The sequence below is a fragment of the Gossypium hirsutum genome, chromosome D08 (assembly GCF_007990345.1).
Source record: "Gossypium hirsutum isolate 1008001.06 chromosome D08, Gossypium_hirsutum_v2.1, whole genome shotgun sequence".
In the NCBI taxonomy this organism is placed as follows: Eukaryota; Viridiplantae; Streptophyta; class Magnoliopsida; order Malvales; family Malvaceae; genus Gossypium; species Gossypium hirsutum.
In genome coordinates this window covers 54472127-54544215 of record NC_053444.1, presented here as the reverse complement: position 1 = coordinate 54544215, position 72089 = coordinate 54472127, and the positions used below count along the sequence as shown (strand labels likewise).

At 33.1% G+C, this 72089-nt stretch overlaps 3 protein-coding genes and 3 long non-coding RNA genes across 9 annotated transcripts; 3 read left to right on the top strand and 3 right to left on the bottom strand.

The window, feature by feature from the left end:
- Positions 1-28328: 28328 nt before the first annotated feature.
- On the top strand, positions 28329-29582 carry LOC107900696 (uncharacterized). The gene is made up of 2 exons (XR_001685007.2): positions 28329-28657; positions 29185-29582. It is a non-coding gene; the product is annotated as an uncharacterized lncRNA (long non-coding RNA).
- Positions 29583-30375: 793 nt separating this feature from the next.
- LOC107900697 (uncharacterized) lies at positions 30376-32730 on the bottom strand. Its single transcript, XR_001685008.2, has 3 exons — positions 32208-32730; positions 30663-30745; positions 30376-30565 (listed from the first exon to the last, which is right to left on the bottom strand). It is a non-coding gene; the product is annotated as an uncharacterized lncRNA (long non-coding RNA).
- A 13628-nt stretch (positions 32731-46358) lies between these two features.
- LOC107900698 (uncharacterized) lies at positions 46359-49168 on the bottom strand. Its single transcript, XM_016826385.2, has 2 exons — positions 47408-49168; positions 46359-47318 (listed from the first exon to the last, which is right to left on the bottom strand). Exon 1 carries the CDS (start codon positions 48756-48758, stop codon positions 47826-47828), a length of 933 nt encoding a protein of 310 aa, XP_016681874.2. The 5' UTR covers positions 48759-49168; the 3' UTR covers positions 46359-47318; positions 47408-47825.
- Positions 49169-50243: 1075 nt separating this feature from the next.
- On the top strand, positions 50244-50852 carry LOC107900699 (uncharacterized). The gene has a single exon (XM_016826386.2). It carries the CDS (start codon positions 50244-50246, stop codon positions 50850-50852), a length of 609 nt encoding a protein of 202 aa, XP_016681875.1.
- Positions 50853-51669: 817 nt separating this feature from the next.
- On the bottom strand, positions 51670-56507 carry LOC107900700 (uncharacterized). 2 transcript variants are annotated; one of them, XR_005916870.1, is made up of 4 exons: positions 56396-56507; positions 56102-56251; positions 51925-53902; positions 51670-51836 (listed from the first exon to the last, which is right to left on the bottom strand). It is a non-coding gene; the product is annotated as an uncharacterized lncRNA (long non-coding RNA). The 2 variants fall into 2 exon arrangements; XR_001685010.2 differs by lacking the exon at positions 56396-56507 and having other exon boundaries at positions 56102-56299.
- Positions 56508-67163: 10656 nt separating this feature from the next.
- On the top strand, positions 67164-71126 carry LOC107900701 (uncharacterized). Of its 3 annotated transcripts, none has more exons than XM_016826387.2 (5): positions 67164-67317; positions 68852-68962; positions 69057-69173; positions 69604-69783; positions 70218-71126. In XM_016826387.2, exons 2-5 carry the CDS (start codon positions 68933-68935, stop codon positions 70884-70886), a joined length of 996 nt encoding a protein of 331 aa, XP_016681876.1. In that variant the 5' UTR covers positions 67164-67317; positions 68852-68932; the 3' UTR covers positions 70887-71126. The 3 variants fall into 3 exon arrangements, with proteins under 3 accessions (XP_016681876.1, XP_016681877.1, XP_016681878.1); XM_016826388.2 differs by having other exon boundaries at positions 67213-67433; XM_016826389.2 differs by lacking the exon at positions 67164-67317 and adding an exon at positions 67468-67714.
- Positions 71127-72089: the final 963 nt, after the last annotated feature.

The window sequence follows — 72089 nt, the reverse complement described above, 5'->3', positions numbered from 1 at the left end:
GCAATTGGACAATGAATTGCTTAAGTATTTCACTTAATCATAAAATTGAGGGTTATTCACTGTAATAACTTGTTCTAATACGATATGAAATTGTTTAACCTTAAGGACTCAAGATTCGATCTCTTCCTTTAGAAGTTGGAAACGGAGTCTTTGCCAATGGATTTGTGAAATCAGGTGTGGGGATTTACCTTGATAAAAAAATATATGATATTTTTTTTAATTGACATAAAAATATATAATGTGAAAGTATTAAATAATTGTTTAATAAATCTCTGAGAAGTGAAAATGGGCGAATATGTTAAGTATCCACATGGATTGATAAAATCCAATAAAAAATGGGAATTCCAAGTAAGTGATTCTGAAACTTCAGAATTGTGATGTTTGATGCCACTAAATGTAACACCCTTAACCACTCTTCATCGTCGAATTAGGGTCACGGGCATTACTAACAAATCAAACAATTAATCAATCATAATCAACATGTAAACTAACCATTAACATTATAGTATACAGTGGCAGGTTACGATAATCGAATACTTTTATACTAAAATCTTAAACAGTCGAATAACTAATCGCGCTATGCAATGCTAAACTTAATCTTCCACTGTCTATACTCTTATCACTATTTATCTCTTCTTGAATGCTAGAAGTCGGATACATAAAAAGACTATTCCAATTATTAGCATCAGAGTATTAGTCCATACTCCGACTATGATTATCTTTTTAATTTACCTTCAATGATGTTAGTAGAATGCACTTAATATAGGTTTGCTAATTCATTCCAATTCAGAGTAAAATTTACTCTTACAACCCTTATTTCGAGTCCATGGGACCTTAAAAATAGTTTTAAAATAGGCAAGGACAAATTCGAAACAATTCTGGAACTGTGCGGTCATTTTTGAAATTTTCTAAACATAAGGGACACACGCCCGTATGGCTAGGCCGTCTGGAATGCCCCCAGGCCGTGTGACTCTCGAAGTTGGGACACACGGCCGTGTCCCAGCCCGTGTCCTTGCCCGTGTAACTCACTGACTTGAGACACATGCCTCTGTCTTTTCCCGTATAACTCACTAACTTGGGTCACAGACCCATGTGTGTTTCCCGTGTGTGACACACGGCCATGTGCACCTAAAAGTACCTTAAAACACAAGCTTATCATTTTCTACTTACTTAGACACTAAGCAACTCATTTACCAATCGTTTAACATATTCAAAACACGATTAAACATGCTCAAAATACACCTAATTTATCACCTAATATACCTAACCCATGTACTCTTATTGGTTCCACATTTTCTATGTTCAAATACATCAAAAACACGCCAAACATTCAAGACTTTCATTCATATCACATTTACCATATTTGACCTAACTTTCAAATTCTAAAGTTACCAAATATGAAGCTAAGCACATGCCAAGCATTATGCTAAGCTACCAAACTTTAAACTATCATATACCAAAATATAAATGATAGTACTAGAAAGAACACAGGTTTTCCCCCTTACTTGTTTGTTAAATTGTTCCCATTTAGTTATCCTTAGCATACATTTTAGCATTTTCAGTTTAGTATATTTCATTTTATACTTCAGTGAATCCTAGCCTATTTTATCATTAATTTTGCTATCAAATTGCATTAATGTCGCTGCATGAGTTAATTTCAGATCGCGTCCAGAATTGTCGCCACACTTGACAGCTGTTCAGATAAGAACTAAAATTGTGTGAGCTGTCTAGTCTGGTATAACCAACCTGTACGTACAAGGACAAAATCATTTTGGGGAAAGGACACTTGTACTATTGGAGGATGACATAAAAGGTGGACGTGAGAAGAAAAAGAAAAGCTTTTTTTCGAATCATCGTCTTCATCATCCTACCTTGAAGTTTGTGGCCATGGCAGCTTAAACCTCTCACGAGTGAGCCAACATGAAAACCAGACGCAGACTAGCTCCTGATGAGGAGACCTAAGCGCGAAACAAGAGGGAATAGAGAGATTCAGTCGAGTTGTCTAGGGATAGTATTCTCCATTCAATTCTTTCGTGCTGCTGATTTCTCTCTGATTTCTATTTTTATGGAAATACACATGAATTCTTGGTTAAATGTTATCTTATTCAATCTTGCTTTTATTGTTTAATCTTTGGGTTTGAATGTTTTTTAACACGAAAGTGTTATCACAGTCACTGACATTGAAAAGTGCAATGACAGTTTGAGCCAACAAGCATTACAATGAAAGTTGAGTAAGGATTAGAGGAATTTAGTCCACTTGTTCTTAATAGTGTCATATTGCCATCATCAGAAGGTGAGGTTAATATGCATGGTTAAGTCTCAGATTAAATAGAGGAGTAATACTAGGTAAGATATACATTGAATTTTATTGCCTCGAGAATCATCTATACTTTTGTACCTTGTGAGCACTTAGTATTTTGCTTAAAATTTGTGTTGGAGATCCCAGTTTATCATTATCATATTTTATTTTATTGTTTTCAAGTTATTGCATCGATAACTATCCTCACAATTTATCTCGTTTATATCCAATTATTGCACCGACATTAATAGACATAAGACACCCATCCCTATAGGATCAATATCCAACAGACTCACATCTGTCTACTATACTTGCATCGATAGTGTACGTTTGCACATTATTGCTATGACGTTAGTAGCCAATCATGATTTTGGCGTCGTTGCTGGGGATGGCGTTTGTTTGATGTTTATTTTTGTTTGTGTGTCTTTTTGCACTTTATTTTCCTTATATAATATTTAGTATTCACTAACTGGTTTTTCTTTTTTGCTATTTCTTTAACTTCATTGGAGGTGTTTTATGACCTGAACAATTCGGATTTTCTTGTCGATTTTGATCCAAAACTTGAATGGACTGTTCAGAATAGACTTCGAGAGAAAAGAAATATGGCTCTACCAGGGAACAATACAGCCATACCCCCGATGCAATAGAAAAATGTTAATAACCTATTGTTGCTGCAAGATGCTCACATACAAAATAGGACTATACGAGATTTTGTAGTACCTATCTTGAATGATTTACAACCGGGAGTTGTTAGGCCAGTAATCCAAGCTGGGAATTTTGAACTCAGGCCAGTAATGTTTCAAATGCTGAATTTTAATGGAAAATATGCTGGACTGCCACATGAAGATGCGAGAGAACATTTTAAATCCTTTTTATTGATCTGTACTTCCTTTAGTTAATAAGGTGTTCCTGATGATGCCTTGAAGATGCAATTATTTTCTTATTCCCTAAAAGGAAGAGCCCGTACTTGGTTTTTTGAACTACCTGCCGGATCAATTACTTCTTGGGATGCACTAGCTACACAGTTTGTTTTGCGATTTAACCTGTCGACAATGAATAATTTTCTTCAAAATGGTATTACTGCTTATCATCAGTTGGACAATGAAAATCTTCACACCACATAGGAACATTATAAATCTCTACTTCGACGTTGTCCCATGCATAGCATTCAACCAGAAACACAAAATGAGATTTTTTATAATGGGCTGAATTCACATACAATGAATCTTATCGACGCATCAGCCAATGGACCTCTGCTGGATTGTACTTATAATGATGTTGTGAGAATTCTTGAGAGAATTGCTCAAAATGATTATCATTACCCTATCTCCAGAGCTGCACAAGTAAAAACTACTCCAGGAGTTATTGAATTGGATGCAATAATAGCACTAAGTGCTCAAGTTTCTTCTCTCACAAACATGATTAAAAATATGCAAGGGACGAGTGGCATTGCACCTATACAAGTCGCTCAAAAATTTGATGTTCCTACTTTTTCTTTGAGATTTGTAGTGACAACCATAGCTATAAAGATTGTCTACAATATGATAAGAATACTTGTTATATTAGTAGCATCTACAATAATTCTTATGGTAATTCTTACAACAACTCTGCACGCAACCAACAGTTTTTGGGAACTCAAAATGTTTGACAAAATGCTACGACATTCAAATATGGGAATACATCTACTCAGGGCAATTATAATCCCACACAAGAGAATTACAATCATCAATAGAAAAACTACAATCAACACACTTAGATGCATCCACAACAAGGTCAGCCACATCCACACCAAAATCTGATGTAGCCACAACACTCTTCAATACCAAATCAACATGTTCAAGGACATCGACACCAACCGTACACTCAAGCTTCAACTTCTGACCCGTTAGCAACTTTTGAGGCATTATTGTGGAAGCATATTACTTGCACGGAAGCTATCATACAAGGGAATTCATCTTTCATTTGAGCATTGGAGGCACAATTAGGACAACTTGCTTCAAATTTGAATACCTGACCGCCAGGCACATTACCTAGTGACACAGAAAATCCTAGTCCAATGGGGAAAGAACATTGTAAGGCTATCACTCTTAGGAGTGGTAAACAAACTGGCGAACCTCTTATCAACTCTACTGTAGCACCTCAAGATACAGATAGAGTGATCACTGATGAGAAAGTTGAATCTGAAGAATTTGTCAATGCATCAAACCTTCAAAACTATCGCCACAGTCAAATATGTCAGTGCAAATAGATATATCTCTACCTTTACCCTTCCCTTAAAGATTTAGGACGAATGAGCATGACTAGCAGTATCAACAGTTCTTGGACACACTGAAGCAACTCCAGATCAACATTCTTTTAGTAGATGCTCTGGTACAAATTTTGAGTTATAGAAAATTTATGAAATCTCTCTTTTCCAAGAAGAAGAAGCCCACTGATATTGAAACTATTGCACTCATAAAAGGTTGTAGTGTTGTTTTGACAAACAAGTTGCCCCCTAAATTGATAGATCCTGGGAGCTTTACCACCCTATGTTCAGTTGGAAATCATTATTTGGGTAAGGCTTTATTTGACTTGGGAGCTAGCATTAACCTAATGCAACAATCTACTTTAAGAAAGTTGGGAATTGGTCACTATTGGTCACATGAAATCTACTGCAGTGACATTACAACTAGTCGATTGATCCTTGGCTCAACCTAAAGGGCAAATAAAAGAAGTCTTAGTTCGTGTGGATAATTCATTTTTCCAGCTGATTTTATCATACTTGACTGTGAGGCAGACAATGAGGTTCCCATAATCTTGAGGTGACCATTTTTAGCCACCGACTAAACTCTCATTGATGTTTATAAAGGTGAACTAACCATGTGACTTAATGATAAGCAAGTCACCTTCAGTGTTTTTGAATATGTTCAATGCAAGGACAACGAAGATGTCATACTATTGATGTGTTAGATGATCTAATTGAGGAAGAATTAAATGACCAAAGCACAGTACTTTTTGAAGAGTTTGCAGTGACATCTAATGCCGAACCCTAGACGATTGTGACAGCATGTTGAACCTCATACTCTTGAACTCAAGCATGGATGGCTGATTGAATCCTTACACCTAGTCAACAGAAAAACCCAATTTTCTAACCATCTATTGAAGAAGCTCCCACTCAAGAATTGAAACAACTACCTCATCATCTTAAATATGTCTTTCTAGGTGATCATAATACTCTCCCAGTTATTGTCTCCGCAGCACTGGATGTAACTTAAGAAGATAATTTGGTTCATATTCTCAAGCCACATAAACGAGCTATTTCTTTGAGTATTGTCGAAGATCAAGTTGGAAGATCAAGGAAAGTAGTCGATTGAAAACAAAAGAAGATTAAATGAGAAGATGAAGGAAGTTGTCAAGAAGGAAATCATAAAATGGCTTGATGCTGGAATTATTTACCCGATTTCTGATAGCAATTGGGTCAATCCAATGCAATGTATACCTAAAAAGAGTGGCATCACTGTGTTTTGTAACGGTAAGGATGAATTAATTCCCACACGTATTCCCACGATATGGCGAGTTTGTATGGATTATTGCACATTGAATGCGACTACAAAAAAGGATCCATTCTCGCTTCCTTTCATTAACCAAATGCTAGATCGTCTTGTTGGAAAGGCCTATTATTGCTTTTTAGACGGTTATTCTAGGTAAAATCAAATTGCTATTACACCGAAGGATCAAAAGAAAACAACCATCACCTGCCCGTTTGGTACTTTCGCTTTTCGTCGTATGCCTTTCGATCTTTCCAATGCACTAGCCACATTTCAAAGGTGCATGATGGCAATATTCTCAAATATGATCGAAGACTATTTAGAGGTGTTTATGGATGATTTCTCAGTCTATGGGAATTATTTTGATCATTGCTCTTACAATTTGGATAAATTACTGAAGCGATGTAAGGACACTAATCTGGTCCTAAATTGGGAAAAATGTCATTTCATGGAAACTGAAGGCATTGTGTTAGGATAGATCATCTCTATTCAAGGCATTCAAGTAGAAAAAGCTAAGGTGGAAATCATTAAGAAATTACCTCAATCAACAAACCTGAAAGGTATCTGCAGTTTTCTTGGTCATGCGGGATTTTACCGAAGGTTTATTAGAGATTTTTCAAAAATTGCAAAGCCCTTATGCTTATTGTTGGAACAGAATTGAAATTTCTTCTTTCACAATGCATGTTTAGAAGCCTTTATTCAATTAAAAAAGAAGGTAGTGAATGCACCCATAGTCGTTGCACCAGATTGGTCTCAACCTTTTTTAAGTTATGTGTAGTGCAAGCGACTTTGCTGTGGGTGCAGTTCTAGGACAAAGAAAGGGGAAATATTTCATGCCATAACTTATGCTAGCAAAACTCTTACAGAGGCTCAACTAAATTATACCACCACAGAGAAAGAATTGATAGTTATAGTCTTCTCTTTCGACAAGTTTTGTTCCTATCTTTTCGGTGCAAAGGTTACGGTATTCACTAATCACTCGATATTGAGATATCCCTTTGCGAGAAAGGATGCCAAACCAAGACTGATACGCTAGATATGACTGCTGCAAGAATTTGACATCAAGATAAACGACCGTAAGGGTTCAGAGAATCAAGTTACAGACCATCTGTCTTGATTGGAAGTTGGCAACGAACACAAAAACATACTTCAAATTGTCAATGCATTCCCAGATGAGAAGTTATTTGTTGTAAATGCAACTCTTTGTTATGCAAATTTTGTTAATTATCAAGTGTGTGAAAAACTCCCATTAGGTGTCACGGACCATAAAAAAGAAAGATTTTTTTTGTGACATAGTGAAGTATCATTGGAACGAGCCGTATTTATTCAAGGTATGCAATGACAACATCATTCAACACTGTGTTCCAGAAGAGGAGATGCTTCCAATCCTGAAGCATTTTCATGCTGCTCTTTATAGAGGTCATTTTGGTGACATGAGAACTACTGCTAAAGTTATCCAATCAAGATTCTAATGGTCGACATTATTCAAAAATGCCCACAATTTTGTGAATCAATGTGATAGGTGTCAGTGCACCGATTTTATTCCCAACGTAATGAAATGTTGTAGCAGCCAATTATGGAGGTTGAATTATTTGATGTTTGGGGTATGGATTTTATGAGACCATTTCCAAGTTCATTTGGAAATCTTTATATATTACTGGTGTTGACTACGTCTCGAAGAGGGTTAAAGCTATTGCAGTCCCAAAGGATGATGCAAAAACAGTGCTAAAACTTTTTCACAAGCATATACTCACCTACTTTGGCACACCAAATGCATTGATTAATGATCAGGGTACACACTTTCATTGTAACCAAGTGGCAACCGCACTAAAGAGATATGGAGTTAATCATAGAATGGCTACTACTTATCATCCGCAAACCAATGGACAAGCCGAAGTATCGAATTGACAAATTAAAAACATTCTTGAGAAGGTTGTAAACCCTTTGAGGAAAGATTGGTCCTTCTGATTTGATAACACTTTATGGGCACTGCAGGCAGCATACAAAACTCTATTAGGGATGTTGCCGTATCAATTGATTTTTGGGAAAGCATGTCACTTGCTAGTTGAACTGGAACATAAAGCAATGTGGGCAATTAAGCAAGTGAACATGGACTATGAAGCGGCTGGAAAGAAAAGACTGTTGGATATCACTGAACTAGATGAGATTAGGAGAAATGCTTATGAAAATTACGCAATGCAAAAGGAAAACACCAAACGATGGCATGACAAGATTATTTTATAACGACAATTTATCGCAGGTCAATAGGTTTTATTATTCAATTCTCGACTTAAATTGCACATAGGTAAATTGTGTTCACGTTGATCTAGACCTTTTGAAGTTTTCGATGTATTTCCTCACTATACAGTCACAATTAAAGATTTACGTGATGGACACCAATTCAAAGTAAATGGACGGAGGCTAAAACACTATTTTGGCAACACTGCTCAAAAGCAGGCAGAGGCCATTAAATTGGTCAAAAAGTTTTAATTTTTTTAATAGTACTTCTTGATTTTAGTAAATTTTATTTATGTTTTTTAAAGTTTGCTTTCCTTTCTTTTTGCACAATAATTAGGTACCATTGTCAACGCATTGAAATCTTACTATCAGCGCATTCCATAAGTCTGCACTACCATTTGTAGCTCATTAGAATTTAAAGAAATTCAGATTCCACCGTTGGATCAAAACTCACTCAGTCATTTGATCCTTCTAAGTGGGCACAATTTCTATTGGACACAACTCTTCCCGCCAGTCCTATATCTCTCCACAAAACAACACGCCTCTCCATCTTCCTCTTTAAACCACTAAAAATCCCCCCACTGTATCGACTGTAATGCATTCAAGCAACCATTTTTCTTTATTTTCTCATCTTATAATCATATCTTTTTACCTTTAAATCGTTCCCCCTCAACAAAAGATGGCCAAAACAAGAGGCTCGGTCAGGAAAGCTACCAAATTGGAATCCCCCAGGCCAGTGCAGACAAAGGAGCAAATAATCTTTTTGAATAAAGCGGCAAAAGAACGATTTCATGACAACATATTGAACGAAACTTCCATCCCAAGTAGGGCATTTCCCTTTCGCCACAACAATACTTGGGTAAAAAAGTCTCCAAAACCATCTCGAAGTTAAAATTGGAAACCCTTTGCACCCATCCTGGAAGCTACTTGCCTTCATTGGTATGTGAGTTCTATGCTAATCTCTACGACCATGAGTTAGAGTTCATTTTAATTCGAGAAGGTTTAATACCATGGGACGCTGCAAAAATCAATGAGTTGTACAACACCAAAGTCGACGTCGAAGAACACTCCAAGTTCATGGATGACATCACAGATGAAAAATGAGACCCGTTGGTGAGAAACTTGTGTGTCGATGGAGCAGTGTGGACAGGCTTCCATCAAAAGAACTATACAATGCACCGTTGCTTCCTGATGTTGCAAGGCAAATTTTGGTTTCATTTTGTCAACTATAGGCTCAAACCCTCTACTCACAACACCACAATCACCCTAGACAGAATGTGTCTGATACATTATATTTTCAAGGGCAATAAAATTGATGTAAGCACAATTCTTCACCAAGAAATAGCTGACTACGCCGCAAGGTAGACTGGGATCTTGGTTTTCCCATCACTGGTGATGTTATTGTGCCAGCAAAAAGAAATCTTGCCCCGTGCTGTTGAGGAAGTCTTGGAAAATAAGGGCCCAACCAATGAAGCCTCTATAGAATGAATGACTCAAGGCAAAGACACGCCGATATTGAAGGAGGCAGAAACTAGCAAGACAAGAAAGGTCAAAGCCAAAGTTGACAGAAAAGGAACAAATTTGAATGCAGAGACATCATTATGGCACAAACTAAAGGATGTCGAAAAAATGGTAAACTCCATCAACAACAGGCAGATCAGGCTTGTCGCTACAATTGAGGATATGGAGAAATCCCAAAATTTGTTTTATGCTTACACCAGAACCTGAAACAGTTCTATTATAGCCACATTAGGCCAACTAACCCCATCCCCACTACCGGAATTCCCTGTGTTTCCACCAATCATTCGTAATTATGACCTTTCTTCCTCGGATGATGAATTAGAAGGCCGAGACAGATCGGTGGCATCCTCACCCATTATGCAAGTCTCTGATAATGAGAAAAAAAGAGTAATCCAGGGACATTGAAGAATGCCTGCAGAAGATTGATAGCTTGTTTGAGGATGGTATTTTTTTTACCAAGAGGACATTGTTGTTAAGAAGGAAGATGTTGCTACAAAAGAGGAAGTTGCTGCTGAAGAAGAAGAAGTTATTGAAAATGAGAAAGAAAAAGAAGAAGAAGAGTTTGTTGAGAGTATTGTAACCGCACATGAGTCTGTGGGTACAAATATTGATAATTTAGACCGAACTGGAGCGAGACCGACGGAAGTTACTGAGGTAACTAGTGAGGAGCAATACAATTCATTGGCAATAGTGGTCTACACTAGACCACTCCAGGTGGCCTTTCTTACACAGAAAGTAGCCGATGATGCCAGAGCAGAGCCATGAACTGAGGAGCAATCCAAAGACCGCGCAAAACCCAAAGAAAAGAAAATGAAGCACTCCAAGGATAAAAAAAAGGGGGAAAGAATGAAGAGAAAGAAACATAATACAGCCACATCGACGGCTGCGGATAACTTAGTTAGTCTATTTTAAGCTTTAGTTATAGTATTCATACATTGCCTGTAGCTGTAGGTTTTACTTTGATAAGTATATATTGTCATTGCATTTTTATTTTCATTACATTTTAATGTCAGTGCATTGGGGACAATGCAAACTTTAAGTTTGGGGAAATGCACATGGGGCTTGGAAATGCACCTATATTTCATTTTTTTTTTAGAAATGAAGCATGCAAGGTTTATTTATAGTTAATGAAAATTGTTCGAAAATTTTTGTTACATTCAATGCTTAATTCTTGAATCATGGAAATTATCAATGAATGAGTTGGATAAATTTGACAGAAGATTGCTGCTTCAATTCATTAATGAATGGATTAGGTTGCATTCGTAATGGATGACTGTTATCATTCTTTAAATCTTGAATGAATCTACTTTTTATTGCTGCTTACATATGTATATATAGCTATAAATTAGAGACACTCTAATACAAGCGTTAGAAAAATCAATCTGGCCAAAGGCTGTCACTGTATAAGTGTGTGTCGGGGCAATTACGTACTCCTTGGGGGTTTATTGCACCCCATCATTACTTCTCAAGAACAAAGGCATAGTAATACAACGATATCCCTTATTCTGAAAAAAAATGTATATATATACTTAGTATTGTACAATAAATGTTGTAATGGTAGATAGAATGTAGGGTTTGAAGCATGATGCTAGCATTGATAAAGTTGCAACCTTATTCATTCATACCTATGAATTGACGATACAATATTCTTTCATCTGAATGTGATTCATCCATTGGGAATTCAGAGGGTTCAAGTTGCTAGAATGATCATTTTCCTTAGTAAAATTTTTTACAGCCTTGCTAGTTTCTGTTTTACTTAAGGACAAGTAAAAACTCAAGTCTGGGGGTGGGATAGTACTAGAAAGAACTCAAGTTTTCCCCCTTATTTATTGGTTAAATTATTCCCATTTAGTTATCCTTAGCATACATTTTAACATTTTCATTTTAGTAAATTGCATTTTATAATTCAGTGAATCCTAGCCTATTTTATCCTTAATTTTTTATCTTATTGCATTAATATTGCTGCATGAGTTAATTCCAGATTACATCCAGAATTGTAGCCACACTTGACAGCTGTCCAAATAAGAACTAAAATTATATGAGCTGTTCAGTCTGGTATGACCAACCTGTACGTACAAGGACAGAATCATTTTGAGGAAAGGACACATGTACTATTGGAGGAGGACATAAAAGGTGGACGTGAGAAGAAAAAGAAGAGTTTTTTTTCAGATTATCGTCTTTATCATCTTACCTTGAAGCTTGTAGCCATGGCAGCTTAAGCCTCTAACGGGTGAGCCAACGTGAAAACCAGATGCAGACTAGCTCCTGACAAGGAGACCTAAGTACGAGACAAGAGGGAATAGAGAGATTCAATCAAGTTGTCTACGGATAGTATTCTCCATTCGATTCTTTCTTATTTCTTTCTAAATGTTGGTGATTACTCTCTAATTTCTGTTTGTATGGAAATACACATGAATTCTTGGTTAAATGTTATCTTATCCAATCTTGCTTTTATTTTTAATCTTTGGGTTTAAATGTTTTTTAACACAGAAGTGTTATTACAGTCACTAACACTGGAAAGTGTAGTGACAGTTTGAGCCAACAAGCATTACAAGTTGAGTGAGGAATAGAGGAATTTAATCCACTTGTTCTTAATAGTTCCATATTTCCATCATCGGAAGGTGAGGTTAATATGCATGTTTAAGTTTAAGATTAAATGGAGGAGTAATGCTGGGTAATATATACATTGAATTTTTTTGCCTTAACAATCACTTATACTTTTGTACCTTGTGAGCACTTAGTATTCTGCTGAAAATTCATGTTGGGGATCTCTGTTTATCATCACCATATTTTACTTTATTGTCTTCAAGTTATTGCATCGACAATTATCCTCAAAATTTATCTCGTTTATATCTAATTATTGCACTGACATTAATAGACAAAAGACACCCATCTCTATAGGATCGATATTCGACAGACTTACATTTTTCTACTATACTTGCATCGGTAGTGTATGCTTGCACATTATTGTTGTGAAATTAACAGCCGCTCAATAAACTAGGCTAACATACCAACACAGCCTCAACCACAACCATATACACATTTAACCATCATTTCAGTAGCAAGTAAGATAACAACACCTCATAAAAAATATCAACAAAAGACTCCCTAGGTACATGCCATTACAATATCACCACACTTGAGCTCAGGATTTGTGATTTGATGTTAAATCCGTGATAAATTGAATAGTATCTAGCCTATGCATGGAAAGCAAACCCACACGCTGAGTAAAACTCAGTTGTATTTTTATAATCCAAATAATATAAACTTGATATAAGTATTTAAAATGCAATATGAAACAAATAAGCTATGTTCAAAAGTTTCAATTCAATAATTTTCTTTTGTTCAATCCTTATTCACATCTACTAAGATTTCACATATTCAAATATATATATCAATGGCATTTTATATAACATTTGAATATATCAACTCATGCAATGGAATGATTCATCTTTTTTATCACTACTTGAATTCATTTCAAGTTCCACATCTCATTTCTCATCTTTACCATTTCAGTGTTTCCTCATCTCATATTTATTTCTCATGTTTTTCATTTCAATGTTAATCACATAAACTTATTATTTAATTTTCCCTATAACACTACTCGGACTTGGACAGATACACTAATCCAACCAACACACCAGTTTGGCACCCAGTGCCTCATCTCTCTTTCTTTACAACCCTACCTGGTGTTCAGTTTTCGTTCATTACTTTGTTCTTGAAATGAGGACATTTTTTCTTTTTAAATGAGGGTAAGGCAAATTGCTCAAATTTTTAAAATTTTCAAATATGTTTCAAATCATTTATTTCATAAGTATGTTTTAATAAATGAATGTTTAGAGAAATTCTTTTTAATAAGATACCTTGTATGCAAGCATGAATGATGATTTTATCTGGGTGATTGTATGTTATCATGAAGAATGGAATGTTTTTATGATCTTAGTCTTAGGTAATGTTTTCCATGAAAACTTAGTTTCTCTTGAGATTAGACATGCATGAAGGTTTATATCTTTAGAATTGACTTAGTAACTTTCTTGAGGCGAAATCCTAGGAGACATAAAAATCTAAAATGATATGCCACCATTTTTCTTTGGATCGTTTGAGCCTTTTCAGGCCCACCATATTACATTAGACCCTTGGAACTATAATTTTGAGCTTAAAGGCTTGTTCATTGTAATAAACTTACATTACAAGCCGTATCTCTATCTTTTGAAGTTATCCTAATTTTGTGAACCGCCTTAACTAAAGTTGTCTTGGTAATTAACATTTTAGGGAAATTTTGAGAAGATATATGTGATCATGCTTAAAAAAGAGAGATAGGGTGAAGAAAAGTTTGCTCAATCTCCAAAAAGAAAATATATGAGTATGAGTTCAAAATAAGTTTTGGGGAGTTCCAAAGGTTCATTTGAAGAAAAAGATTGAATTTCAAGAAATCCAAGACAAGTTAAAGGTTAAGATTTTGAAACTGAAATGTCTCATCTCTTAAAATCCCTACCTTTAACCAAGCCCCATTACGACCTTATAAAAGACCTATTGATTTGATAATTACGTCGCCTACATTAGTGGAGAGAAAGTATTAAGTTCAACATATAAAGATCATAAATAAGCCCTACGATTGTTTTGCTTGATTGATGAGAAATTGTGTTGAATGAATAATATTATCTATGGCTGTGACATACATGCAAACTATGATTCATGTTGGCATATCTTGAAACTTAGAATAAAATTTTCAAATTTTTTGTATATGAGTTACTTGTTAATAAAGAAAATCTATGAGCATGAATTTATTGATGTATGATTATGAGACGAAGATTGATGCTACTTACACTCTTAGCAAAATTTGCCTTAGCAAGACCTTGTGTTGTGTATGAACATTACTCGGGACGAGCAATGATTTAAGTTTGGGGGTGTGTAAACTGAAAAATATATAGGATTTTTCCTATATAATTCATCACCTTTTTACTTAAATTTGTTGTTAAAACCAAGTAATTGTTTAATAAATTAATGAAATATGCGAAAATATGAAATTAGGACATGAAAATTATTAAAATGTGATTTTATGCTTTATTATATAGTTTTCATGCATAAAATGGTCTATTTTATATTAGTTTGAGCATATTATATTTTTAAGCTATAAAGTGGGTCATGCATGATTAAATTAAATAATAAAATATAAAGTTATATTTAATAATTCATTTAAATATTTCATTAATAAATTGGGTTTTAATTAATTAAGTAAATTAATTAGTTGAACTGGTTAAAATTATATTATTTGGTCCTCTAAACTATCTACTATTTTTGGACAAGTTTGAGAGTTTTCTTCTAATTGCAAAACCGTCCAAATTAGGGACCAATTCAACCCAATTTTCGATTGCACATGGCTGATCATAAATCAAATTTTGGTTTAATTACATAATGTCCTTGAAGAGTTAAAGAAATCAAATTTTGTGCTTATGAAGTAAATAAACCAAATTTTAAAATTCACCCTATATCTTTCCCCACCTAGTTTTATTTTCACGTTAACTTCTTGGAAATACAAAAATTTACACATTTTTACATACCCTTTTTAACTTAAAATCATACAGTTTCGATAAAATTCTTGTCGAAAAAATAATTAATTTTTACAAAATAATTAAAGTGCACTTAATATATGAACATTTTTAATTTCAGTTAATTTTATAATTAATTTTTTTGAATTTTGGTTATTTTCGACAGATTTGCACAAAGGGCGAAAAATGGCTCGGTAGACACTGCTAGAAGTGCAAAATCGAGAAGCAATTTGAAGTATCGAGGTGAACTAAATTTCAGCCTAAGACGGTCCAAAATTATTTGTATTAATTCATAATATAATTAATTTTAATTTATATCCAATTTAATTTGGGTTAATAAATTATTATTAATTAATTATGAAAAAACGGTCCAGTTGAACTGAACCAAGTGAACTGAACCGACCAAGAAATGGACAGCCCAAAAACCGTCCCAAGAGCTGACCCAAATCAGCTAATTAGCTGATTATTTAAGCTTTCAAAGAGGCCCTTGAAGACTTATTCAAGTTGCATTCGAACCCCTCCACAATTGGTGGCTTTATAGATTTGCCCCAAGCCTAAATTAGCAAAGTTGAAACTATCAACCTTTCCACATTTGTGGCCGGCCAAGGGAAGGCTCTTTGGCTGATAATTTTAGCTATTTTTAGCAGCTCTCCTCAGCTATAAAAACCCCCCCTTAGGCTGGTCATTTGAAAAACACACCTCAAGCATTCACATCTATCCTCTCTTCTCTCCACTTTCTCAATTCTTTTCCATTCCAAAATTCCCTTTCTCTCTTGTTGATTTCTCCTCTTGGGAAAGGGGCATTCATCAGCTATTTGGAGCAGCAATTAAGTGTTCATAGTAGCCTTGGTCGACGAGGACAACAGATAAGGAAGAACGAAGCAACTAGTTAAGCCACGAAAAAACACCGAATTTAATTCTTGTTCCCTATCTTTTTAATTTTTGTTGTTATGTTGAACATATCTATGAATATTTATGTTGTTGGAATGGTTAATTTAATCAATTTATCTTGAATTTAATTGGTGTTAGGTTGATTACATTTCATTTTTTAAAATTATTAAATTTGTGTTATGTTGTTATAGGACTCAGTAAGATGCTTGATTAAGTAAAATCATGACTAAGTTATTCTTGCATTACAATTGTTAGGTAACTAATGAATTGATTATTTAAAAGTATTGAAATTGTAATTAATGGACACAGTATTTCATCACTGCATGTTTACTTATCTAAGGTAGCTGAGGTTAGATTAGCAACAGTATCTGACGATACATTTCCCTTGCATAACTTGCAAGATTATTGTGATTAAACTGTTTCAAGGTAAGGATACTTTGTTACCTCACATAGTCTTTTATGTGCTTATTAAATCGAGTTAATTGTTTGAATTGACATAGGGATATGTACAAGAGATTATTTCGATTTAATAAGTATGTATGTATGTGCAATAACATATTTTCCTATTAAGATTTGTTTAATCGGTTGAATTGACATAGGGATATAGTCAAGAGATAAATGGATTTTGGTAGGTGAGTATGTTCATAAGTTAGCAAATTATCGAGTTGCCGTGAACTTATTCGTAACAATATAAACATGAGTTTAATAATTCTAAGTTAAGAAATGTAATTAATCTAACACAATTATGTCATCTTGATTAAAATCGTAGTTTGAAATCGTGCATTTGAGATTTATTTATTTAGTTCACTTAGTTTAAAATCTTAGTTTTTAATCACCCTCTTCAAACAAAATATTTTTCTTCACCAAAGTGTTTTAAATAGCATTCATAAATAATTCTTTTCACAGTCTCTGTGGGTGCGATAACTCGACATTTACTTGTCATTTTATTACTTGTTGTGATTGTGTACACTTGCACATTCTCGTCGTTCCACTTCTCCCTTTTATTTGCTCTTGTCATCCCATACTCTCCCAACTTTGACCACACAATTTTCTTTGTCAAACCTAAATTTCTTTGATTCCTATCACTTTCCAAATCATTAAACCTCCATAAAATCCAAAAAAAAACATCATAGGTTCCTCCATTGTCAAGCTTGTAGGTTTTTCGTATTTTTTATCAAACGCTTTATTTTTCATCAAATAAGGTAACGGTTCAATTCCAAATTAGTTTTAAATGATATATTGTCTTTCAAACAGAATTTTTAGCCGTTAAATCATATGTTTTAAATAAAAGCCGAAAATTGGGTTGTTAATAGTGGATCTCGAGATTTTGGGTAAAAACTGTAAGAGTATGCCCAAAGATCAATCATGAGATGGTTGTAATAACATACTTGATTTACCATGTTTATTAATATAATGCGTTGCCATTATTATTTCAGTTTCTTTTCTGTGTGTATAAATAAAATGTTTTATAATAATGTCCTGAGAATAATATGATTATTCTTAAAATATCCTTAGTCAAATATTATTGTTGACTAGGACAACAATAATGCATTAATACTAACATGTAGTTGATTGATGATAAAGAGTTGTCATTGATATGGAGTGTCAAAATCAATGCATGAATATGTGTGTTAAAGAACAACATATTGGACTGACCCGCTATGAGTATGTTTCTTGGATTATTATGTAATTGTCACAACATTACTCATAGTGATTAATATGTATGTGATCCTCAGACTTGAGATCATCATTATCCCAACATCATGAATTGTATATTTTGATACAGTCAAACGTACACCATAACTAGTTGTTCTATAAAGGCTGATGTTGTATATACCACAACCTATGTAGAGGGATATGGTTGATCAATATAGGATTAGTCCCTCCTATATAATGGGAGTAATATCTTAGGCCACTTGATTGAGTAAGACTAGAAATGCATGGTCATGCTCAAATAAGTTGATATGAGATGTCAAACTTATTTATATATCATAGTCTAATCAAGATATCAAGGAACATGGGATGGAGTATGCAAGTGTGACTATTCCATGACTTGTGTCCATTCCAGAGATAAAGGACTTAAGGATTAATGCATGAAAGGTTAATCACAAAAAAGGTTATGTTGACTCATGACTTCTTGTAACTTAGGTAGCAATAATGCATTTCTAGATGCCACTCATTGTTTGTAACATTAGAATCGTTCTAGTATTACTGCTAATGTTGCAAGAACCTACAGGGTCACACCCTATGGTTGAAATGAATGGAATAAAACATAGTTGGTATTGTGTTTGGTTGTCACATGAATTAAATTAATTATAGAATTAATTTAACTAGAAAATCAAATATCGAACATATTATATGTACAAGGATGTTGTACAAATAATGAGAACATAGTTCTGTTAATATATGAATTTGGTTCGTATATAAATTTAAATAAATATAGTTTACCGAAATCCTTGTTATTATTAATGTAATTATAATTTTCGGTTAAAAACATTATTATATTTATTTTAATTATGATTATTATGTTCGGATAAAAATCTTATGAATTATGATTCATTATATATATACCAATTATAAAAGGGTGAGAGTGAGTTAGTTTTAAAAAACCCTAAAAAAAACTTTGATTGTGAGGTCTAGCAGCCGTCAAGCAAAGAATTCTCCAAAAACAGTTTTGGAGATTTCTTCCGTTCATTGTCAAACTGGGTGGATTACGTAGAGGTCGAAATCATAAAAGGTTGCGACTTGGTTCGATAATAGATTAGAATTCTCGTTGCTGAGGAATCGCTGACTATTCAGATTTAAGTTTCGATAATTTTGAAACCATTATTTCACCCCAATTCGTTCCTCGCACATGATCCATAGGTTGAATCACCAGAATTATTTTTTATTAATTTTTGTTGGCCATGGGGGTACCGGCATTCCAACAAAAACGTGATTTCAAAGTGTTTTTTAACTTTTTTTAACATGATTAGAAGGTTTCTAAACTTACTTTAAAGTTTCGATAAGGATTTCCAAAGATTTAATGAATTTTCATGAAAATAGTCATAAACATGTCGAAAATTTCGATACCATGAATTGATTAGTTTTGTGTAGTTTAGAGGTTGAGAATTAGTCGTAGGTGAATAATTAGATGAACAAAATTAGCTGTAGGTGAAAAGATTAAGTATAGAGGGAGATACTTGAGTTTCAAGTTTGTTAGTCGAAATTTCAGTTTCACGAGGAATATAGCTTAGACTTATGTTTTTGGTTTATTTAAGTGAGTCTATGGCTACCTATTGATTGTGTAAATTGTGTGGTTATTATGTGTGGAGCACCGAAACTGTTGGAACTTTCTTCGAGCAAGGCGAAAGGCAAAGAAAAGCTAGTTTAAGCTTTCAGCTTTTCGGCGAAAACATAATCGGTGAGTGTTTGGAATCGCTGCTAGTAGACATGACTCATAGTGTTAATTGGGATCTTAGGAATAGCCTAAATCCCTATCCTAAGTTCCAAGTGTAAGCTTTTTATTTCCCTTGTTTTATTTTTGGTAAATTATGTGATTATAAGAATATTTATGTTTTGATTATTATGATGCGATATTGTGATATGAGACATGTGTGATGACTATTGTGAATTGTATTGTGTTGTGGGCATATTAAATATGTCGAACAATAGGAATGTTGTGTTAGCAACACAACTGTGCAGTGAAAGTGTGCAAAAATCAGTAAGTAATTATGTGATCAGTTGTTTAAAGTCACAGCAATAATGTGCAAGTGTACACTGTCGATGCAAGTATAGTAGACAGATGCGAGTCTGTCAGATATCGATCCCACAAGGATGGGTGTCTTTTGTCTATTAATGTTGGTGCAATAACTAGATATAAACGAGATAAATTGTGAGGATAGTTGTCGATGCAATAAACTTAAAAATAATTAAATAAAATATGATGATGATAAACTAGGATCCCCAACATGAATCTTCAACAAAATACTAAGTGCTCACAAGGTATAAAAGTATAGGTGATTGTCGCTGCAATAAAATTCAATGTATATCTTACTCAGCGTTACTCCTCTATTTAATCTCAAAATTAAACATGCATATTAACCTCACCTTCCGATGATGGCAGTATGGCACTATTAAGAACAAGTGGACTAAATTCCTCTAATCCTCACTCAACTTCCGTTGACATGCTTGTTGGCTCAAACTGTTACTGCACTTTCCAGTGTCAGTGATTGTAATAACACTTCCATGTTAAAAAAATTCAAACCCCAAGATTAAACAATAAAAGAAAGATTAAATAAAATAACATTTCACCAAGAATTCATCAATGCTTCCAAAAAATCAGAAATCAGATAGTAATCACCAACATTTACAAAAAAAAAAAGAATCGAATGGAGAATACTATCCCTAGACAACTCAACTGAATCTCTTTATTCCCTCTTGTCGCGCAATTAGGTCTCCTCGTCAAGAGCTAGTCTGCATCTGGTTTTCACGTTGGCTCCCCAGAGAGGTTTAAGCTGCCATGGCTACAAGCTCCAAGGTCAAATGATGAAGATGATAATGGAGAGAAAAGCTCAAGAAGGCCCATTTTTCTTCTCATGTCCACCTTTTATGTCCTCCCCCACAGTACAAGTGTCATTTCCCTAAAATTATTCTTTCCTTGTTCGTACAGGTTGGTTATACCTGACTAAATAGCTCACGCAATTTTGGTTCTTATCTAGACAGTTGTCAGGTGCGACGACAATTCTAGACACAATCTGGAATTAACTCATGCAGCGACATTAATGCAATAAGATAGCAAAATTAAGGATAAAATAGGCTAGGATTCACTAAGTTATAAAATGCAATTTACTAAACTGAAAATGCTAAAATGTATGCTAAGGATAACTAAATGGGAACAACTTAACCAATAAGTAAAAGGAAAACCTACGTTCTTTCTAATGCTATCAGTATGTGTTGAATTATGGAATGTAATGCTAATGTAACAAGTTATGTATGTGATAAATTAATTTTAATGCACTCATATCTGGTAGAATTTTTGCATGAATTTTGTCATGATATTTTGGATGTTTCCATAGTTGATTTGTTCTCAGGATTTAAAGGTTTGAATCGTGATATGTTTATTATTGCTTGAACTTATTCTCGATGTTTGAAAGTGTGATTATATTCGTTTTGGCGCTTATTTGGTATGGGTAAAAGATGCATGTTGAATAGATTCGTGTTGAAATGGTTTATATGCTTAAATATGCTAAATTTTTACTATCTAGAGTAGGGGTATCGATATTCATGTTTTAAAAACGATACCTCTTTGATTTTCAAATATACAGAAAGTTAGAATAATAATTTGGTATCGATACCATACCACGAGTATCGATACTCGAGGCAAAACTCTCAATACTTTTCGAAAGGTACCGATATTTTCTTATGTTTTGATTTTAGACGAGAACCAAAATATTGACATGGTACTGATTTTGCAAATGGTATCGATAACGTACCAAGAAAATATTGATACCCTTGTCATTGTATCGATACCTACGTGATTGTCTTGGAAATTTTGCTAAGTGTTCCAAATGCATGTTTAATTATTATTATAAGTTTATTTAAAGTATGTTTGACATGTTCTAATGATGATTAATATATGTTTGACTGAAAATTCATAAGATCACTAATAAAGAGGATGATTTTTTAATAGTGTGACAATTTACTATGAGTATGATATGTGACGGTGGTGTGACATCTTGATATTCGAGCTCAGCAACTGGGTTGGATATGGGGTGTTACATAACATTTAAATTGTGGTGTCAATAAAGGCACTTAGGTTGAATGTTTTTTGTATGTTTTGGTATGTTTACATGTGTTTTGAATAGGTAAAAATGATTGGAAATGGTTTGGCTTGAGACCTATGAAATGGTTGTTGAAATGGCTTGTTTTTGAAATTATTTTAGGTGCACATGGTCTATTTTAGGTGCCACACACAGTCATATGTCGTATTAATTTTTAGTACAGTTTTGTCCACACAGTCTCAAAGAGTTACACAACCTTACAACACAGCCATGTGACCCTAAGTTACACAGACTCAATTTATTACACGATTTGGTCACACGACCATGTCTTTGAGCCACACAATCTGGGCTCTGTCACACAGCCTGGCCACACGGCCGCGTAACTCCTGTTTTCAGTTTTTGCCATATTTTTCTATTTTGTTTCAGATTAGTCCATATTCGTTTCTAAACTGATTTTAGGATTTTGAATACTTGATTTAAGTCTCGTTTTTTAATGTATGTTATGAATTATGGTTGTTTATAAATTTATGATGTTTAATTTAATTTTTGAATTGTGTTATTGTGTTATTAGTCTTGTTAACAGTCTTAATATTCTGTAACCTTAATCGAGCAACGAAAATGGGTTAGGGGTGTTACACAAATAATTTATAATTAAGTTCTGGTTTTTCACTTATTAATTATAAACTTTTTAAATAAATTATTCCACTAAATTATCGTGACTGAGCTCTCCTTTATCATTACTAAAGCTACTTAATAATTGTTAGTCCATTAATTTTGTCATAAGTGTATTACACTCATAGGATATCCTTAATCTTTGTGGAACAAATTTGTTCTCCCAATATAATTCTATTTTATCTCACAGTGACCGTTACATCTTCCTTCATAAAAATATTACTATCAAATAGTAGTCAAATCATTTATCAAAAAGACAAATGACACGTGACCATGTTTACTTTTCATCTATCATGTAATGTTGATGAGAAGATATCATTTACCCTTTAGTTGGGATATGAATTCCACTATTGTGAAATGATGCTACATATTGTAGAAGTTGTATACCCAATGTACCAGCTTTCGATTTATTATCTATTTGAACTCAAGCTTTCATTTGCATCAAAGTATACATAAATAGTTCATCATCCACTCAGGATTAAGGTATGTCACGCTATGAATGCCACAAGTGAATAAATCCACAAACGGATTTATGACATATTATACTTAGGTCTTATTCGATGTACTGTCAATCTAGTCAATCACATCTATGTCTCTATCTTCTAGGAGTCATCCACTCCAATACTCAAGACAATGAGACTCGATAAACATCATATTAGTGTAACACCCCTTGCCCGGTCCCGTCGCCGGACCAAAGTTGCAAGAGGTTACCACACAAAACTCGCATAACATTACATACTTTAAACATTCCATAATGGACCATGTTGCAGACTAAAAGGTGGTGGATCATTCTAACGGATCGATTAGCAACGCAAAGTATTTCAGATGGAAAAACTGTAGATTATTTCAAGGACATAAATTTTGAAAAAATTACGGAGGATATCTAATTTGGAATATCACCTGTTGATACCCAAAAATGGCAGACTGTTCCACGGATACCTCATAGTGTGGAAGGTCTCGCAGTACTTAAAACACGAAACATAGCAAAATTAAACTTCATTTTTTTATCATCATACTTCATGAAAACTCAAAATAATCATCTTCAAAATTCAACAAGTTTTTTTACAAATAACCAAGCGACTATATACATGCCACTTAGACCCAATCAAATAAATCAGGAGTCTACCACAATTTCTGGCGAATAGTGTGAACTTCTTCCTGATCCAATCAACGCGTTTTGAAAGCTTAAAATCTACAAGGTAAAAGCAATCTAGGTGTAAGTATTTAGAATACTTAGTAAGTTCATACAAGTTCTAAAGTTTACTTACCTTACATAATAATTATATGATAATTTAATACGCAAACACAATTTACCTGGCAGCCAACACAATTCACCAACAAGGTAAATGCATATACTTCATCACATACAATATATCGAGTATACAGCATGATACAATAAGCTTCTTCATATTAAATTCATTCTCATAACTTTTCCTTTCTCCTCATTTTCTAACTTGTCAATTTCACATTTCAAATGTTTTGTATTACTCGATGAACATCGTAAAAGAACTCAAAACACAAGTACGCTTCACATCCAAGGCTCGTTCAAGCTAAACACATGCAAAGATTGACCAACTTTCCTAGCTCAACAAAGAACGAAAACGATGATGGAGAGGAAGAAGAAAAGAAAATGAATTGCCTTTTCCATCCACTATAATACGTTATATATATGTCTAATCTAGTTATTAATTAAGTTAACATCATTACAGGTAATGTAAAACCAACACTTGTCCGACCATTAATTTTGAAAATGGTTGAATTATCAATTTAGTCCCTAATCGGTTATCATATTATCACTAGCAAAAGAAATCTATAGTGGTTAGCCTTTACCGCCTTTAAAATTTCATCCCTATAGTAAAATAGACTGTCAAATCAATCAAATTAACAAACTAAGATTTCATATAACACTATCGTAAACTAATAGATATTAAATATTAAAACTTATTGACTCAATCATTGATAAATTGGGTTCCAAAGCCACCATTCCCAATACCACCAAAAATAGGCTGTTACAATTAGTCTTTTAATCAGTTTGCTCATTTTCGATTAAAGTAAGGATATGTTTAGATTATCTACTAATATAAGTTGTATTTTCGTATTACAATATGGCCATATAATACCGCTTAGTATTAATTAAACATTATATAACCAATAAGTTAATGTTTACTTTCATTTTATTTTGCGTGTAAAGACCATTAAAAATAATATACAAATAATATTAATGTAATTAATGAATATTTTATTAAATCAGTTTATTCAAAAAATACAAATATTCATAAACAAAAATACTATAGTAAGAACACTATATTTAACAATCTTCTGCTTGTCTTAATAGAAGAGATGAATCATATTTTGCATGTCATACCTAACTTACATCCATGCTAAACTGATAACCACACGATTTATGACTTAATCAAATAATTAAAATTAACTAAAAACAATGGAATGATGGCTTAAATTAATTGGAAAAGAAAAACCTACCCCAGTCCCACGTGCACTCAACGTAAAGTCAGTATGAAGCCATTGCCAGTCTCCAATTACTCAGGTTTTTGTTTTTATATTTAAATGAAACTCTTTAAAAATAAGAAAAAAACCATTATGCAGGGAGGTTCTTTTTTGCTAAGAGCTGTAATCTAATCTCACTTTATTTTTTTTAATATTATGTCCTATAAAATTATTAATTATTATATGGGCTTCACAGCCACCTGTCCCAAAGCTGGTGGAATATATATATATATATATATATATAAATTAGAAGGGAGTAGAGTAGTGATGCTACTTTGAACACATCAATGACCATTGGTCCCTTTCTTTTTTGTTTAAGGAAATTCTAACCTTAAAAACCACATGGAATGCTGGTAATATAATATTAGTCACTTTTATTATATGTTAGAATTTGATGTATTATTAGTGAATTTTTTAAATTTTTTGATAAGATTCAAATAATGCTATGTACTTAATTTTTTTTATACTCTGGAAAGATATGTATTACTTTTTTAAATTATGGACAACCTATTAAATAAAATTTCTTTTATTATATACAGGTAATAACAAAGTACAAGATGCGTCTTTATATACCTCTGTTGTATAATATTATTATTAACAATTAATTAATTCCCAAATTTTACCATTTAGGAGCAGTTGCTTCTACATTAAGACAAATTCTGTAGGACTGGGACTAGTATCTGTATTCTGTAGGCCATTGGCCAACTTGTTAAATATTTTTATAGATATAAATGAAAAAGCTTGCCTATAAATTCCCTCAACGTCAGCTTTACAACACACCACATCTGATTCTTTCAACATACCTACCTAGTTTTATACCAGATATGACACTTTGCTGCAGGTAGAATATTTGAAATTCATTGTTCAGCTCGGTTAAGTTTTTTTTTATCAATTTTATAATTAAGTTGGAATTTGAATTCAATTAAGCTTTTTACTTAATTTTTATATAATAAAAATTAAAATATAATTTTATAATATTAAAATATATTAAAATAAAAATTTTGATTAAATTCGTGAATTGTTCGAATCACCCAATAATTGAGAGATCCTTTTTTCCGAACTCATACGTATTTCTGTAGGTCTTACCATAACGAGTTTGTCTGGAAATATACATACCCATATTTTTTCCACCACGGCATACATATCATGTCATCGCGCGGCGTCCCGCTTCTATTTGTCTAGATGTAATCCAAGCAGATTCAAGTGCTTGAAGAACATATCTATTGAAACAAATCCGATTACCTCGATAAGATATCTCCTTCGTTCTTCCTCTATATTGTTTATGAAATCGGATTCTTTTAAGATTATAGTTAACGATTATTTATGAATTCCATCGAATATTATAATGTTCGAATTAAATTCAATATTATCAAATTAAAATTAAATTTTTATCTTTTCAAATTCAAATAACCTATCATTAGTATGCTATTTAGAGTTTTAGACCTTAGCTGCAAGTTGACTGTTGGCTTTTTTTTTTCCACCTGCGTCCATAGTCAAAGTCGAGGGACGAAATATTGTGCATAGCAAATGTGTGCAAGTAAAATATATTAAAGATAATTTAAAGAAATGATAAATATGAGGTTGATTAAAAGGCCAAAGTTAAAACAAACGTAGGCATGTGTGACTTTGATGTCAACTCTAGAGAAAATATATCAAAGTGTACCGAACAGTTCTCGTACCGAGTTTTGATGGTTTTATAGTTAATTAGAGACGGGTTATATTTACCTTTTTTTACTCAAAAAAATAAAAAAAATTTATTCATGTTCGTCAGAAAAAAGTGCAAATTAGTCATTTCGTCAAAAACTTCATTCATTTGTGTTGTTAAGTGATGTTTTATGTTTTTTCAATTATTTTTATATGAGTGAATTTGAATTAAAGGATGAGGAAGATTATGTAAAAGTACCATGTAGGTCCCTGAGTTAGGAGTCGAGTAGCATTTTAACCCCTCTACTAAAAAAAATAAGCAAATTGATCCTATTAAAAACTCCATATATTTCTACCTTTAAATGTTGATGTGGCTGATGGAGGAATCAGACACTAACACGTGACGCACCACATATATCTTATGCTAACATGACAATATTTTAAAAAATTAAAAAAAAATCCTAAAAATAAATATTTTTTATAGTGATTTAAAAAACAATGTCCTAGATGAATTTGGACAAACGATTTTCCTAATTCATTTCATCCTGGACATGATTTTTAAATATTTATAAACATAGAGAATTAATTAAAAATTATTAAGAATTATAAAATAATAATAAATTAAAATTATTAAAAACAACATCTAGAATGATCCTAGACAAATGGTTGTCCAAGCTCAAATGAACCTGGACAACCTTGTTGTCTAGATTCATTTTAGAGTGGTTTCTTAAAAAAAATATTTAAAAATTATATCAATTATAATAAATATAAATAATGATTAAATTTGTTAAAATTTTATACAATTTATAAAATTATATATATACCCACATATAACATGTTTAAATAATTGAAATATACCCACATATATATACACATGCATGTATCTTCTTAATCGAGTTGATATTTTTAGTTAATTAAGTTGCACTACAGGAAATTAAGCTTTTAGCAACATTTTTAGTAGCGTTTGGACTAAAAACGCCACAAAATTTATACATTAGTGGCGCTAATCGAAAAACGCCGCAAAAGATTAGAGCTATAATGATGTTTATGAGAAAAATGCCGCAAAAGGTTAAGCAGTAGCGGCGTACATGAGAAAAACGCCGCAAAAAATCATTTTATTTTAAACTAAACGGCGCCATTTTGCTCCCTATATTCTCACCCATCATCCAAGAGGCCATCATGTATTCTTTTCCACAACTCATACACTCTTTCATCCTCTTCTATTTATTATTTAACTAGTTTATTTATATTAATTAAAATACAATTTATTTTTAATTTAATATTTAAAATCTTCAGAAAAATTAATGACACGTAGAAAATATTTGAAAGTAAAAGCATAGAAAAATATATGTTAAAAATGAAACAAAATTAAAATACTATTATTTAAAATAATTTTAAAGTTTATTGGGTATATGATTGACTGTTTTTTAATTTATATATTAAATAATTTTTTATATAATTATAAAAGAGATAATATTAATTTCAATATATTAAAATTATCAGGGAAAAAATTTTAAAAAAAATTTAAAGCTTAGCAGCGTTAATCGGAAAACGTCGCAAAAGGTTAGAGCTATAGTGGCGTTTTTATTATAAACGCCGCAAAAAGGAAGCAATAGCAGCGTTTGCACCAAAAACGTCGCGAATATGTATTAAAATTTTGCAAAATCGTTATTAGCGATTTTTTTAGTGGTGTTTGGGCTAAAACGCCGCAAAGGTTATTCATGCCACAAATTTTAATTAAAATCGGCTTAAACGGCGTCATTTTATTAGACCCGAAATTCCTTTAGGTTTTCCCCCAAATTAGATTTCCCCAATTTCTTTTCCCCAATTTCCCAACTTCTGATCAAAATCCCTAAACTATTCTTCCCCAATTTCTTTTCCTCAATTTCCCAACTTCCCAAATCCCTTTCTGATCGAAATCCCCAATTTCCCACATCCCTTTATTTCTTCCCCAATCCCTCCAAATTATTAAAATCAGTTAACGTTTAGTTTGAGCCTAATTTTTGGCTGGAAATTCTTCGCCTGTTTCTCTCCACCCCGCTTCAAAAGGTAAAACATTCTATTCTTTTTTTTCCCTTAATCGTTTAACATTATTTTTGTTGATTAAAACTTTTTCCTTTCGGTTACACGTCACTTTCCCCCTTGTCTCTTCCATATTTTTGAAATTAGGGTTTATGAAATTGGTATGGCTTCCAATTTATTTTCATTATTATATGGATAGTTTCGTCGTTTGTTGGTATTCCAGTTAATTAGTGATTAATCTCAGATTTTTTAAAATGAATTGTATTGCGATGTTTCATGTTTAGCATGATTAGTAAGGATTTATTTACTTTGTTTGTTCATGCTTCTCAAAGCTTGAATCTATTTTCTAGTATGTTACATGTTTTTTCCCGGCTTGTAAGTTGGCTTTTTCCCTCTCCTTGTGTTTGAAACTATTATATTCTACTTGTCTTTTGATGTCGAATAATAGGGGAAAATGCACCAAATTACCGTTATTATATGGGAGGCTGCTGTATATATTATGTTAGTAATATGCTCAGCTTATGAATATGTCTAATGCCTTTATTATCATATAGGACTTTTTCTTATTTCATACTTAAGAAATTAAGAAATGGAGCATGTTTGTTTGGAAAATTGGGAGTATTCACTCACAATAATCCAAAATAACAGGTTGGAAAACGAATGGAAAAGGAAGAAGCAAATGAGAATGAAAAGAAGAATATTTATAATACCATTAGTTCATCTTTTTGTAATTAGTTATTCCATGAAATTGACATTCTTTTTAATCCCTTTTGTTCCTTCTTTCATTTGAACTAGTTGTAGAACCTGTGATCTGCAACTGATTTTATTATCTGATTAATGTTGGAACTTTTTACTGACCCCAGGGTCTACTTTAATCATCTGAATAGAGATGTCTGTCTGTATGCATGCTCAGATTTGTGGAAACTGTTTTTATTGTGATTTCCTGCTTCAACTTGTCTGATTCTTCATTGTATTTTGCTATTTATTTCTTTCTTTTTAATATTGATGAAGAGCAAAAGGGAAAACAAAACTAGAGGTTTGGTATATGAATCCATCGATTCCCCTAACATGAGAATCTCCTCCAAATACACCATAAAAAACTTCGCGGGAGATTGAGTGTTTATATGTGTGTGAAGGATGACGCCCTTGTGTTGTTTGTTTTGGCCATTGTGCTAATATAGTAGCTTACCTGGTGATTTCTAATTTCTTTAGGTGGAGATATCCCTTTAACTGCTACCTTGATGAAAGGGTTCTTGAGAATCCCTATCTTTTATGTATTATTCTTTGAATTTTAAAATCCATTTCCACAGTGTCCACCAGCTTTGGAAGAGAATGAGTCTTTAACACCTCATGATGTATTATTGCAGGATTTTGGTTTAGAGAAATATTTAGGGTCCGTTTGTTTGCCAATAAAATGTTTTCCGTAAAATGATTTTTGGAAAATGTTTTACTTTTCTGTAAAATGATTTACTGGAAAATATTTTCTGGTGTTTGGCAGATTTCCTGAAAATATTTTCCAAAAAAATTATTTTTACATATATTAATATATATTAATAAATTTATATTTTAAATTATTTTTACATATATTGCAATGATTTATTTATTTATAAATAAATCAAATTAAATATATAATAATACTCAATTATTAAGCTAGAATATTAACCGTCATAAATTGAAAACAACCAAAGTCAAATAAATTATTTACAATTGTGTTATAAAAAAATAAAAAATAAGGATTGAATAAATTAGCTTCCAAACCACAATTAATACTAGAAATTAATAATATTATCCAAATGCATAATTAGTAATACAACACATAATAACAACATTGTCCAAGTGCATAATTAATATTATACCACATTAAAAGACGTATCAATATCTTCAATCTTGACAAGTTGCATTGGCTCAATGTTGAATAAGATCAAGAAGGCAAATCTGTTGACAAGTTGCAATACTGCCTCAATATCTCAGTTCATGCACAAACATAAATCAAGCATTCATTGGAAGAAATTGAAGCACTTGAAAAGCTTACTTGCTCCGCCTTTTTCTATTATAGGTAAAACTCCAAACATAATGGCATTTCCAAATATCTACCATCAATTCTCCATTGACACTCTGTTTTGGTTAACATATGTTACGTTGTATTAAACTTGCAAGTAAAAAGCACAACAAATACCAAGGACATAAGTAAGCAAATGCAGTGAGTATTAAGACCAACGCTGGAAACTAAACAATGAAGTTGAATGAAGTCCACCACTGATCTTATGAATTAAAATCAGCCAATAACAAGTCAACTGCCTAAAAGAATTTAATTTTATGGATGCAACAATAATAATGGATCACAATCAACCATATATGACACTGAATGCTCCTATACAGATTATGACACAAGTTGATAGTCTAATAGTTGCCTCCCTTTTGATCATTTTGCACCACTCAACATATCCCATGAAATAAAAGTAGAACAAAAAAGTAAAGTCATGATTTGGATTCTAATAGAGTTCAAAAAATTATAGATATCATATGTTGTCGAGAATTTAAACGGGTTGAATTGAAATTGGTGTCAAAGCAAGAATGGTGGATACATTTTTAGTTCAACTAGTGCAGCAAAAGCATTAAAAGTGCCTGAAGTGCATTAATGCAAATCCTATGAGTTTCAAACTTGCAGAATTACTAGTTCTGCTTGACATGGTAAATAATCATAGTAAATACAACCAATACAAGTGCTATGAATTTGAAACATGCAAAGAGCTTTAAGCACCAACCTGTTTGAAGAAATGGACGTGCCCTACTTAAACTACTTACAAAAACTAGTTGCTGTATGACAAAGCCAAATTCATTATAGCATTTCTCTGAAAGACACTCAAAATATTCATTACTGAAGAAGAGGTACTAGCAACACTAGCTCAATGCACTTAACTGTTAAGTAATTTCCCCAAAGTAAAAGCAAATCACAAAGTAATGCAATATCAAGCAATCTTATCTATCTATATACATATTATATGTTATTGGATGAAATTTACAGCAATTTAGCTTAGGGCTCAGAACTCAAATAAAAATTATCGAGAAAATTTTACATTACATAACTACTTTTGTTCATAAACGAATACAAAACTCAAACCACATGAATGTCGATCAAAACAATTTTAATTCAAGAAAATTTTTGATTGGTTTGTTTCTCAAGCAAAAAGTCTATTTATGAGCTGCTAACAATTTTTAATATTCAAGAAATAAAAGATCAAAACAATTTTAATTCAAGAAAATTAAAAGGGAAAGCTTCCCTTAGTGAAGAAGTGGGGGTCGAGTAGTGTTGGGAAGAAGAGGATGAGTTTTCATCCTTTTTCCAATTTTTAGAAAATACCAAAATATCAATAACCCCATTTCATTAACCCATTTTAAGCTGTAAACTCATAAAATTCCTCCATACATGGTTTAACAAACGGACCCTAACCCCATTTCATTGATCCATTAGCAATTTAGAAATTTAGAAAATTGATCATCATATCGGACTGAACAGAAAGCGAAATTTAAAAATAATTGAGCCAAAAAAAAAACTTAAAGCATATGGGTGACTCACCGGAACTGATCTATGGAGCAGAAAGATGAAGAAGGAAGACGAAGCTGAGAGACAGAGATAGCGAGGTAGAGATGAGGAGGAGAGGCGGAGGCTTTGAGGAAGGGAGAACCACTGCTTAGAAGAGAAGGGAAAATGTCTTACGGCTTAGAAATCGGTAAGACATTTTCCGAAAATTGGCTTTGATTTTACCCGTGTTTTGGAATTCATTTTCCAAATGGAAAATATTTTCCGCCAAATAAACGCTAGAAAAGTTAGAAATGATTTTCCGAAAAATCAATTCCGTCAATCAAACAGATCCTTAAGTTTGGGTTTAGAGATATGTAGTTATCAACAATAGTTGGCAAATAACATTTTCCCAGTGCAGGTTGCAGTTAATTGCGAAGGTGCGTTCTCCTTTTTAATACTTGGTACAAGCTAGAATTAATGGTTTTATTTTTTATTACTGTTTTCTTTAATCTTCGACCACTATCACATAAGGAGCTTTTAAATTTCAGCTTAGTTAATGCTTGAAAAAGAGGTGATGCGTATGTACCTAGCATGAATAAGCCTAAGACTCGGCTTAAGGGTAATTTAATTTTAATATTGGTGATATGAATGGTTGGTGATATGAATGCATTTTAAGTTTAATATTTTGAATTTCTATGAATTTTTTATATTTTTATATTTTTATATTATTTGCTAATGAAACATATAATACTATGTTAAATTTTATTTTTATAAATTTAAATTTTTATAATTTTAAATTTAGCTAAAATAATAAGGAATAAATTGACAAAAAATATAAATATTAAGATCTAAATTTACTATTATATATTATTATTTCTTCGCGTTGAGGAACAAAAGTTTACTCATTTGAGATAAATTAATTACTAAAATGAAAGTAATTGTTTTCTTAAAAATAATTTATATTAATTATTATCTCATGATAATAGCTAAGTAAAAAATTACAAATTAAAAGAGGAAGATGATAACTTGAGTTCTAACTTTTAGATTTTAATTGTGTTATTAATTTATTATTTTAAATACTAAATTTAAATTCATTAATTTTTATATTTAGTTTTAAAGTTAAAATTTTCATAAAAAATTTAATTTAAATAATATTTTTTTATTTATCCTTAAAAGTATATAGTTTAAAGTTCAAATTTCAACAGTAAAACATAATATATAATATTTATCATAGAAATAAATATTATTTAATTAAAATAAATTTTTTAAAGGAAAATAATATATATCATATATCATATCATAATGATATATATTATAACTCCTATTTATTAGTTAGAAAGAGGTTATAAATACTTATGTAAAAAATATATATATAATTAAAAGTGAGGATGCACTTATTTTACCTTTTAAAAATTTTCTCATGTTTTTTATGTGTATATTAAACTGACATGTTATAGAATGCCAGTCTTAATTACAGTCTTATATTAAATTAAAGCATAAAATGGTTAGAAAACTCAGTTTATCCCATGGCAATAAAACTGACAATTGCAAAAAGTAATACTAAATCTAAATCATTAGTTCATGTTACTATGTAATAAATTATGACAAGAAAATAATTATACTAGTACTACCAAATTCATATTATTTTTTAAAGGAAAATAATTAAAATAAATACATATCATATCATAACTTACATAGTACATAAATATATATCATATCATAACTTACATAAAACTTTGGATCAAAATATATAAAAATTATAGAAATTTGGGCAACACTGTTGTTTTTCCATACTCTTAATTATACTTATAAATAAACAACTTACCTGAATTAGTTTACACCCATTAGATACTTGATACTTGATATGTATTATCTATTTTAGTACAATGACATGATTTAAATCAATTTAAAACACTTAAGTAACTATAATTTATTGTCAACTTTAGGCTTCAAGAACTACGAAATGGATAAGAGTTGGATGAATTTGTCAAGGGTAAGCAACGACTATTGAAATGGAGTACAAAATTTTCTAAATTTTGCATTTCAAAATGCAAGCCAAGAGAATATGATTCTCTGCCCATGTAAAAAGTGTGGCAACATCAATTGGCATATTCGTGAAGTTGCCTACGAACATCTAATTGTTGATGGCTTTATTCAGGGGTATAAAAAATGGATTTTCCATGGAGAGTGTACACCTCATAGAACCTCTTCAACGATTAACCTGGCATATCCTTATAATGTTTACCATCAGTCTTTTAGAGAAGATGACATAGAAAGTATGTTGCGGGATGCATTTAATATGTCCAGTCATGGTTTACAATCGTTTCCACTGAAATTATTGCATCCGATGATTGTGATATTGGTGGAAATATTTTTACTGAAACGAGAAGAAGTGTACCTAATGAAGAGCCAAATGGAGAAGCGGAGAAGTTCTACAAGTTACTTAATGAAATGAATGAAGAACTTTATGAGGGATCAAAATTTTCAAAAATGTCCTTCTGCATTCGTCTTTTTCACTTAAAATGTTTGGGAGGGTGGATCGAAAACTCTTTGACACTGCTGTTAGAGTTTTTGAGAGATATGCTTCCGTTTGCAAAAATCCCTCATTCATGCAAAGATATGAAGAAACTGATAAAAGATTTAGGCCTTAGGTATGACAAAATTCATAGTTGCCCAAATGATTGCATGTTGTATTGGGGTGATCGAAAAAACCAACAGTCTTGTCATTTTTACAGTAAATCTCGTTGGATGAATAGAAATACAGAAGATGTGAATGAGGATGAAGGTGAGACATAGTAAAGAAAGAAGCCAATAAAGATTTTGCGATATTTTCCACTAATACCAAGGCTTCAAAAGTTTTTCATGTCAAAGACAGCCGAGTCTATGAGGTGGCATCATAATCAACGAACTGATGATGGATTATTAAGGCATCATGCGGATTCTTTAGCTTGGAAATCATTTGATAGTAAATTTCCAAGCTTTGCAAGCGATCCTCGGAATGTGAGGCTTGGACTAGCATCTAATAGATTTAATCCTTTTAAAATCATGAGTACTTCATACAATACTTGGCCTATAATGCTTGTTCCTTACAATTTTCCTTCGTGGATTTGCATGAAGCAATCTTCTTTTATCTTATCTATGATTATCCCTAGAGAGAAAGGTCCCAGAAATAATATTGACATTTATATGCAGCCACTTATTGAAGAGTTGAAACAGTTATGGTTGGGTACTGAAACTTATGATGTCTTGAGAAAAGAGAACTTTTATTTACGTACAGCTTTGTTGTGTGAACTATTAATGATTTTCCAGCTTATGCCAATTTATCTAGTTGGAGTACCAAAGGAGTTATGATTGTCCTTGTTGTGCGGCGCAAACATGTTCGAAGTGGTTATATTATGAGAAGAAGTTCTTTTATATGGGGTACCGTTGGTGGTTAGATAAAAATCATAAATTTAGATTTCAGAGGACTCTATTTGATGGTACTGAAGAGTTCAGAGAAGCTCTTGAGTAGACCACTAGATCTGAAATCTTGTTCATGTTAAAAGATATCAATTTCAGCTATGGGAAGATGAATCAATCACCCAACACGCAAACAAAGAGCAGATCGAGGGAGGCGTATATTGGCGATGTTGACTGACAGATTGATGATATATCTAATGAAGAGGATGATCCTAATGACGCAGACGTGTGGAAAAAAGTATTTTTTTTAGTTGCCTTATTGGGAGCATCACATTTTGCGACACAATCTTGATGTCATGCATATTGAAAAGAATGTTTGCGAGAACATCATTGGGACAATTCTGAATGTCGATAGAAAATCGAAAGACAATCTTTAAATTTAACTTGATCTAGTTGACATGGGAATTCAGCGTGATCTTTATCCCCAAGTACTTCTGGATGAAAAATATCAGTTGTCGCCTTCTATTTTTGTAATGTCAAAGAAAGAAAAAGAAGTGTTCTGCACGGTGTTGAAGGATATAAAGGTCTCAGATACGTATGCGTCAAATATATCTCGATGTGTGAGTCTTAAAGATCGAATATTATATTTCTTAAAATCACATGATTATCAGATCTTGATGCAAGATTTACTGCCAGTTGCTTTACGGTGTTGTACTTCAAAAAAGGTGACGTCTTGTATAATTGAACTATCCAATATAATGAAAGCTATTTGTGGCAAAGTTTTGATTGTGGAAGAAATTGAGAAAGTATAAGATCGAGCTGCCTTGACTTTATGCAAATTGGAGAAGATCTATCCACCTTTCTTCTTCACTATTATGGTGCATTCGCTAATCCATCTCCCTCATGAAGCAAAAATTGGTAGACCGATTTTCTATCAGTGGATGTATCCTATAGAGAGGTGTTAATTTATTTGTAAAGTTTTTATTCATTCATAAATATATCTTTAGTTACAACTTTTGGTAATGTTTTATATCATGTTTAGGTTTCTATTCAAATTGAAGTCTTATTGTCGTAATAAGCGCTATCCAGAAGGATCAATTGCTGAAGGTTACTTGGCAGAGGAGTGTATGACTTTCTGCTGTAGATATTTAGAAGATGTTGAAACAAGACTGCATAGACCAAGTAGAAATGCTGGGCTCACTAATCATAACTTAGCTGAAACTTATCTATTTCGAAGTTATGGAGAACCAATCGGTAAAGTTGAAATTGCACACTTAGATGATAGTTCTTGGGTACAAGCACATCGATATGTTCTTTTTCACCACGATTCAATTAAACCATTATGCCATTAAGTTTTAGAATTTGATCTTGATCTTTTTAATTTGTTTATCTTCTAACCAAGTAATCCACTTTTTAACATAATGAGTACAAACAAGTCTTAAGATCTCGTTCACTCTCTCGAAGATTACAACTTCGAGAGATTCATAAGTTATTCATAGAATCTTTTCATGAATGGTTAAGGCAAATGGTATGCAACTGAAGCTTTCATTGACAAATAATAATGTTTTCGTATAACATTTATAATTAATCAATTTACTTTCGATGCAATAGGTTTGGAGTGGAAAGGATGTAAATGACGAAGTTAAATGGCTTTCCCAAGGTCCGAATAGACTAGTAAAAAGATATAGCGCCTTCATCATCAATGGATTCAAGTTTCATACAAAATCTCACGAAAGATTGAGGAAGACTCAAAATTATGGAATAGTTGTTAATTCTTCAATTACAAGTTATGCTAGTGCTAGGGACAGTAATCCTATTGAGGAAAATATTGAGTATTACAAACTTCTTACTGACATTATTAAGTTGGATTACTATGACAAACGGAAGGTTGTCTTATTTCGATGTGATTCGGCTGATGTTAATATTGCTCACGGAATTAAAAATATCAATTTGGTTTTACAATGGTGAACTTCTCTCGATTAACTCGCTATTTGGATTGTCAAATAGACACCTAGTGATCTTCTAACAGTCAAGCCTCGACCATTCATTGAGATTGCGGCTTCTTTCTTTTTCTTTTGATTTTCAATTTCTTGATTTTGATTTCTTTTTGTTTGGTTTTGATATTTGTAGGTTTCTACTTTAGATTTTTATTCTTTTTTTCTTGATTTATATTTGCTTAGATGTGAGTTTTTATTTGAATCAGGTCTAAGGATTGGAGGATTCTAATCAAAACCTTAAAGCACTAATATCAAATCAATCAAGTCCTATCGTCAATCTCATAATTTAAAACACGTAGTTTACATTGCATACAAGTGTGTGCCTATCACATGAACTGCTTGAATCTAGCGTGTTAAATAAAAATAGTCCTCATAAATCTTAATGGCATTATCATTTTTAAAACGCTAAACCAAAACTACTCATACAGTAGGTACAGAAGTCCTTACAATTTGATAATGTTAAAATCCATTAACTTAAGTTAATTGTGATTATGGCTTGATTAATTAAGTTTAATTAGATTAATTTTGATTTATTAAAGTTAACCTAAGTATAAATAGTTGAATAGTGGAAATTGTTGTCAGCTTTCTTTCTTCTTCCATAGAAACCACCTAAAGAAAACCTAAGAAGCCACTTTTCTTGAGCTCAAGCTTTCGGTCCTTAATTGTAAGTTGATTTCAAGTCATTTTCTTGTAATTTTTATGTTTTTGAGGTCATGAAAGCTTGATTTAGCTAGCCCATGTACCAATTTGTAAAAATTTTAAATTTTCTAAAAGTTCCATTGATGATATCTTAAAGAAATTGGTGTTAAATTGATGGCTTTTAAGTTTAGATATGAAAAAGGACTAAAGTGTAAAGTGTAAATTGTAAATTGTTAGTTTTGTCCAAAAGGACCAAAGTGAAAATTTGAATATTTGATGTGAAATTTCTATAATTATAGATAGTAGAGGTTCCTAAAAGGATTTAGTTGAAATCGTTTTTGAAACCGAATCTCAAAATTGTAAGTTATAGCAATTTTAGTTTTGGGGACTAAATTGAATAAAATGCAAAACTTTAGGAGAATTTGAAAAATGAAATTGGACAGATTCGTGCATATGATAGGATGTTATAAAATGTTTGGAATTAATAAATTGAACCTAATTATTGTATAGATCGAGAATTGAACCAAATTGAAGATAATCGGGAAAAATGCAAAATTGTTGATTAGTCCTTAAAGACTTGTTTGTTTGTTGTTTTTCCATGCAAGTTCATATGGAACTTACTGTTTTATTTCATGTTATAATTGAATTGTAATTATTTTGATTATTAGTTCATATAAATATGAATTTAGTGATTTTGGCATCAATTGGATTAAATTGAAAAGTATGAAAAATATGATATTTATGAATAGGTATAAGATACCAAAATGGAAATGGAATGTTTATAAGTTTGATATGACATGTATATGTTGTTACGGGGATTGAAATGATACGATTATAGTAATAATACCCGTGTGAACTTAGTAAAGGATTAGGATACGTATGGCATGTCATTAGCTTTAAATATGGAAACGAGTAATGATTTACATGGTTAAATGAAATATAACATTTGTTACGGATTTTCGATTTATATTTATCATTAGTTTAGCTTGGATTGGTAACCTCGATACGATGTCAGGTTGTCTAAGCAAATTCATAAATGTCAGTTTGTGTGAGCAATATAGCCTCGTTTATTTGAGTTAATTTACTAAGGTTCTCTCGGAAAAAACCTTAATTTAATGAAAATGAAAATGTTGAAATGGCTTGAATTGATAATAACATGTGTATGTGCGTGGAAATCATGTATTTAAAACACAAATGTATGTTTAAAAATAACATACAATAAATAATGAAATATATGGTCTTAACTAATTAATAATAAAACATAAAATATGTGCGACATTAAAATGGACAAAAAATAGATTAAATTAAGGGTGAGCATTCGATCGAGTCAAGTTGAATCGAGCTAGTCGAGTTGACGAATCCTATTATTTATACTCAATGTTGCGTTTACATGGACCGATTATTTAACTAGTAGACGAAGTACAAGATTATTTAACTACATAAACAATATAATTGTTTTGCCTTTTAACTTAATGGGTAAACATTTATCAAAACGACGTAGTTTTGCCTTTTCTTATTCGGATTTTCGAATAACTCAAATTGTGTAATTCATATTCGAGTTAAATCGAAAAATTTGATTTTTTATTTGATTTAATCCGAATAACTCGATTAACTCAAATAACTTGAATTATTTAATTCAAAATTTAATTTTTTTTATTGAGCTTTTCGAATCGAATCGGATTTTGCTCACCCCTATATTAAATTGCGAGTAAATTAAAATTTAAACATATAAATGCATCAAGTTAAGAATACTAAATGAATACAACTGTTTATCATGGTGTTGTCATCAATATTAAGTCGGTGTCAAGTTAACTTATGACACCATCTCAATTAACAACATTATTAATATACACAAATATAGAACAATTATATTTATTAAAGCTTCATATAGAATAGAAAATTGTTTTAGTGCAAATGATAAATGAAAATGTTATATATATATATGATGTATTGGGTCCAAATCTCATTATGAATAAATTTTTATTAATTTATGAAAATATAAAAAGACAAAAACATTCATATAATCATATAATTTACTTTTGAAAATAATATATATATATATATTTATAGTTAACTAGTGCCATCCTTAGTTCAACTAGTTTATAAGAATATGAAAAACATAACACATTTAATTAAATATTATTTTTATAAAAGTTAATAAATTTCCCTTAGCCAACCAGATGGAATTGAAGATTTGATATTTCAGTGGTTCTATATAACCAAAGAATTAACTAAAGTTAAAAAAAAAAAATCAAAAACTGGTGGAACCAATCGAATATACTTTTGGATTTTATTTGGGTTTTGTGACCTTTGGGCTTCCCAAATTTTGAGGCCCAATTTTTTAACTTTGTAACCGGTCCCTATCTTCAAGCTAAAAAAATTGAATCCTAATTTTGGATTTATTATATTTTTTGTTTTGTTTTAATTTTTAAATTTATAAATTCATATAATTTAAAATTTAGTCTCAGGAATTTAATTTTTTTATCTTTGTTAACACGATTAAAATTATTTTGATAAATTTAAGTTCATTACAAGTCATATTTTTTAGTTACATGACTATCAAGTAAGTATTTTTTTTTTACAAACGAACAAATTAAACAAAAAAATTACTTTTAATTCTTTAAAAATTTAATTATAATCCCATTGGCTAGAGAACACTTTCATGCTCACACCTACAATATAAACATGTGACAATTTCTTCAATATTTTCATTAAAAAAATTAATCTTAATCTCACATTGACTAGATAGCTCACTTAAGAGTAGTGGTGATTATAATATAATACTAATACTACTCACATAGTTCACTTCTTTGCTATTTATAAATATGAATGGTGGTGATTATAATACAATACTAATACTAAGATTCTATAGTAGTACTTGATTTTGTAAATAAATTATGGTGATTCTAATAGAGTGCACTTAAAGTCTACAAATGGTTATTTTGTATTTAAAAAATTAAAAAAAATAATAAGACATGTGGTAAAATTTTAATCCTGTTTAACCACTCGTGTATCAAATAATTACCTTATAAAAAATATAAATTAATTAAATGTATCTTTTAATTTAAATACAATAAACCCATACATCTCTAATTAACAACATTATTAATTAAAAGCACATGGATTGTTTTATAATTATAATCAATATTACTATTTATACATATTAAATTATTCAAGTTTACCTATTAGATAATTTATTATTAAATTCAAATTTCGATAGATTTTCGTAACCTTTAGGATTATAATTAATTTTTACACTCAGATTAAAAAAATAGTATATATATATTCTATTGTGAAAGTAACTCTTTGTATTATATTCTAGATTGCATTTTAGTCACTTTACTTAAAAAATGGGCAAACTAACCCTTATACGTTAGATGAGAGGACAAAATAATCCATCCGTCAAATTTTGGTGTTTATACATAAGGTATAATAACAAATTAGCTCCCAACCTTTACTCATTTATTCAATTTGACCCCTACTATTTTATTGAAAGTAACATAGAAAATTTTGAAACTAATAAGACTAAAAGATCAAAAAAAGGTCTTAGTAAGAAATTTTTAAAAAATCAATTAAGTCTTTTTAAAATTTAAAAATTATTAAAAATCATAAAAAATTATAAAAATTTATAAAAAAATTAAAAATTATATAAATTTTATTAAAAGATAACGATACCGTTCCTTATAAGATTTTAAAAAAAATTTGAACGTATTCTTCTAAATTTTTATGTATCTCACTCTGATTTGGAAGCTACGCTTGCGAAGCTTGAGACATTTTAGATCCCTCTGTTTTGCAAGTTGCATTTGTTTAAGTTTGCATGGTTTTGGGTGAACGCCTACTTCCTTTATTCAAAAAATAATATATAAATCTAAAACAAATTATAAATTTATAAAAATATAAAAATATAAAAATTAGAAATTTATAATATATATATAAATAGATAAAATTGCTAAAAGAACCACATTTAAATTCATTCTGCATTTTATACTTTCCTATTAAGTTACATGTTATTTTTTATTTTTTATTTTTCTGAATTTCAAAATAATAACATTAAAAAACTAAAAATATATAAAATTAATAAAAAAAGTTGCATCTTGAATGAGTCTAGGTTGGTTCTTGATATGAAAAATATATATACTTTTTGACCTTTTAGCCTTATTAGTTTTAAAAAGTTTTAATTTACTTCCAATAAAAGAGTAGGGGTTAAATTGAATAAACATGTAAAGGTTGAGGGCTAAATTTATTATTATACCTTATATATCTGAACGAAGGGGCCATTTTTCCCACTAATCTAATATATAAGAATTAATTTATCCATTTTTTCAGTAAAGAGATTAAAATGCAATCTAGAGTATAGCAAGAGAGTTTTGTGGTCTAGATAAATGGATGGATGTGGATTGTGCAATACTGCGTCAAGATGCATATAAAGGCAAGCCCATGTTTGTGTGGAGGAGTTACAGCTATTTATGTTTTGGACTTTATAAGAGATAAAAGTGGGGATATTTACTAAAATATTATAACAAAAATAAAAAATTACCAAAATGTTATAACTTTTTTTATTTACCAAAATATATATATTTATTTATCAAAATATATCAAAAACAAAAAAAAAACCTGAAAAAAAATCTGACCGATGTGACGGGTGTACCTTGGTCACGCCAATGGGATTGGCGGCACCAAAGGTGCCAAAGCCATTGGCGGCACCAATGGTGCCACTACCATTGGCGGCACCAATGGTGCAAATACCATTGGCGGCACCAATGTTTATTAGGGGGGGTCGGTGGTGGGGGGACCAGAAGGAGAGGGAAAGAAAGAAAGAAAGGAGAGGAAAGAAAGAAAAAGAAGGAAAGAAAAGGAAAGGAGAAGAGAAAAAAAGAAAGAAAGAAAGAAGAAGAAAAGGAAAGGAGAAGAAAAAAGAAAGAAAGAAGGAAATAAAAAGAAAGGAGAAGAGAAAAAAAGAAGAAGAAGAGGGAAGGAAGGAAAAAAAAAGAAAAGAAACGGTATTTTTTTTTATAAATTTTAAATTTTTTTAATATTTGTGTGTTTAAAATTTATGTTACGTATATTATAGTTATTTTATTATTTTGTTTAGCATATATATTTTATGAAATATATTTAGAATGAAAAAATAATGGTATGTACATTGTATGTTGAAGAGGGATTTTTTTTATGAAATTTACTTAGGAATTTGAAATTTAAATTTTAGGAAAATAGCATTAAAAGAAAAATGACAAAGAAGTATGATTAAGAAAACATAAAATACGAAAAGAAAAAATGAGAATTGTATATTTATCGAAAATAATAAAATGCGAATAAAAATGCGAAAAGCGTACATGTAATAAATTTCAAACATAATAAATTGAAATAATATAAAATTATAAAATAAAAAATTACGATATTTTTAAAAATAATAAAATACGGAAAAAAATACGAACAAATGGCCGAAGTAAGAGTGTAATTTTTTAAAAAAATTCAGAAATAAGTTATACAAATAATTGAAACAAAATGTACTGAAATAATATAAAATAATAAAATACGAAAATAATATATTTTCTTGAAAGTAATAAAAACCGGGAAAATAATAATACGACCAAAGGGCAGGGGAAAGGGTTTATTTCGGGTTTTTTACCAAAATATTAGAAAAAAAATACGAAAATATTATAAATTTTTTTATTTACCAGAATAATGAGTTTTTACAAATATATTAAAAAAATTAAAAATAACCAAAATGTTATAAGTTTTTTTTTATTTACCAAAATATATATATTTTTATTTACCAAAATATATCAAAAAAAACTGCACAAAAAGGGTGATGGTTATTTTTTTACAGAAAATTAATATGAGCAAAAGGGAGGGGTAAGGGTTATTTTTTACAGAAAATTAATTTAAATAACACACTAGATTAATAAATTTCAAACATTATGCACTGGAATAATGTAAAATTATAAATTTAGAAATTATGATATTTTTTAAAGGAATAAAATGCGGAGAAAAAAATACGAATAAATGACCGAAGTAAGATTTTTTTCTAACTTTTTTTTCAACTTGCAGGCATCGCAATGGCTGGATTGATTCAAAGCAATATTAGACACATATCTGATGTGGCTAATAACGCGGTATGATTTATTATTTGTTAATCAGGAGTTCTATTTATTTTAAAAGGATATACGCAGTATATACAAAGAAATTATGTTATCGTAATATTTTTTCTGTAATTTAACACTATCAGGACTCGTTCCGAGTATTAAGGGGCCACGTGAGTGTTTTAAAGAAAGCTCCGGATGATAGATTGCTGCTGTACCTGAAGCTAGTCGAATTTGGGTCAGTAGCATTAATCCGGTCGTCCGACTTGCGCTTTGATTTATTATCTGCGCTAGTGGAGCGGTGGCGTCCGGAGACCCATACTTTCCATTTTCCGTGCGGGGAGTGCATGGTGACCTTGGAGGATGTTGCAGTGCAGCTGGGGCTCCCAATTGATGGGAGTCCCGTAACGGGAGTATCGTCATTCACCGATCCGGCTGCAGTTTGCTATCAACTCCTAGGAGAGTCGCCAGAGGACGGCGACAAATATTTTTTCGGCATCAAATTTACATGGCTAAAAGCCAAAATTAGACAATTATCACCGACCGCCACTGAAGGTAAGTTGATGTGCGTTGCCCGAGCGTACATTATGCATATGATAGGGGCAGTACTCATGCCTGATGCAAACGGTGACTGTGTGCATTTGTCGTACCTGCCCCTGCTAGCTGATTTCTCCACTGCTAGGCAGTATAGCTAGGGTTCAGCCGTTCTAGCAACGCTCTACCGGGAGCTTTGTCGGGCGACAGAGCCGCAGGTTAAAGACATCGGCAGATGCCTCATACTGCTGCAGTCGTGGGTGCTTTATCGAATGCCATTTTTGGCACGCGTTAGTCACCAACCCTATCTGTATCCACTGCCACTCAAGTGATAAGACGCTAAATTGTCATTATTTGTAGTCATAATATATTGAGTAATGTTACCAATCCTAAACCCTATACTATTTTTTGTAGGTGGACGACCCGTCCTGGCATTGGAAGTCGTCTGATGTCCCGATATACCGCATGAGGATTGAACAGCATGCCCGGGAAGGGGTAAGCTGCTATTCTAATATTCATGACATCTATTCTATTTCTATATCTTAATCACATGTTATCGGTCTAACTCGTTACAATGTTATTACTCATGCAGTTTATATGGATGCCATACTAGAGGCGGGAAATTACAAATGTCGTACCCTCGTCTGCACTCGTTGATTCCCACATATGGTGCATTAACACACCAATTATTAATTTCAACGTCGTCGAGTGGTATCACGGCAATCGCGTTCTTCGGCAGTTTGGGTGCATCCAACCTATCCCGGATCCGCCGGCCCAGTTGGAGGATGATCACAGCTTGACAAAGAGAGGAAGAGTTCAATTGGACTGGGGAATCAAGCACCGGAAATACGTCGCACTGTAGAACGATCGATTTCGCCGAATTCCTCAAATGGTTATGGCTACGGACCTGCAACCATCATTGGAGTATACACAATGGTACCATAGTTGCGGGAAGCCATATTTACTTGGAGGGCAATCGACTATAATCCCCCCGTACGTGCAACAAGTTGGGGCATCGGACGACCCGAGCCCGATGGATCCAGATCCGACGGCATATTGTTCTCCGCAACTGACAAAGCTGGAGCAGGACCCCCAGCCAGATCCTGGACATTCACAGCCAAATGTGGATTCACATGGCTATCGTCCGGATTTGGTGGGTGATGAATATTATCCGAGCTTCGCAGAGGGTGAATACGCCTACGAGTTTAAACTGTTTGGATCCCCCCGGCCGCAGTACGGCATGCCCGGCCCGTCCGACACGTATCCACAGCATTATAGCTCAAGTTCGTCGGCGGCGAACGAGACACAGGACATTTCCTCTATGTTTTCCACACCCCCACCTGTGGACGATGAGGATGTTGGTTGTCGCCCAGGCCGTGAGCGTCGACCTCCGCAGAGGTATACCCCCCGGACAACACCATCGAACCATCGATTTTAGGGGTTTGATGCACTTTCTGTATAAAAAGCCATATTTGTATTTTAATTGACCTTACTTCTGAATTTTTTGTATAAATATCCATTATTATTATTTTTCATTATATTAAAGCTCAATCGAATTATGAATGCCTCTATTTTCGATATAATCTTAATAATTCCAAGTGCGCACATGGTACAAAGCCGAATAAAATTACTGTTTATAACAAAATACAAAGCAAATCAATTTCGCCCCGATCTAGACGACTGACCAACATGAAAGTTTCGGTTAGGGCATTTATTCCGGCTATGACCACTTAACCGGCATATTCCACAACGCTTTCCATCAAAATTTTCCCTAATGTCCATCTCATTACGGATTCTTCTTGACTGCGGACGACCCCTTGGATTCCTCCTTAGCCATCTGTCTGGGATCAGCTCGAAAGTTATCGGTGGCACCTCCCACGTAGATAGGTCCGGTAGGACGAGGAACTCATTCTCCCAGACACGCAATGTGCGCTCCAGCGTGTACACATCATCGACATATTGTTCAACATCAAGGTTGACTTTAGCACATGCCGCCACGAAATGCGCACAAGGATAATGAATTGTTTCAAACTTCCTGTACTCGCATCGTCTGTTCCAGAGATCAACTCCGTAGGACCTAGGTCGACGACTGATGTTCTCAGTAACTCGAAACATTTCCAGTCGTCATGAATATATTTCCACGTTCATTGACCTTGCCAACTGACGGTTTACGACCATTGCATCCCTTACATGTTCGACAAACACATGTCCCGCCTGAATCTGGCCGACTTGCTGCTGACCCATTCTTGGCATCAAAATAGCCAGCCTGTAGAAAGTAGCAAAAAATACCGATGCAATCGGAAGATTACGTGTTTTCAACAAGACAGCGTTGATCCCCTCGACTAAGTTTGTGGTCATGTGGCCGTAGCGAAAGCTCCCGTCAAAACTTTGAGCCCACTGCCATAGCTCCATTGTGCGCAACCATTCTCGGAAAGATATGTTTATCTGCCCCTCCATGTCACTCCCAAGTCGGATCATTCTTTACCGGAAAATATGTGGCTCTAACTCGTACGCTGCATACGTATTAACGAAAAATAAGTTCTAGTAAGTCGATAACATCAAACATTACAACTTATAGTGAAAAGATCAGGTTATCATTTACCCATTGCCACGACTTGTCTCTTCCAGTCTGCATTCTTATAATCTTTATAGAAGTTAGACGCAATGTGACGAATGCAGTAAACGGATCTCCACGGCACACCGGAACGCCTAATAGCTGCAATTAAACCCTTCCCTCTATCGGAGATGATGCAAATGTTATCGTTCCTAATAACATACCTCCGCAGATTTGTGGGGAAGAATTCCCAAGACTCCATGTTCTCTTTATCTACGATAGCAAATGCTATCGGGAGTACGTTTCTGTTACCGTATTGAGCAACTGCAAGAAGTAGGATCTGTGTATATTTTCCATACAGCCATGTCCCATCCACCTGCACAAGCGGCTTGCAGTGGGGAAATGCCCGTACACATGGATCGAACGTCCAGAACATCTGATGGAAAATCTTTTTTGCCGGCTGTAACTAGTCATCTAGGCCGTAATATGGACTTGTCTGCAACTCAATCATAGTCCCCGGTACGTACTCCCGCATAGCAGCTATCCAACCTTGAAGCTTGTTATACGACGAATCGTAATCCCCATACAGTTGCTCCATCGCCATCTGTTTAGCTATCCATGCCTTCCAATATGAGACTCGATACTGGAATTGTGCTTGCATTTCCGCAATGAGTACCGAAACTTTAATGGTCGGCATGTCCTTCACCATTGGCATGATACAAGCACAAATAGTTTTCGAATCAAGTTTTCCATGATCTTCTGTCATACGTGTTGATATGCATGTATGAGGACCAACAAATTTTCGTATGTCCCACAGCTGAGAACTTCTAATGAATGCAGCTCGTACCCGCCAATTGCAGCCTTCCGCTGCCTTCCAACACTCCCCAACATATATTGTCGGAGTAGACACGGATACTTTATAATCCACCGATATCTTCATACTGTACTGTTTAATGGCATATACGCACTCTTCTTTACAGCTGAATCTCTGGCCTATGAATATCTCATCATCATCAGATGTTACGGACAGCCCGTGAGAATGAACTATTTCAGGGTACTCCGGAAACTCAGCTACATACGCTGCGTCGGGGTCTATGAGCGACATGTGTGGCCCAGGATTATTGTGTATCACAATACGCCCCATCTGCTCCTCGACCGAAGAAGCGTTAATGCCTTCATCGTGTTTGACATCTTCATCGTCAATATCATCAGGTACATTGTCAACATCGGGATCACCGTCACTATCGACATCTTCATCCCAATGATCGCCATCACCTTCTTCTTCGCCAGCACCTTCTTCTTCACCACCAACCATGTCAACATCGGGTGTAATATTCAGGTCGATACCGATCCCACCCATAGTTGATTCACTATCAACGTATGATATTGGAGCCACCATCCATGGTTCTTCAGCCCCGTCTTATTCATCAGATGCATTAACATCTTCATTTTGCTCCATACCGACTAACTCAGCAAATAAGTGAATCGGTGCATTCTTTTCATTCCCATTCCCACAGTAGAAATCGACCATTGTCTTCACGTCTTCGTCATCTACAAGTTCCATTTTGACAAATTTGACCGGATTTGTCGAAACTGGAAACTTGTAGAAAATTTTTGATATCCTTCTCCCACAACGTCTATGAATTTTTGCATTAATCATTGCCTTCATTTCATCGAACAATACATTTCTATTAAATCTCATTGCTATTTGTTGCCGACATTCAAATACACATCCAACACTTGTTGTCAAGATGACTCTATCGAAATAAACGCATACAAGAAACTTAGCATCCATCTTCAATATTTAATCTGTAAAAAAAACAAAATCTCATAAAAATTCTTGAACGATAACTAAATTACTTTAAAAAAAATTTATACTCAAAATAATATACAAAATAATACACACTAAAATTATTAATTTTACTAAAAATAATAACTAACTAACTAACTATAATAATACTAGTTTTTTACTAACTAGTTTATTTTCGTAAATAAAAATAATAAGTAACCATAATAATAATACTAGTTTTTTGCTAACTATAATATTACTAAGTTACATCTTAATACATTAATAACATCTTAATACTAATAACAACAACAACAACAACAACAACAACAATAATAATAATAGTAATAATAATAATAATACTAACTAATTCTATTATTTTGAGTTTTATTAATCTTAATAACTAAAGTAAAACAAAAAATATTACAAAATAATAACAACAATATAATCAATTATTTTTAAAAAATACCTTCTTTTTCTCCTCTTTTTCTCTCTTTTTCTCTTCTTTTCCGCAGCAACTCTTCTTCTTCTTCTTTTTCTTTTGATTTTTCTCTCTTCAGCTGGACAGAGGTCGTTTTTATAATACGAGTAGTGCCACCAATCAATACGGCACCATTGGTGCCGCCAATGGTATTGGCACCATTGGTGCCGCCAATTGCTTTGGCACATTTGGTGCCGCCAATCCCATTGGTGTGACCAAAGTACACCCGTCACATCAGTCAGATTTTTTTTCAGATTTTTTTTGATATATTTTGGTAAATAAAAAATATATATTTTGGTAAATAAAAAAAAGTTATAAAATTTTGGTAATTTTTTATTTTTATTATTATATTTTAGTAAATATCCCGATAAAGTGACCTTGGATTCCTTAATAGAGTGGTTATTGCTATTAGAGTATACATGCTTTAAATGTAGGAAAGGAAGATACTTCCCCGCCAATTAGAGCTAATTTATATCTTGCCAATCTTGAGACGCCTAAAACAGAGCATCCATACCCCTCCCAGTATATTACTTCAATCGTGTTCCTAAAGCCATAACTTAAAGAAGAAAAATCCTCCGAATGTTGACATTGATTGATGATCAGGCACTCCCAACCAAATGGCCCCAAAATCAAAGTTCTCAACTAGTCGGGAACGAGCAACCAATCCACTGGTGTGGTGTGGTGCTATCATCTGCACCATCTTTACCATAGCAGTCATCCTCGGAGGCATCGTTACCTTCATAGGATACTTAGTTATACATCCCAGGGTGCCGTACGTCAGCGTCATGGATGCTCACCTTGACCATATCCAGATTTATTATGAGGGTATTCTGGAAATTCAGGTAACCATACTAATTAGAGCCCAGAATGGGAACGAAAAGACACATGCAAGCTTCTCGGATTCGAGTTACAGCCTAAGCTTGAATAGGGAAGTGGTAGCGCAGCTGGTAGCACCACCCTTTGAAGTAGGCAAGAACAGTTCGGTTGATTTTAATTATGTAGTGCCATCTTCACCCATACCCTTAAGACCAGATCAAGTAGAGGATGTGGACACGGGTTTGAAGAAAGATTTGATTATATTCGATTTGAAAGGCAGTAGCAGGGTGAGATGGCGAATAGGGAGCCTGGGTTCAGTTAGGTACTTGTGTCGTCTCGAATGCCAGTTGCGTTTCCATCCTTTGAATGGAACTTACATTCCCTCGCGCTATAGTTCCAAGGCCAAATAATTTCCTCTTTTCTGTTTTTTTTTTGTTCTATATACATACATCTACATTCAATAATGAAGCCTTTCCATTTTCTTTTGTATGCTCTGTTCTGTAAATGCACCAAAGCATCGACAACAGTTGTTCAACCTCTTCGTACCCAAGTTGCCTTTTGTTTTCATCATCATCGTCATCATTATTTATTGGTAGGGGCAACAAGGATTTCAGGCACTAGCTTAAAGCCCAAAAGCAGCCAAGTAAATACAATGCAATGCAATAAACTAGAGTTGATCATGGGCCAGGCAGGGCCCAAACAAAATTCTAAGCCTATTTCCTAGGCCCAGGCCTAACCCGGTCTGAAATATGGGATTAAAAAATTGTCCAAGCCCGGCCCAAAATGAAATTGCTAAACCCGACCTGGCCCAACCCATATTAAATTTTTTTAGCTTATTTTATTAAATAAAAAAATTAAAATATAATAAATCAAATACATTTAAAAACATAAAAACAAATATTAAAACAAGAAACAAATAAAAAATGATACTAAAACAATTCTTAAAACAATACACAAATTGAAAATATAATAAAAAGTGATTATATTAAAATTGAAACAAGTTAGAACTAAAATAATAACCAATTTAATAATAAAACAAAAGTTCTACAATATCGAAATAATATTAAAAACGACAACATACAACATAATAAATAGCTGCAAAAGAACAATAAAACACCACAAAAAGTAGCACAAAAACAACACCAAAACAGCATCAAAACAACACCAAACAGCACAAAAAACAGCATCACCAACGACAACAAAACAGCACCAAAAACCTACAAAATATAATCAACCAACCGGAATATCTATATATTAACCAATCAACATATTTAATTTTATAACAAACTATAAATTGTAAGCTAAATTAAATTGTCAACAATTAGAAAGGAAGGTAACCTAAGAAACATCATCCTCATCATCTTCATCGTCATCATCATTCTTGCAACCAATTTCTAACATGAAATAAGAATAAATAATTAGATAATCAAAATGATAAAAAATAATATAAAATTACAACAATAAAACGAGAATAATAATTACCCGTTAAAAATCCCTTAGCTCGTATCCAATCATCAAAGCAAACAACGGCTTGAACCGTTTTTAGCTTAAGTGAACTCCTCAAAGGTGTGATAACTTTCATACCCATGTTAAAAGTCGATTTGGAAGCTACAGTCGATATTAGAATTGCCAAAAGATCACAAGCCAATAATGAAAGCTTATTATATTGAACTGAACTTTTGCTTCAATAATCCAAAACATCTATTTGACTATTCAACTCAAGCTCCAGTTCTTCCAAATAAATGTCCAACTGTGACTTTTCACTCTTAGTGCTAGATTCATTTCAATACCATTTATAATCATCACTTTCATCAAAACCTCCCCCAAAATCAACACTATTAACATTGTGTTGATGCAAACTAGAATCAACAGAATCTTTATCCGAAACATTAGAACTCCCAGCCAAGAGGAAGACGTGGATTGGATTTCTTAACATACTCATCAAACAAGAGTCTAAGATTGTTAAGAATGGTTTCAACAAAATCCGAAGAATGAATACCATAGATTGTAGTACAGTAATACTGCACATAATTCAACTTGTAACGAGGATCTAAAATTACAGCACATGACAATATCAACGAATACTCAGCCCAATATTTATTAAATTTCTCTTGCATTTGCTTAAACATTGGAGTTAAAAAAGAATAAGGACCTTTAACGGTATCAAGTAAGACCTTGTGAACCTTCCAAACCCCTCTAAAATAAAGATTAGCCGTTGGATAATTAGAACCAGAGAAAACACAAGTCACATCATAAAAGACTTTCAAAAATTTGCAAAGAATAGCAACATTTCTCCACTCCTCATTAGAAAGTGCAAACATTTGATAATCTTTATCCAATTGGCCCCAATAATCTAGCACATATTTATAGTAAAGAGAAGATTCAAGCATCAAATAAGTAGAATTTCATCACACACACACATCTTGATGCAAATTTTTGGTCACATTCAAATGAAAACTTTTGTCGGCCACATAATAAAATCTTTTCCTACGAATTCTCGACTTTTTTATGTACTTAATTCCATTTTGAATCTTACCAACAACATCATCAGCAAGTTCCAAACCAGCTTTAATTATAATATTCAATATATGTGCACAACATCTAACGTGAAAAAAATCACCATCACACAAAATAGCTTGGTTCGCACGAAAATGATTTTTAAGACAAAAAACCATAACATCATTATAAGAAGCATTATCCAAAGTGATGCTAAAAATTTTCTTGTCTATACCCTATTGAGATAAACATAAAACAAGTTCATCCACTATGTGCAAACCATCATACGGAGGAAATAAAGCTCTAAACCTTATGATTCTCTATGTAGCTTCCAATCTTTGTCAATCCAATGAGTAGTAATGCAAATATATTCATCATTAGTATGCTTCGAGTTCCAATTATTAGAAATTAGACAAATTAAACCAGGTGCTTTAGCCAACTCTTCTTTAACATGATCTCTATCTTTTGCATAATACATTAGGACATCCCTAGCAACTGTATGTCTACTTATATTCTTAAAATTAGAACTAGCAATTTTTATCATGTATCTAAATTTCAGTTCTTCAACTATCCTAAATGAATGCTTGCCACACACAGGAAAAGTAGAAACAGCTCGACGGCACTCATCGGTATCAAACTTGTAGTTTTTTTATAGATGGACCACTCCTAATGATGATTGAGCGGCTATGGTGTATTGAGTGATGTCATTATTAACTTATTTTCAAACAGTGATTTAGATGACGTCTTAAATGAGAGGTTCCACTAGAAGATTTAGCAGAAAAGATACTCTTACAGTGATTACATTGTGCCTTCAATTCATTTTTGTTCTTTGCATTCAAGCTTTGTCATTTCATCCCACACCTTTGAAGTGGTAGACTTTTGACGTTTGAGAGCACTTTCATACTCATTAACCCCATCATCCACAGATATAGGAGTGTTCAAACTAGCCATAAAAACTCAAGTCCTGAAATCCAAATAAACCAAAAGATTATATAATTGTTCAACAATTGTATATAATATATGAATTATTCTATATTATTATTTACTATCATAAAATGTTAACCCAAATTAGTCCAAATTATTCCTGAAAAAAAAGGGAAGATACAGAATTTAAGTAAGTTTTAGAGCAGGAAACATGGCACAAACTCTTTAGGATTAATGTTGGAAATTCTAAGGCACAACTTTAATAATAATAATAATAGAAAATATGAATGGTTTAAAAACAAACCATAATAATTTGATTGTTTCTTGACAAACACGGCTTCTATATACATTCTATCATTATTACTCACAAGTCAAACAGAATTTGTTCAGTTTTCAGCAATTTAAAGCACCATTTTTAAAACTCCCAACCATTTTCATGAAACATCAGATCTACTTCAGCATTCAAATATTCATTTTTTATATTTATAATTGATTCACAGATTCCCTAATAAAAATAAATAAAATTATCTTTATGATTTGAATTCATTACGTAGATTTTTTGAAGTAAACATATAATGTCGTTACGTAGATTTTTTGAAGTAAACATATAATGTCGTTAGGCCAAGAAGCTAAGTTCCAAATCTCATATATATTTTTAATTGAGTTTATGATTATATAATTTTTTTATACAATATTTATAATTATTTATAATTTAACCATATCCCTTAAATAATAGGATATATACAATTCAATGCATTAACAATAATGTTAATATCAATCAAGCTAAAACTTAATCTGTTTGTATACTTTTTTAATAAAACATTAAATTTATGGTTTTAATGATTAATTAGAATTTAAATTCAACTAATAAGGCTTTAGTTTATTAACAAGGTCAAACTCCATATTCAAGACTCACAATTTATAAATATGTGAACTCTCTTCTAAATTTATTTTTTAATTAATTAATTAAACTTGAATTAATAATTAAATTTAACAAAAAATTTAATAAAAATGGAATTTGGATAATTAGAAGAAAATGATTGAAACAATGCAACTTAGAGTAGTAAATGATCGTACACATGGCCTTAAAGTGGTAAGAGAGTTTCTAAAACATGGTTGTGCATTCACAGTCTGCAACATTAGACCATTGCTCTTTGATCAAGACATACAAGCCTACCACCAATATTTTCAAAGGAATCCCAGCGATAGACTTGAGGGACCCTAAAGCAAAGACCCTCATAGTTAAGGCTTGTGAGGAATATGGCTTCTTTAAGCTAGTCAATCATGGTGTTCCAATGGAATTCTTAGAATGTTTAAATGTGTATATCACTATAGGTATTGAAAGAAAATAATATTGACTTGAGTTTTGGACAAAAAATTCTATGAAGGAAGTTAACAAAAGTTTGTCCAAAATATTATTTTTGTTATTTCCCAAAATCCCAAAATGTGTTTTTTAAGCACAATCTCAAACTACCGGGTCTACTTAAATTTTAAAATATAAAGATTATGAGCTCCTTAACAAATTGCCTTCCTCTAAGTTTCTTGGCAACCAAACAGATAGGTAAACCATAAACAATGTAAGAGAGAAACAACAATATACATATATAAAAAGGCAGCGAAAAATATACCCTAATGTATTGACCCGACGGATCTCTCTCAGCAAAATCAAAATTGACATCCAAATGCAATGACGGAATCCATATATTCTTCCACCAATTTCCAATAATCCAATTTCATATGGTTGTTTGTACCTTGAATCGAATTTCTAATGAATTTCATACCAATCCCATATTCTCCCCCCATAATGCTACTCGCATTTTAATTTTATTCCCCCCAAAGTTTTCACAAAATTTGTGAAATTTCAAGGCAGCAAAAAATCCTTAAAAAAACACTTGAAATTTTGGAGACAAAGAGATTGAAAAGAAGAAGTGGCAGAGGCTAAAGAAGTAAAAAAACGCAACTTAGTTGTGGCCGATCATTATTAACTTACATACTTGAATGATCATTAAATTTAAGAGTTCCACTTTTGGTTTTCGAATTAGAACCAGATGGACGACCAACCATTTTATTTTATTTTACTTTACTAGATTTCTAGTAAGTACAGCAAACCCTAACCGCATACAAAGGAATCCTACACAAAAACAGAGTGAATAAAGCAGGGGAACATAAAACAAAATCAAAATTTTCCTTCATTTTCTCGATGACCAAACAAAAAGAAAGTGAAAATGATATTTCTTACCTGAGTTAGTTGAGGAAATCAGGTGGGCGTCGGCGACAGAGGAAGCAGGTGGGAGGTGGAGATGAATGTGGTGACTGGTGACTGGAGAGCAACGCTGACAGACAACACTGATGGATGGGTTGAGGTGGTGGTGAGTTAGGGATTTTGATTCTGGAATTGGGAATAAGAGGAGAATGCACCAAAGTGAAAGTGAAATCAGAAAAGTAAAGTTAAAAATTTAAAATGATTAAAAATAAAATAAAATATTTATTATATAATTCAAGCCGAGCCAGACCCAGGCTAAAAAAATCTTACCCGAGGCCCTGCTCGTTTTCTAAATGGGGCTCATTTTTTTCCAAGCCCATTTTTCGGGCCTATATTTTTGCTCGAACCCTCCCATTTTTCAGGCGGGCCTTCAGCCCGGCCCATGATCAGGTCTACAATAAGCAAAAGATAAATAAAAAAAGGTAATGTAGGGTCGGGGTGACAGTGGAACCTTGCTTTTCTTTCTGTTGTCTTAGCCTTTCTTTTCTTATCCATGTTGTCTGATCTAATCGATGCTATTATGTGTTTCTTTTTATCTTTAATTAGGTATGTTTCTTAGGTAAGACTAGATTGAATGCTTATATGTAAGACAATCAACTCCAGAAAAACAAATAAAATCAATGTGGAATCCTTGTTCATCCTCATGTAAGACTGAAGAGAGATGATATTAACAGCTTTGTAACAGAGAGTGGCTAGTCCGATTCAATTATGTTTACAAAGTTGCTGATGATTTTTAAATTAAAAAAATTTACACATCTAGCTCTGGAAATTTGCAGATTCTTAGTAAACCACCTGGATAATGTTTCTTATAGTAATGCCAATGTTGACTAATTTGTAGTTTTTTACGGCTCAGCCCCTCTCTTTTTGACTTCAAAAAGAAATAAAGAATTTCAATAGATAGTTTAAAAATGATCAAATTTAAAAGAAAAAAACAAATGATTTATTGTGAAATTATATATTATCAAAGACTTGAAAATTAAATTTACTTGATTTCATTTTTAGTATCATTTTACTAATAAAGGCCCGTTTATTTACGGAAATAGGTCACTTTATTTATTATTTATCGGAATGTGCCTAAAATATAAAAACGCGTCCATGTAGGAGCGTTTTAAGGGGAAATTCCATAAAAGTGTGTCTTTGGGGGAGCACTTTTTCCATGCCAGCAAAAAACACACTGACGTGGATGCGCTTTGCTGACATGAAAAAAACACTCCTTCAAGGGCGCACTTTAGCCCGTGTTTTTCTAGGGTTAGGACTATTTGCATGTTTAGTGCCTAGGGTTTACGGGTTTTAGTGGTTTAGAATTTTGTTAAAATAATTTTGGAATTTATTTATTTATTTAGGGTTTAGGGATTTTAAAAAATAAATTAGGGTTTGGGGATTTTAAAAAATAAATTAGGGTTTAGGATTTAAAAAACATTAATTAAATTAGGTTTAAGGTTTTAAGAAAATTAATTAACTTAGGCTTTAAGGGTTTTTTAAAATAATTTTGTGTTTAGGTTTTAGAGTTTTTGTAAAAGGGTTTAGGGTTGAGTCTTAAAAAAATTGTATTGACAAGATGGATTTTGTATTTTTTTTTCTACAGTAGTTTCTGAAAAATTAATTTTGAGAAGACGATTATGAAAAAATAGTGACAAAAACGCTTCAAGCAAGATGCACTATTAGCAAAAGTACTGAAAAAACTCCCACTTGGACGTTATTTTTCTATAGTAGTTTCTGAAAAAATAATTTTAAGAAGACAATTCTAAAAAAATAATGTCAAAAACGCTTCAAACAGGATGCACTGTCAGCAAAATTACTAAAAAAGCTCCCATGTGGACGCTCTTTTTCTACAATAGTTTCCGAAAAAATAATTTTGAGAAGACGGTTCTGAAAAAATAGTGTTAAAAACGCTTCAAGCAGAATGCACTGTCAACAAAAATTACTGAAAAAAGCTCCCATGTAGACGCTCTTTTTATACAGTAGTTCTTGAAAAAATAATTTTCAGAAGGTGATTTTGAAAAAATAGTGTCAAAAACGCTTTAAGCAAGATGCATTGTTAGCAAAATTACTGAAAAAAGCTCCCACGTGGATGCTCTTTTTCTACAGTAGTTCCTGCTTGGCCTTAGGCTATAAATGAGTCAAATTTCATTCTCATGTTGCATAAGTTACAGTAAGAAAAATTAGAGAAGTTTAGAAGAATAGAAATTGAAGATAAGTGAACATATTAGTGTTATATTTACTATGATGGTAAGGTCCGTGACACCGAGAACGGCGTTATTTTTTATCAGAGAACACAGTACGACTGATTTTTAACCAGAAGATAGATTTGATAGAACTTCATAAAATAATTAGGCGCAAAATCTTCGAAACGATGCCAATGAGAGTTTCGTCTATTAAGTATCAATTTTGTGCTTCGGTTGATCCTGGGACATATGACTCATTTGATATCAAATATGGTTGTAGTTTGGAGGGGATGGTGCAGACTTATCTCACTAGTGGATCACCCTATCTTGAGTTATATGTACAATTTTCACCGCCAAATGAAGCATTTGCGACTTTAAAATCTACTGTTGTTCGAGAGGAATACACGACCCCTACCCGACACTCTGTTTGTGGGAGGCAAAACACGGAAGTGCCTGTGTTTGGTGGAAGTATGGAATACACAACCCCTGCACGACACTCGGTTAGTGGATGGGACATGCACCTCTGTGGGTCGATGTCCGATGTTGGAGATACGTACTAGGGAATGACATCAACCATTAATGGTTGGCAATCCACGTCTAATTGGGGACATTACGAAACGTTCACAAGAAGGGATGATGTACTCCTTACGGTGTCCATCGGCGAGGGGACCCCGTACGTTGCAGATGATGGTAGGTTGGATGATGAGTCCGATGTGGATCCACCTTCAGAGTCGGGCCCCAATGATATAGAAGTTGCATTATTTTCTAAACCGAAGCCTGTTCCAACTGAACCTGAAGACAGTGAAGAAGGTTCAAATGAAGAAGAAGAAGATCTGTGATTTACGACGTACTCGCCTCCAGCCCACATACATAATGTCGATCTATCAACAAATGATGCGTTAGAGTTTCTAGATCTACCATACAAAAGGCGTGACCATACAAGTTCATTGTTGGATTCGGGTGAACTGGAAGTTGGTAAGGAGTTTTTCAGTAAGTATAGTTTTCTCGGTGCATTGAAACAATATAGCATCATGAACGAGGTTCACTGTCACATGGTTAAATCCAAATCTGAAAAGTTCAAGGCTAAGTGTGCAGTGCAAGACAGTACATGTTCATGGAAAATCATGGCTTCGGTTAGGAAAAAGACAGGGTTGTGGAAGATAAAAGAGTACAAAGGTCCACATATGTGTGTTGTCAGTAGAGTATCACTGGGTGTTTAGGGTTTTTGAATAATACTGTTATTATTTAATTTTGCATTATTTAACGTACTTCGTTGACAGGTGTTTCACAAGATCATCCCAAGATAGATTCAGATATGATAGCTGGCTTAATACTACCGATGGTGAAGGTGGATCCTAAGACTTCTACGTCGATCTTAATTGTTAATATTCGTAGCCAATTCAAGTACACGCCTTCTTACTGCAAGGCCTGGATAGCTAAGTAGAAGGCGTTGAAAAGATGCATAGTGGGTGGGACGCTTCATATAATAAGGTGTGGCAGTGGTGTTAGGTGCTGGAGAGATACGTCCTAGGTTGCGTAGCAGACCTTGAAATGGGCTCTGCATACTACAACGACCGGTTGCTCTGTGGATGCCAAGTGTTCAAACATTTATTCTGGAGCTTTAAGCAATGTTGGGAAACATTTGTGTATTTCAAGCCACTGGTACAAATTGACTGTACCTTTATGTATGGTAGATATACCCATCAACTATTGCTAGATGTGGCACAGGATGGTGGTGGGAGAATCCTTCTAATTGCGTTTACAATAACACTGGGAGAGTCAGGTGACGACTAAGATTTCTTTCTTTCTTTCTAGGTTAAGGAGGCATGTTTGACCCCAACCTGATATCTGTGTTATATCAAATCGGGGCACTAGAATATTAGCCGCAATTGAGCGACAGAGAAGCCTATGGGATCATACACACCATCGGTATTGTCTAAAGCACGTTGCGTCCAACTACTACGGGTAATATCGGTCTACCACTGAATGACAACAAGTGACCAACATGGGTATTTAATCTCCACTAATACAATTTTGTTTGTAATATTCAATTTATTCTGAATGGTAGAGGGGTATGTAATTATCGCTATCAACTTAAATTGAAAGGGTATGAGATCAATAAGGATCGTTTTCATGAGATGTTGGCGATTTTGCGGTCACTTAACGATCAAGGCGCAGACTACCTCTATAACATACCTTTCAAGCAGTGGACACAAGCATACAACAGTTGCCTACGATATGGTTATATGACTTCAAACCTGGCTGAATGCATAAATTTTGTTCTAAAAGGAACGCGTCATTTTCCTATAACCTCCGTTGTACGGGAAATATATTTCTGTTCGGTGGCACTATTTCCAAAGTGAGCTGCAAGTTATAAAAGCTAAATGTAAGGATGCCATGTATAGTGTCGAAAGGTATTGCAAGAAATTAACAAGGCAAAGGCGCGGGCCAACACCATGCACACAGTGTGTCACGATCGCAACAACTTAAGGTTTTGTGTGACGGAGTTCGACAGACTGAACCAAAGTATTACCGGCTGGCAATACCGTTATCCATGCGCTCATGTAATTGCAGCTTGTTAGAATCTCCGTTTGGATCCTATGAAATATATCGACGAAGTGTAAAAAATAGAATATATGTATAACGTGTGGAGACACGTATTCCCACCGGTCCCAGATAAATGTAAGTGGTCATCTGTATCGCTTGCTCCGTTTAAGTTGTTATTGGATAGAGAATTACGTCGCAAACTAAAAGGTCGACCTTGCTCGAGTAGAATACGTGATAATATGGATATCCGGGAAATAACGAACCAACATAAGTTGTGCGGATGGTGTAGGAACCTAGGTCATACAATTCGAATATGTCCAAATCGAAATAGTTCATAATTGTTTAAATAAAATTATGTTGTATTATTTCTATTACCTTATCCAAAAGAACTTCTATTTTATTAAATAGGACAAAATATAAAAATAATTGACTATTAAAATATTCAAAACAAATTTTATTTTATTAAATGAAACAATATAAAAACAGTTTGTACAAATATATTTAAAAAATTCAATGCATGTGCCGGTCAAAATCAGTGCCACATGGGGGGTGGTCGATGGTTACACGCTAGATTCTTTCTTGGTTCAGCTTACGGTGGGGTTGCGGTTGTTCTGGTTGTGGGTGTTGGTGTTGGTGTTGAGAAGATGACCCACATTGATAGAACAAAGAATAAGTAGGTATTTGCATCACCCACGGTGGAGGTGTTTGAATCCTATAAGGCGATGAGGATTGGAAATAAGATGAGCCTGTAACAACCGATTTTTAGTGGTGTCAAAAATAGTTATTCGAGGCCACCAAATCCGGTGATTAAGTTTGTAAATATTGTTATTTAATATTTATGAGCCAAATATGGATTTTAAAAAGGATTTTGAATTGATAATTTGTGTTTTATAATAATTTATTAGGTCAAGTGATTTTAGAAAATGAGGTATCGGGACCTCGTTTCTATAAACTGAGCTGTAAATATTTTTATAAATATTTACAAAGTGTCATTAAGGTAGTATTAAAGTTTTGTTAAAAAATTTTAATTTTTTGATAGTTAATTAATTAAAAAGGACTAAATTGAAAAAGGTACAAAACTTGCTAATTATAATAACAAAGTGACTAAATGGCTTGATTAATAAATAAGGAGGGTTGTAAGTGATAAATATGCCTAAATCAATGGATGAGGAGGCATATGAATAAAAAATAATAAAATAAAAGAAACAATGGTAAAATTGTAATTATATTGAAATTAAATAAGACAAATTGAAATTTAAAAGCATTCTAGGCTTTTCTTCTTCAATTTTCGATTTGCAACAGAGAAGGGAGAGAGCTCAAGCTAGTTTTTAATATTTTTGTCTCATGTGAGTTCAATTCTTACCTGTTTCTTATAATTTTTATGTTTTTTAGATTGTTGCAATTAGGTCCAACTAAATCTTACTTTAGTTTTTGATTTTGTTAAAGATTTTGGATGTTGTCATTGATGAATCTATATGATTTTTTTTTATTTTAAAAGATGAATTTGAGATATTAGTTGTTATTTAAAAGTATTTTGTTAAGTGATTTTAATGAATTTTTCAATTAAGGATTAAAATGTTAAAATAATAAAAATACAAGGGTTTGTTGTGAAATTATTGCAAAAATGGGCTGTATTGAATGTCATGAATATTTAGCTAGCATGGGTTTGCATTAAAAATGGTTAATTTGAATGTTTTGGGTTAGGGACTAAATTGAATAAAAGTACAACTTTAGGGGTAATTTTATAAAAATATAAAAATGATCAAATTGCATGAAATGAATTGTTTTAGTGTCTAAATTAATAAATTGAATGAAATTATTAATTTAGACCAAGACTGGGTGGAAAATCAAGGAAAATAGAAAATTACTAAAATACCCCTGAATCTTGGTATTTCTACAATTTAGTTAGGTAAGTTCGTATGAACTGTGTTGTGTATAATTTTGATTAAAATGAATGTTAATTGGTGATTGGTAATATATATGTTCTATTGTTGGAATTGAATTATTGTTGGAAAAATATTATCGAATTTAATACTCAGTTTGGATTGAACGCGGGATTTGAGTACATTCGTGATTTGGCGCATGACGGTATTGGAGGAAGATATTGACAAATTACCCAAGTAAACCGGGGTTCAACATTTGTTGCGAACTCCCATGTTTTACTTTCTGTTTAGTTCTTTTGAGCTTCTATTTAACTCTTATAAGTTTCTGTTCAGCTCTTACGAGTTTTTGTTCAGCTTTTCAGCTTTTGTTAACGATGTACTCATATCCGTAAGTCATTCTTCGAATGGTAAGATATCAGGAGTTGTCTTGGATGATATATGTATATGTCCAGTAAGAGAATGATATGTATCATGATATGTATCATGATATGTATATATATTAATATCTTGATATGTTATACATATCTTGATATGTTGATATATGGAAATTATGTAAGTTGAGATGAGCAATAAACTCAAGTGTGACATGTTGAGAAAATAAGTTTATCAATGTTGAATTTATATGAAAAATGTTTAAGTATGCTAACAAGTGTTGTTGTTTGATTCTTAGGTAAGTGCCAAACTATTGGTTAAATGGTAATATGTTTATTTATATGATGCATTAAAAGGGTAAGTTCTTTTGGTTTAATTTTATTTTATATTTAAGTGACATATGTGAACCTAATTGCATAATATTAGATTATATTGATGTGTGTAATTGAAAATGAAAATAATGAATTGATATTATGTTGATCATTGATTGAGAAACTCGAAGCCATTACTGCAAATTAGCTCTGTAAGTTTATTAATAAGAACTCAATTATATTTCTAAGTGTTTATGAATATTAAAGTTTAAATGATGTAAAATTATTGATATTAAATTGATTTGTTGATAGAACAGGAATTGTAAAAAGTTACGAAAATGATAATTTCTAATATCAATGGAGACAGGTTGCATTTGCACATAAGATCATAGCTGGGCTGTGGCATTCTAATGATAAGACCATAATTGGGTTATGGCACTACGAATGTAAGACCATGGCAGGGCCATGGCAATGCATATGTAAGACCATAGTTGGACTATGGCACAAATGAAACGTGTACCAGGGTTTCAATTGTCTTCACAGTATTTATCTATTATAGAAAATAGATGGTTTCGACCATCGTTTAGCACACTTTATGTGAGCTCCGATAAAGGTTCTGATTGACTTCACTACGACAAATATGGAAAGGTATGATGTGCTAATGATTAAAGTATGAATATTCATGAATACGAAAGGTATGATTTAAGAGATGTTATGTTTATGTGTTATATCTTACCATGCGACGATATCGCTAAGTTATGTGTTTAATCATTAGCTTGTGGCTATGGTGGTATGATATGCTTATGGCTTGCATGTTATGCATATGAAACGAGTGTGAAAAGTAAAGAAATACAAATGAGAATAAAGAAATTTGGAAGAGTATAAAGTTGTTTAAAACTCTACTATACTTGGGATAATATGTATAAGTGATACTATGGATTTACTAATTTTGTGAGTTGTTGAATAAGGTTTCTTGAATTGAGTGGTATCAGTAAATGTTTATTCTTGATAAGTGTAAATTTCATAATGAAATGGATTGATATGATTAAAGTTTATACGAGCTTACTAAGCATTAATTACTTATGTATTTGTTTTCCTTTACTTTTTAGATTATTGGAAGCTCGATTAGGTTGGAAGCTTGTCGGAGATATATCACATTATCCATCGGTTCTACCGGTACTTTCGAATGTTTTGATTTTGGTTATAATGGCATGTGTAGGTATTTTGTTTAATGTTAGCCTATATGTAATTTGTTGAGATTAGCCCCTTATTTTGGCTTATTTTGGATGCCTAATTATGGATTGTTGATATGTATAATGTTGATTGTAGGTTGACACAAAATTGGGTGAGAAATATGGCTTGTAAAATGGCCTATTTTCGTCCACACGCGTGTGTGTCTCAACTGTGTGTGACACACGGCCTGGTGACACAGTCGTGTGTCCCCTGTATCTTAAATTTACACAAAACAAAATGCTTACACGGCCTAGCACACGAGCGTGTGGCTTAGCTGCGTGACCCAAGTCAGAGAGCTCACAAGTTTTGATACGGGCTGGGACACGGCCGTGTGCCCCTATTTCGAAAGCCCACACGACCTGAGATACAGGTGTGTCTCTTGACCGTGTGAACCACACGGTTTGAGACACAGGTGTGTCTCTTGACCGTGTGAGCCACACGGCCTGATCACACGGGCGTGTGTCCTTTGCACCTTAGAAAAATTTTGATGTTTTCTGAAAAATTCTTTAAGTTCCCAATTTAGTTCTGACTTATTTCCAATGTGTATTTTTGAGCCTCAAGGGCTCACCTAAAAGAAAATATAATTGATTTTGATTGGTTTCTAATATGAATGCTAGATGAAATAAAATGTCTAATATTTAATCTGTAATCACTGGTAATGCTCTGTAACCCTATTTTGGTGATGGATACGGGTTAGGGGTGTTGCAGAGCTCCCCAACGGTTCCTCATGCGATCCTTCTTGCGACGATGGCCTATATATCATCAATTGAGTTAGAGTCATCGGGAAAAGAGATGCACCGAGCCATGCATTCCAACCTGGCATAGGACTGGGAAAAGGAAACATATAAGGGCTAGGATACGCACTTGGCATAATCTGAAGGGGTTATGGTGTGGGCGTTGTCGCTTGAAGCGTTGGGCTCGGTGATTGTGTGGGCGCTGTTGATGGGCCCACCCCGTCATCCTTTCTCCTTGGATTTAAAGGGCCCCGTCGTTCCCTTTCGACACGGATTTGCTGACGCGTCTACTCTTCCAAGAGAAATATGGGTTGCCATGGATCATAAACCATGGCAAGTAATACGACGCGCACGCTAACACTGGAACGATGATCGGCAACTTCCAATTTTGGCTTTATTTGGTTTCGTCGCCCATTACATCTCTTAGTACAATGTTGCCAACACAGCAAACCCCCAACTAAGTTCGCCAGCTGCTCTAAAATCAACGAGTTTTAATAGTCACCTCAGATGTACGAGGTTTCGTGACAAGTCCAGCATCAGATAACCTTCAATGATCTCAAGGATGTATGCCCGAGTATATCGTATTCTTTCTACTTCAGTTGAATCATCCCCCAGCTCTGGGAATGTGTCTCGTAACCAGCCTATCTCGATTCGACCTCCGTAAATATTATTCAAAATTGCACCCAAAATATCGTAGCATATGGCTCCCCAATCAGCAGATTGAACAGACCCGGTGAGAATGGGTCCATCCACCAGCAATCCCAATTGTAACTGCACGTCCTCCAAAGTGATAGTACACTCCCCGTATAGAAGATGGAATGTGTGCGTCTCAGGTCTCCACTTCTTTATGAACACGTAATGAGTTTCAGGTCCAACTTGCACCCCCGACCTATATTGGTCACGTGCCAAAAACCCGCTTCGTTCAAGTAATTTTCTATCAACGGTGATGGAGAATCAAACATATTACGAATATAACATTGTAACACCCGATCTACCAACTGCTATAAAAAATTATAAATTAAAATTAATTAAAATTACATAAATAAAAAATTTTAAATAATATTCAAAAATTGAAATTAACTCTTACCAGTTTCATTTGTTCGAAGGAGATATCCCCGGCCATTGCTAACACGATCAAATATCTTAGAAATTATAAAAAATATACTAATTTAGAAGAAAAAAATTAAAGAAAATAGTAAATTAAAGAGAGCTTTGAGAAATTTAGGAAGAAATTTGAGAGTTTTTTTGATAATTTTGGAAGAAATGTTTGTGTGAAAAAAATAGGAGGGAAGTTTATAGTTTGTTTTTTTTTTACCGTTGAACCCCCAACGGTCAAAATTTTAAATTACTGTTGGGGTGACCATTAGAAGTCAAAAACACAGGCTAAAGCGCATCCTTGAAGGAGCGCTTTTGCCATATCAACAAAGCGCGTCCACATCAGCGCATTTTTTTGCTGACATGGCAAAAGTGCTCTCTCAAGGATGTACTTTTCTAAAATTTTCCCTTAAAATACTCCTACATGGATATTTTTTTTATATTTTTTACTTATTCTGATAAATAATAAATAAAGTGACATTTCTATAAATAAAATAGGAAATGAGCCTTTTCTTAATAAAATGGTCCATTTTTAGCCGTCATCTATAAAGCAGAAAAACAAATCCAGTGAAGTTGGCAATTCTGGGAATAGGATATCCAGCAATGCATTAATCATATAACTGGATATGAAGCCAAAAAAGAAATAATCCAACAAACATAGGGCAGTGTCGTAAAATCAAAGAGTAGAAGATAATAAATCATGATAAGATAAAACTTAAGGTTTGTTTCCATCGATAAAATCAAATATAAAATGCATGTAAACTAGAATGCGTGTCAGCGAGGGCGCGCTCTTGGTGCCACCTTTCTCCTCCCTTCCTAACAGCTTCTATTTCTCTCTCAAAAGACTCAGTTGTAAGTAGTAGATTCTAAATTCTAATTCTTCTCATTCTAATTGTAGTGAAATTACTTTGATATCTTCTTCTACAGCTCTCCCATCGCTTTCTCTGTAACTGTTCTGAATCATCCAGGTTTCTTTATATATATACACACATTACTTCCTGTTGATTTCCTTTCTTTGAAATGCTTTGTCTCTGCCTTTGCTTTCGTCTTTTTCTGCCTTTTTCTTTGCACTGTATTAATCAAGGGTTTAATTAATGCGCCGCCTCTGCTTATTCTTTCAGATCAGTTTCTAATTTTACATCCTAATGAAAACCCCCTTTTCCTCTCTTATTTAACTGTCTTTTGTTTTTGGACTGGATGAAATTTGAGCCTTCATAGCAAATCTAGTTCTTTATACTGTTAATGATCGGTAGTGTTTTTTCTTCTTCTTTTTTTATCCGCATGTTCATTATTGTGCAGCACTATTTTTTTTTCTCTTGTTTTGTTTTCTTAATGAAAGATTCTCTCATTTATTTAAATTTGATTTGTTCTGATTCTCTACTTGTAAAGTCGTATTAATTAGTTTCCAACGTAAGCCTCTTATGTTGGTTTTGAGATATCATTACACATTGTGCTAGCTTTTTACTTTAAGGAGAGAGAATAGGGTAAAAAAAAGGTAGAAGGAAATCATTTTTGGATTGGGTTGTCGTCATGGAAAACAATTCTCTCTCTCTCAACAGAAATTTGTAAATTTCGATGAAATTAATTGTGGAATATATGCAAGGTAACTAAAATATGGTTATGGTGCCACAAATTTTTATATGCATATATTGGAACTTCACCGATACATCAAGTATATAGTTTGTGCTTTTTATGTCTTAGTACTGCATGCGTTTGGATGTCATCTTAGAATAAGATTTGTTCATTTAGGGAATGGAATTTTCTCCAATGGCACCAGAGAATCTTGTAAGGAAGGAAAACAGACTATGGTAGCTGCTTTATATTAATTAATGCATGTATGGCGCATAGATTTTTGGTCTCTTGATAGTTTCTATTGTCAGCTTCTTGCTTCTAGATGTAGCTTTTGCGTCTGATATGGTGCCCATAAACGGTGTATCACATGCTGAGTCTTCTTGTGACGTTACTTACTAAAATCTAGAAAATAGTAATAGTATTAAGAGAAGAAGAAAAGTATTTTTTTTTGGTGAAAAATAAAAAACTAACTACTACTCAAAACATTTATCCTATTATTCCTAAGTTTCTCTAAATTGTTTGCATAATCCAATTTCCTCTTGCTAATTTGACCCCAGCTCTGTGCTAAACTGTACTGTGTTGCCCAACTTACTGAAATTTTAATAGTTTCTAAAAGATTCCAAGAAAAGTCCCTGGAATATCTTTGTTTTCACAAAGGTGACTTTATGTACAAGATTATGCTACTGCATTTTTTGAAGCTGTGTCTTTGTTACATTTGGTTTTTTTCAGGTGGTCATAACTTATGGTACCTAATACAAAATGATGATGTAACTCAATTGCTTTTTTTCCCATTTACTGGTTCAATTTTTTGCAGAGGATCGCAAGCTGAACCTTTAATTATGGTTATGCAGTATGTGGGAGTGTGATTATTAAGAAGAAGCTCCCTTGATTAATAATGGCTGGTTTTATAATGCTTTTTCCCAAGGTAACATAACAATGCGGTAATAATGCCATTTTCTCTTTGCAAATTGGCACATTGTCTGAAAACCTTCTTTATTGCTATTAAAACATGTATGCAGATGGTAAAGGCAGTAGTTTCCTTCCACGTGAATATGTTCTGGAAAGCAGTACTCTGGACTGTTGCTATTGCATCTCTTCCTGTACGAGTGTTGACTGCCTTGCAGAGGGAAAGGATGGTTAGTTTCAATATTTGATACATATGAGTTGCAAGTAAAGTTCTAACAGGTGCATATAGCTTAGAAAGCTGAGAACCCATACTATGGTTTTTCTAATGTATGATTCATTCCCATCTCTGCTATTTCCCCTTTTATATATCTAGTTGCATTTATTTAGGAACGTCTGAGGATTATCATTCGTTTGGTTAGAAGCTGAAAGTGAGTACTTTATTTTGGTTCCTTAATAAGGGAAGCTATAGCTATTTTAGCCTTCTACCAAATTTTTATTCTTATCAACTATCAAGGAGCTGCAAATTATTATGATAAAGTCTACACCTTTTTTATTTGCACAATATCTTTAGTCATCATAAACTAATTCCTAGACTTGCTTTGAAGTCTTCTCTGCTGTCTTATTCATAATTTAAAATAAGAAGCACGGCTTTGCTTGCAGCTAGAACAGCATCTGCATGAGATTCAGTTTGAGTTGGAGACTCTTGTTTGGGACAGGAAGGAGCTTGAGGACCATCTCCAAGCAGCTGTTAGAGAAAGCAGAATTATGGAGTCAATGTTAATTGAACTTGAAGGGGAACATGACAAGGCTATTGCCAGGATTGAACTATTAGAGGGTGAGGTAAATATCTTAAACTATCTGTAAGTTCGAAAAAAATGAATTGTGCACCAAGAAAGTTAATCATATATATTTATTTGTCTGGTAGGTATACCAACAGAAGTCTAAAATTAATCCTTGGTGATTGTAGGATGTAAACTGTAAAACTTGTAGCCTTTAGAGCAAGGCTTCTTCTTCCTACCCCATATTTACCCAAAATGTGACTGATGATTAAAAGGTATCATAATCAAGTATGGACCATCAGTCATTTATGAACACAGAAATTATCATAGAACCATAAGATGCACCATCAAACTCATCCTGATAATTTATCCTGATTTACCGAGATACTACCCTACTTGTTTCCAATTTCCTTTGTATGACATTTATGAAAAAGCAGTTTGGGAAGACCTTAATCCCATGTTTACGTTAACTGAGACTACTATCCACCCTACCAGTTGCAGGATTTAAAGGATGAAAACCTTCGGCTGAAAGAAGTTCAAGGTAAAGCGGCATGCAGTTATAGAGGTCATGATGCGACAAATAAAGACAAAAGTCTGAATACCGTTGATGATAATCATGTCATTCCCTACAGTATTGCATCATGGGTTTCCAATTATAAAGGGAGTGGCATCTCCTTCCAGGAGCTGATGATGAACAGAGAAGTATGGGAAGGTAAGAGCAAGAGTACTACTGAAATGATCAATTTCTTAAAAGCTGGCCCTGCACCAAGCGGATCCGTGGAAGTATTTACACCCAGTGTTCAAAATTTGGAAGTTGACACTGTTATCGAACAACGAAAAGAGGTTGCACTTTCACAGACACTTTTTAGTGCAATATTATCACTCTTGGTTGGAATGATTGTCTGGGAAGCTGAAGATCCTTGCATGCCTCTTGTGGTGGCTCTCTTTACTGTTGTTGGCATGTCACTTCAAAGTGTGGTTCAGTTTTTCTTCAGTATAAAGAACAAACCTGCTTCTGATGCAGTTGCCCTATTGAGTTTCAATTGGTTCATAGTTGGGACACTCAGTTATCCAGCACTGCCAAAGGTTACCCGTATGCTGGCACCACTGACCTTGAGCCTCGTGGACAGACTAGCAAGCTGGCTTGGTATCTCATTCAACTAGCTTTTATATCCCATGGAGTACTCATTGAGATGCATATATGTGTGTTCTCCATAGATTGTAAGGTAAAGGTTTTTACCATTTTTTCTTTCTTGTTGCTGCTTTTTGTTCCGGATTTGACCTCAACATTTCAACAAGTTTGTATTACCATGTAAACTTGTATGAATGTGTCATGGTGGACAGGGCAGAGTTGTATAAGGAAAATAGCTTCTTTTTTAAATACAGCACTAGTTAGTTTTGTTTTGTTTTGTTTTCTTCTCCCCTTATAACTCCAATTTCTCCAGCATTATATTTTATAAATATATATGGTAAGATGGGAAGTGCAAAAGATAATTAAAAAGGGGATATTTAGTATCAGCTTATGGAATTTGGATAGACGGACAGAAAGGAATCGTCGGTGAGTCTTCCACTTGCATTTATTTATTATGTATGCCCTTGCCCATTCAATTAATGGCACTGCTTAATTTACTAAATTTTATTTGTGGTTTTTTGGGTAATGAAGTGGGGCAAGGAAAAAGAAGGGAAAGAATAACTTGAGTGTTTCTACACTCTCTTATATAGCATGTAATTTATCTTTTGTTTATTTCAATTTTAGTTTAATTTAGGGTTCGGAATGAAATTTTAAAGTTGGAAAACATTATTTTTGTTTTATTCGTATTTATGAAAACTAAAGGGAAGTTTTCTTTTTCTTCCCCATGTGAAGAATCAATAAGTATTCATTGTTTAATTACGTAGATTGAACTAAATTCCAAGTGTTAACAATAACAGTAAATAGAAACAGCTTAGAAGTCTAAAAACAAATTTCGGTTTTTGTCAATAGATCTTAGCGGTTGCATCATAAACACTTCTTCATTCAGTGTCTTGAAGGACGATTCTAAATTGCTATTTGGAGCACTATAGTTGGTTTGGCCACAAGACTGAATGTGTTGTGCAAGATATCTAAATGCTATGTGCCCTTAGCCATCAATGGTCTTTATTTTATACAACCATTTACAATCAACAATGTTATTTCTCGGAGGTTTAGGAACCAATTCACAAGTTTGTGTTTGGGGAGTGATGCATGATTATTGTGCTTGGGGCGAGGGTTGTGGGTGAGATTCAATTGGTGGATTAAGAGGTAGGGGTAGGACAGGTGGAGGGAATTGGGTAGTTGCGCTAAATTCATTTTGAATCATGAAGGTAGTGACTTGGTAATAATAAGTAGAT

Bases quoted from the DNA above. Each gene is read 5' to 3' on its own strand.
- LOC107900699 (XM_016826386.2), top strand. From the start codon at position 50,244: ATGGCCCCAAAATCAAAGTTCTCAACTAGTCGGGAACGAGCAACCAAT.
- LOC107900701 (XM_016826387.2), top strand. From the start codon at position 68,933: ATGGCTGGTTTTATAATGCTTTTTCCCAAG. The intron at 69,174-69,603 runs GTTAGTTTCAAT...CTTTGCTTGCAG, and splicing joins CCTTGCAGAGGGAAAGGATG to CTAGAACAGCATCTGCATGA. The intron at 69,784-70,217 runs GTAAATATCTTA...CCACCCTACCAG, and splicing joins TTGAACTATTAGAGGGTGAG to TTGCAGGATTTAAAGGATGA.
- LOC107900698 (XM_016826385.2), bottom strand. From the start codon at position 48,758: ATGGTGGCTCCAATATCATACGTTGATAGTGAATCAACTATGGGTGGG.